Genomic DNA, 72089 nt, shown 5'->3' on the forward strand with positions numbered 1-72089 from the left:
AGAGTCTGAGAGGAGGTGGAGGGGCTGGCGGAGGAGGGGTGCAGAGCGCCGTGGTGCTCTGCTGCGGCCCAGTCAGCACTGCAGGACACCCGCACTCCCGCGATCCCGCCCAGCACCTGTGGCCTCGCTGTCCCGCTCCGCGGCCCGATGCCCCCCCCCCCCATGGCTTCTCCGGAGGACCCTCTGCAAGCAGGTAAAGTGACACCGCGCCGCGCCCTCACCTGGAGCAGAAAGCGCGGGCCACTAGCTCGCGGGGGTGTCGGGACCCAGCCTCCCACGACCCCCGGGGCAGCGGGACCACCCCAGACGACACGCCGCACCCGGGACCCCATGGGGTCGGGCCGGAGACAGAGCCTGGCGAGGTGCCCCCCCGCAGCGAGCGCAATAGCACCCATCGTTTGGCACCCCCACGCGCGGGTGCCGAGGACCCCCTTCCCTCATCCCGAGCCTTGGACCCGCCACTTTTGTTCTCAGACCTCCCTGGCAGCAAGGAGCGCAGGGAGGGTTTCTCGGTTTTTCCGCCCCGCCCTGGCTCTTCCTCTCTCCACATTCACATGCCTTCTGGCCTCCCTTTCCTCACCTCAGTGTCACTTTTATTAAATGGTTTTGTTCTGCATGTTGACCCGCAGAGCGGTTTCATGAATGAATATACAGGAAACTGAGTCGGAGCCCACCTGTGAGAGCCCACCTGTGGAGGCCTTTCATTAGAATGGTCTCTGGTTCTAGCCTCAGTTCAGAATACTGCGTGTACCTGAGGACCGAGTCCAGATGTTTCTTTCATCTCTGACTTGAATTTGAAATCCTAACGTCACTATGACCTGGGAAGCCGAGGTCCACAGCATCTTCATCTGAAATTCCACTAGAGCTCCCATTTACCTAGTGCCCAGCCTGAGTCTGTTTTCCACTACTGTCAGGGTTCTAGAAGTTCATGCACTGCCCACCACTGACAGTAGGGGCATCTCTCTGTCCAGATTTTCCCTTTATATAAGGAGGTCAGTTACTGGAAATTAGGGCCCACTCTAACGACCTCACTGTAATGTGATTGCATCTGTAAGGACTCTAGTTCCAAATAAGGTCACGTTCTGTGGTACCAGAGGTAAGGACAGTAGCAAGGTTTCTGGGGGAAATGCAGGTCAGCTCTTAACAGTCCACTCTCTGGCTCCCCAAATTTGTGTCCTTCCCGTGTGCAAAATACCTTCACCCAATGCCCTCCAAAGCACTAATCATCCCAGAATCAACTCAAAACCTGAAATCTCATCTGTCCGCCTCCACTGAAAGACCTTGATCTCACCCAGACCATGGGACCTGAGGACTGCATCCAGAAGCAGTCTCCTGGTAAAGCTTCCCATCAGGTCCTGACATCACCCTCATTCATCCCAGCAGCCAAGGGCCTACAGTTCCCAGAGACAGTTTCTCAGAGGAAGTTTGAAGACCACCTCAGAGGACGTTCTTTGGGAGTTGATGAAGAGGGAAGGGGGTCAAAGCCTCCTGCCATTCCCAGGGCACGCAGAACCCAGAGAGTGAGGCCTTGGGTGCTTGATAGTGACAGATTCAAGGCAATTTTTTGACTTTGGGACTTCAGAGCTAACTTAGTTTTCATTTGTGATTATTATTTTTCTGTGGGGGCCATAGCTTTTCTTTTGACCTATGGCTGTTTTCACTCCCGGTTCTGAAGAAGCCCCTAAATCCTAACCCTGTTGAGGACTCAGAAAGCTCTCAGAGCAGCAGTACTTGGGGACAGTGTGGACACATGGTTTGGTTTCTCCTCTGGCCTGATTCTGTGGCAGCCCTGCTCTGTCCTCCTCAGACTTCAGAGCAATAGCTGAATAAGTGGAGAAAGGACCAGGGGGTCAGGAAGGTGGCCACCGAAGAGTGACTTTTCTGGAGGGTGGCTGAGCTAGCGAGTGAGAGTGTTTGTCCACCTCTGCCTGCAGTCTGGATGGAGCTGAACAGGGGCCAGGGAAGGGGAGGAGGAGCAGAGAGTGGGGACAAAGGGACCAAAGAGGAGATTCAGACGAAGGGAAGTAATTGGCAGGAGAGAAGAAACTCTAGAAGACAGGCATGTAAGAAAGGAAAAGGGATGAAGTGGGCATCGGGAAAGGGCACCACCAGGGAAGGAGAGAGGGGAAGGGAAGAGGGAGGGAGGGAGGAAAGGGGAAAGTAAGAAGGGAAAAGTCAGCACACCAGGGCTCCCCCTGCATCTGAAGAAGAGGTGGCTGGTCCAGCTTGTCAAACAGGGTGCTCACTCTTTGGTCCCAGTTTCTGCTCCCAGTGCTACTGGGCTTTGCAAGGAAGGCAGGCTGTCCCCTGGGACCCACTGGAGCCCACTGGAGCCCACTGGAGCCCAGAGGAGGGTGGGAGAGGTATGATGCCACCTGGCACTGTCATGAGCTGCTCCCAGCTGCTAGCCTCACCACATGGTGCAAGAGGGACCCCAGAACAAAGGAAGGACACAGGCCTGCATGTCTGCCAGTGGCCCTGGGCTCTTAGCTCATCGAAGTGAACCACACCGCCTCCTCAACCCTGGCTTTCAAAGCCTGCTTCTTCGTTCCTGGCTTTCATGTCTGTACGAACATGAGCCAGATCTAACTCATCTCCGACAGACAATTCGGACTCACCCCGTGTCAGATTTTTATTAGTGGCTGTGATAGAGTAAGATAGCAATGCTCCAACAAACGGACTATTTCCTCCCACGTGACCTCAACAGTCTTATACATTTTCTTAGCGAAAAAATCTTGTCTCCTTCCATTAAGCTCATAACGTGGTCTAATAGTATACATGTGCCTTCGTTAGATGCGAAGCGATACAGAGGTCCTTTTTTTTTTTTTAATTTTACAAGGTAAAGTCAGTGAACACATCTAACTTGACGAATACGTCTCTAAAATGTCAATCCAGGCAAGGCTTTTTCTGCCTACAGTTTGGAGCCTACGTGGTGACATTTTTAAAACGCTTTCAGTCCCTCAGTGAGGCTCTTAGAAGCTAGCCAGGGCTTACTACGTGCCAGGCACTGTGTCAGGTGTTGGAGCTAAACGGACGGAGAGCTTGGAGGCAGGCTGGGGAGGGACATCCGTGACACAACGACAGCTAAAAACGGAGGCCAGTGCTAGAAAAGAGAGAGCAGGCTGCATGGAGAGTGTGTACCATGGGGTTTGTGAGCTCACGAATAAGTGGGAGTAACTGGAGTGGGGAGACGGGGGAGAGGAAGAGGGTCTTCCCATCAATGGGAATCACCTGTGCTTGGAGGCAGGCACCATGAGGGGTCTCCACAGGAAGAGGGAGGCAGCGTGGTTGAAGGGCAGAAAGACAGGGCAGAACAGGCATCAGTCAGTTGGAAGGGTAGGAAGGGATGGATGGGAGGATTATGGATGCCTTTGGAGGACTGAGAATTTGTTAGAAGATCAGTGCAGATTTCTATGGAGACAAAGGCCAAGAACTGATAGGTCTTTGAAAGGTCACTCTGGCTGCCTTTTGGCAAAGGGGTTGGTAAAAGGCACGTGCAGGTGTGAACACACCAGGTGGGAGGTGAGTGCAGGAAATCAGGTGAGGGAGCATGGGAACTTGGTCCGGGGGTATATAAGGGAAAATAGCCTTTAATGAGTTCCACAAATTGGCACCAGCTGTAGCTTCATTACAGCGCTGGAAGGGGTAGGTGGGTGTGTCCTGGAGGTTACAGAAATTACATGAGAAAGGGAAGTCTTTTTAGATCTTTTTTCCAACTAGAGGAACTCTCACCTTATTGATAGAATTCCAGAGTGGAAACGGATGGACATGAGGACATCTTTGAAATGTCTGAATATGTTCTTTGACATCTTTTAAAATGACGAGGAGACCTTGACCTTAGAAGGCCTCGGCCTTCTTTGTAGCCAAGAAGATTTCCCCTACAGATTTGGGTTCTCCCTTTTAAAGTCAAGAAGACAGTCCTTCCAAAGGACACCTCCTATCATTTTACCCTCTCATCATACCATATTTGCTGGGATCTCCAAGACCCTCTGTTCCAGGTTGTGAGGATCCACTTTGGCTGGGCTGGTCTTGCCAAGAACACCACCACAGGAAATCTAGAGCCTGTAGTGCTATTAATCACATCATCTAAGACTGTCTTTGCTGCCCTCATGGCCTCTTCCCACCATGACTCACTGAAGCTTTTTACACGTTGTATCCATTAAGCTATACTTCCCAAAGCTCAACTTCTCTAGTGCCATTAATTTTTAGGGGACCAGGCAAACCTTAAACTTGTCCCCCTTAATTGGATCCCTGTGCCCCCACAATCTCTTTGAATGACTTTCACCATGATCCTTGAATGAGCTCTGAGACCACTGCTGGTCCCTAACACTTCTTGGCACCTTGTCTGTTAGTTCTTGGAAGAGGAGGTGGCTATGGAGGTGAGTGGGGATGGGAGTGGGTGGATTTCTCCCTTCACTTCCTTTTTTGTTTTTTCAAATAATGGGTTTTGAGGGGGAGGGAAACGTTAATCAGACAAATTATTTTCCATCTCCCATTGATAAAATGTTTACCACTCCCCATTGGAAGAATTTAGATCTATCTTTAGAATCTCCAGGAAAATCTCCCAAACCCAGCCCACCACCATGTGGATTCAGCCATCTTCTGATTCACCTCCAGATTGTCTCCTCCTAACTGCTCAAGCCACAGGTTAAGGGTGAAATATTCAATGCCCAAGCAATTAATTGGGGAACACGTTTATCTAAGCAATTGCATGCAGCTCTGTATCTGCATACAGGGGGTCTCTCCCAAGACTTTCCAACCTCAGCAAAACAAGAAAAAGCCCCAGAGACCTGGGGGTATATATCATTCATTCATTCCTGTGTTCAACACTCATGGCGGATCCCCACCAATACAGTGGGAGAGCAAGGACGGGAGAAATCCTGGAAGCTGAAGTCTGAGGAGGATTTCAAATTCAAGTCAGAGAGGAAAGAAACATCTGGACTCGGTCCTCAGGTACACGCAGTATTCTGAACTGAGGCTAGAACCAGAGACCATTCTAATGAAAGGCCTCCACAGGTGGGCTCACACAGGTGGGCTCCGACTCAGTTTCCTATATATTCATTCATGAAATCGCTCTGCGGGTCAACACGCAGAACAAAACCATTTAATAAAAGTGACAATGAGGAGAGGAAAGGGACGCCAGAAGGCATGTGAATGTGGAGAGAGGAAGAGCCAGGGTGGAAAAACCGAGAATCCCTCCCTGCGCTCCTTGCTGCCAGGGAGGTCTGAGGGACTAGTTTCCACCTAGGATCCCAAGTCCAGAACTAAAGCGGTGGGGCCATGGCGGGAGACGAGGGAAGGGGGACCTTGGCACGCTCGCATGGGGGTGCCAAACAATGGGGGCTAGCGCGCCCACTGGCGGGGGGAACCTCGGGCGGCGCCATCCCTGGCCCGACCCCGTGCGGACCCCGGTGCGGCGTGGCATTGGGATGGTCCCGCTGCCCCGGGGGTCGCAGGAGGCTGGGTCCCCACACCCCAGCGATCGCGGGGCCAGCGCTTTCTGCTCCAGGTGAGGGCGCGGCGTGGTTTCAATTTACCTGTCCGCTGAGGATAGTCTGGAGAAGCCTTGGGGCTGGGAGGAGCAGTGCGGACTCCCGGGCTGGGCAGGAGCGGAGGAGCGCATGGGCGGCAAGTCCTGTGGGTCCTCCAGTCCGGACTGGGCCGCAGCACAGCACCGGGGCGCTGCACGCCCCTCCTCCGCCAGCCCCTCCACCTCCTCCCAGACTCTCCACCATGTCCTCTGCGAGCTCACTTCCCGCCTAGGCAATTAGCAAAGCCCCTTCTCCGGGCTGCCCCCGCCACCGCCCCCCTCCTTCCTGAGGCAGAGTCCGGGGCCTGGGCACGGGGTGAAGCCCCGGGGGCCTGCGATCGTGGCCAGCGCCGGCGCTCAGCGGCCTCCTAGCCTGGCTCCCCAAGCGGGTGTCCGGGTGCAGCCTGGCTGGAAAAACATCATCAGCCCTAAACCCGGCTGCACTCTCGGGTCACTTCGCTGGCTTCTGATTGCGCCAGAAGCCCGAAACCAACTTCCCCAGCACAGGCCTGGGCTGAGATGCCTGCTTCTATTTGAGCAGTCCCCTGGTCTCCAGGCAGGGTCTGCCTTTGCATGATGGCAGGCGCGAATAACTTCGAACTGGATGTTTGGGTTTTTTGTTTGTTTTTTGGTTATTGGTTATTACATGACCTCCATGGTAGGTGCTCCACAAAGGGAGTGAAAAGAGGACGCCTGATATGTACGCATATGGCCATTCTAGAAAAAGAGCTTGGGGTTCTCTCGGAAGTGCGGCATTGGTCCTTGCACTATGGTTTAATAGAAAAGGGATTATGCACCAACTTACTTAAATGAGCATAGTTTGAAATCGTTTACTGAGAATAAATATTTAAAACAGTAATATTTTAACTAAATCTATCATCAATCATAAATCTATTGCATGAAGGTTACAGGCAATTTAAATGCAATAGCACTCTCTTCAGGGTTTTAAATAATCCGTGTCTGTCTTGGCACATGAGAATGCAAAGATAGGAAATGGTTTGTAAAAGATCATATAATGGCTTTTACTATACGGTATCAGCAATTTATCCTAAAGGAGCGGCCTCCAGCTAAAAACTCAGCTTTGAAAAATGCAGAAAAGCAGCAAACATTTACGTACCCTCTTGGTGACCAGAGGCGTGCTTTGTCCCCCTCATCATCTCTTTCGTGGTTCTGAGGCCCATGGCGCTCAGTAGCTTAGTGTCTTATTCTCTGGAATAGGCCATTGAAGAAATACCAGGCCCAGAGAAGAAGGTCCTGCTGGGTGTCTGAAGAAAGTACAACCTTTTAGATGTAGATTCTGGGGAATTTGTTAGTGGTTTGGTCTGCTTCTGATAGGAAGGGAAATTTTTTTTTAAAGATTTTATTTATTTATTTGACAGACATAGATCACCAATAGGCAGAGAGCATGCAGAGAGAAATGGACGCAGGCTCCCCGCTGAGCAGAGAGCCAGACATTGGGCTCAATCCCAGGACCCTAGATTCATGACCTGAGCTGAATGCAGAGGCTTTAACTCACTGAGCCACTCGGGTGCCCCTGGAAGGGAAATTTTTTTAAGAGTATTTTCTCTTTGAATGTATTTTGAGGTTTGGTTGTGGTTCTTTCTGACTTCTCATGAAGATGGAATTACTTCTGAGGTTGGTTGTCAGGAACCGCATATCAAATCGACCTATCTTGTTAGCAATAAATAAATAAATAAATACATAAAAGCTCAAGTGCTGGTATAAAGCTATTATGCTTTTCAAAACCCCGAACTATAATTCATGTATCATGGTCATTCTTTATCAGATCAAACAGGAGAGAGGTAGCAGAAACGCACTTTCAGGTTAATTTTTTTTACAAGGAAAATGGACTTATGGACCTACTTTGTTATTCCCTTTCATTCAATTTCCCTGTACCTCCTTTTCTATGAATTGTAACAATAACCCATCATTATTTTTATTGTTGGCACGTGCTTTGTGAACCATAAAGTGTACGCTATAAATGGGAGTGCTTTTCTTTTTTGGCAGTTTACAAAATACTAATTTTTTTAATTTATTTTTTATTTATTTTCAGCATAACCGTATTCATTCTTTTTGCACCACACCCAGTGCTCCATGCAAGCAGTGCCCTCTATAATACCCACCACCTGGTACCCCAAACTCCCAACACTCCGCCCCTTCAAAACCCTCAGATTCTTTTTCAGAGTCCATAGTCTCACATGGTTCAGCTCCCCTTCCAATTTCTCCCACCTCCCTTCTCCTCTCTAACTCCCCATGTCCATGAAAAACTAATTTAAAAACATTCATCCACCAGAGTACCCAAAGGGCTCCCACATAAACTATCTGTCGTTACATTGTCATTCTGCTTTCACTTCTATTGCTGTCCAAACAATGTTTTAAAGCATTCTTTAAAATGGGCCTTTTTAACAAGATTTTTACAAAAGATTTTATTTATTCATTTGTCAGAGAGATAGCACAAGCAGAGGGAGAGGCAGGCAGAGTGGGAAGCAGGCTCCTGGTAAGCAAGAAGCCTGATGGGGGACTCGATCCCAGGATGCTGGGATTATGACCTGAGCTGGAGGTAGACAATTAACCAACTGAGCAATCCATGTGTCCCTGAAATAGGCATTTTTGACATTTCCTGGTAGCACCTACACACTCATGAATTTCAGATTCATGATATATGGGGCTAGTGGACTTGACAATCATGGAGTCAAGCATGCTGGATTTGACTCACGGGCCTGTAACTGTGAATTTGGGTGGCTTGCTAAACTTGCTACATAGAAACCCAAGCATGTAAGAATTTGCAGGATTGTGACAGTTCAGTGGTATAATGTATACATAAAAATACCTAAACCAGTGTCTCTCACAAAGTAGGTCCAAATAGACCAGCTCCCTTCCTGCCTTCATTCTGTCCTTGGAATTCCGTCCCTTGGGAGAAGTTCCTACTGCCTTTGTTACAAGAAATGAACGATATTTACTACACTGTTGGTGCATAGCATGGATCAATACATTGAGTGATATTATTAACATACTTCTTGAACTGTCCATTGCCCCCCAAGCACCAAATAAAATGTCATGCTCTGGGGAAACCAAAGTGAGAGGTCCCCAACTTTTAGGAGTGATGGACAGGAGAGAGATGCAAATACTGTGTCAGTGTAGAACCAGGGTAACTAATGTTTAAACCAGGAAGAGAATGTGTGTGGAAGAAAGGCACTGATGATGTTTAAAGCCATTTGGGTGCATGGTGACTACCCTCAGACTGAAAATTTGCCATGAAAGCTTCCAGGCAAATTTGAGATCTTTATTAGTGACAATATGGCTATAGCCTTAAGGGGAAGAAAAAAACCAAAACCCAAAAACCAAAACACACATACACACAAACTGTTGGTCTTGTGTCTTTTCACAAGTAATGACAGTTATCAGAAATTTTATCTTTAAATGGGGAAAACAGTAACTGAAAATGTATTTCATTTGATTCATCACAGAATATGGTGTTTTTGTTCATTTCACACCATTTTTGTTAAGTTTTATTTAAATTAATGCAATCTGAGATAAAATGTTAATATTCCTGAGGGTATGGACATTGTATACAAATGAACCCAGCTAAGTGGGCTCCTGGACAGGGTCTGATCTATTTATAAAAGTAGCTGGAGCTAAGTGGTTTGTTCCAGAAGAAGATAACGCCTTCCCTCCGTTGCATTTGCCTTCTACAGCCTAAGTGGGAGTTAATACGTTCACTTGTCTCCTTAAATTTTGTCCAGAGTGTGTTAAAGCAGTCATAGGGGACCTGGGTGGTTTTGCCATCTGCCTTCTCATAACAATGCCCCAGTTTTCTCCTGGAGAATTAACGTTCCCGCTTTCAGTCCATGCACTTAGGCAGCGGCAACTTCACACAGGCTCCTGACTCTAGCAGTGGCATGTCACCCACTAATGGCCTTTGAGAACATCACTGAGTGAGCCGCGAGTTTAGTAGAAACACGAGACCTTTGCTGGGTCGGTGAGGAGGTGGGTCTCTGAATAACTAGCCCGAGATCCACTTGTGTGTGGTGGAACAAACGAGCAGTGATGTGTTGGCCAGAGTGCCCATCCTAGAGAGCCCTGAATGCCAGACACAAGCATTTGAGACTATTTTTTCAGGCAACAGGAAGCTAGTTTTGAAAAGCAGCACATGAAAATGTGTGTTTTTGGAAGATTAGTCGGGCAGCTGTGTGTACGATAGGATGGAGGGAGGAGAGAATGCAATCCCAAGTGCATTTAATCTTTATGATGCAGTGTAATTTATTATGAAGTTGAATTTGCAGCCTTATCCAAACGTAAGGGAAACTCCTGTCCAAAACTGTAAATGTTTTTTGGTTGCCTTTTTTTTTAAAAGATTGTATTTATTTATATGACACAGAGAGAGATCACAAGCAGGCAGAGAGGCAGGCAGAAAGAGAGAGAGAGATGCAGGCTCCCGGCTGAGCCTAGAGAATGATGCAAGGCTCGATCCCAGGACCCTGAAATTATGACCTGAGCCAAAGGCAGAGGCTTAACCCACTGAGCCACCCCAGTGCCCCTCTTTGCCTTTTTAAGCATTCCTTGTCTCACATGAAGTGATTACAAATTTGCAGATGTGCATTAAAATGATGTATTCCAAAATGTTAACAGAGGAATTAAAAAACTTATTAAGTAAAATGTTATCATTTCTGTTGATTTGAAGCCTATCTGACAAGGGACATAGCATTCTGGTGCATATATGAAAACATGAATAATTATTTTTTAAAAAAAATCTTTAATTATTTATTTGACAGAGATCACAAGTAGGCAGAGACAGGCAGAAAGTGGGAGGGGGGAAAAAGGTTCCCCGCTGATCAGAGAACCTGATGTGGGGCTTGATCCCAGGACCCTGAGATCATGACCTTAGCTAAAGGCAGAGGCGTAACCCGCTGAGCCACACAGGTGCCCCTAAACATGAATAATTCTTTTTTTTTTAAGATTTTATTTATTCCTCTGACAGAGACAGATCAGAAGTAGGCAGAGAGGAAGGCAGAGAGAGGAGGAAGCAGGGTCCCTGCCAAGCAGAGAGCCAAATGCAGGACTCAATACCAGGACCCTGAGATCATGTCCTGAGCCAAAGGCAGAGGCTTAACCCGCTGAGCCACCCAGGTGCCCCTAAACATTAATAATTTTTAAAGGTTCCTCTACTCACTTATATAGAAGCCCTTTTCCAAACAGAAGATTAAATCTATCTTGGATACTCCTATCAGCTTATTCTCAATTATTTTCAATCCAGAAGCATGAACTAGAAAACCACAGTTTTTACACAGTGTTTGGTTTTCCACCAAGAGAATCCCATAATTTGTGGTGATTCAGTGTGGTGTGTTGCTAAAAGCATTTCCAATGCTGTGGATACAAGAGGGTAGTGCAGAGAGGTAAGGAAACAGGAGAAAAGGTATGGCTCTCTAATAAGCACTTTATTCTAGAATTTTCCTAGCCTTGGGAGCTCACCACTCACAAGTGTGTGCTGGTGCCTTGATCTCATGGGCCACAGTGCTCAGCATCTTCCAGCTGCTTTTTTAGTGAATACATATGTAACAATTGATTTCTTGCCCCGGACTTTGAGAGAAAAATCTGTTCAGAGGGATGGACACTCTGAACCAACACCAGAAAACACTCTCTGTAGTCTTCTTGTTAAATGAAAAAATATGGTTAAACCACTTTTGACAGTCTACTACATACAGCAAAATGTAAATCTTAATTGAAATATGTCCTCTCAGCTGTGCTTAAGCAACTGAGTCCTGAGCTTTTCAGGTTTTCAGTCTGAAAGAGTACACCTCTGGTGCTCTGAAAGGGAAGAGAAAGGACACACTGTTCTCCATATAAATTAAAGAAGAGAAATCTGTGCATTTAAGCGGGCCATATAAAATTTATCAAGCAATTACCTCCTAACTCCTTCCTATCCAAATTACCTGATATGCTCTCCCTACTCCTTTATTCCACGTTACTGCCTTTTCCAGGATTCTGTCTCACATCACAACATGTCTTCTGTTATTTCCTTCTTGCAAGCTAGTTTTGTGTTCTCCATCTAAAAAAATCAACAATCATTGTGTATTTCAATCCCCATTTTCCACAAATGCATTGATTCTTCTTATCTATTACTCTTTTCTCATACTCAGTGTCTTTGTCTTTATGGGGTTTGTACTTTGCTTTTCCCCATCCTTTACTGCCATTATATAAACAAATCTAAAAACTTCTTAGAGAAAGTTAAAAATTCCTGCATAGCCACACGTGAACACAAAGTCACTGATTTTTAGCAAACCTATAAGATAGTCAGACATTCATTCAATTACTTTTTTTTAAAGATTTTATTTATTTATTTGACAGAGAGAGTTGACAAGCAGTCAGAGAGGCAGGCAGAGAGAGAGGAGGAAGCAGGCTCCCTGCTGAGCAGAGAGCCCGATTTGGGGCTCTGTCCCAGGATCCTGGGATCATAACCTGAGCCAAAGACAGTGGCTTAACCCATTGAACCACCCAGGCATCGCTCCATTCAATTTCTTAACTGAGCATCAAATGCATCCTGAGTTCTAACCTAAACCTAAGTTCTACTTCTTACACGTTGTTATATGACCAAATTCTTTCAGTTCAGTATTTTGTAACATTTAAATATTAATCAATTGATTCTTTGTCTGTGTATTTCTATGAAAATAATTGGAATACTGTAGATTTATTGTTATATTTATAGATTTATAATCAAAGTTTCATCAGTTGAAGTTTTTGGAAATTTCAGATATAATGATTAACCTAAAATGATACTGCCTCAAATCCCTCTGATATCAAGGCCCAACACCTGATTATAGCCAAACCTGTGGTGGATAGTTCCATTGGAAATTGCAGTTACTTAACACTGATAGCATCTCATGTTCTCTCTCTCATTTTAGAATGTCTCCAACACAACCCAAAAGTGTAGGAGAGTTAATGTCCTCTGAGGACAGCTCTCAGTGAAGGGGAAATAAGAGCCATAGATAAAATTGTCAGTTTTCAGGTCTTCATGAGGACAACTTAAAGAAGTTTCTCAGGACCTTTCAGTAAAAGCAAGCCTTCATTTTCTATCCACAACAATTATATCAACAATGTACCTCTTTGACAAAGTTGCTTCTTCACTGTCTCACTTTCCCATTCTTTTCTACCTTGGATAATCTCCCAGATAAACTAACACTACTCAAATCCTTTGTCCTACTCTTTGCTCTCAGGATAAATGGAGCCAAAAGACTTAGATTAATATCAAGTTCTGAATGGGATCTTAGAGCTATTTCTGTCCAGATTTTCATAAACATAGGGACCTTTGAATTATCAAGCTATAAATAAGTTTTAAATGGAGGGGGCAAAAGCAAAAGTAGAAATTTTTATGTTTGATTTTTAATCATGATTAATTGACTTTAATGATTATTAAAAATACTAACATTATAAAAGTATGGATATTTGTAAAACAATGTCATAATGTAAGAAATAAGTTGCATAGTCCTTTGGAGAATATTAAACCAAGTGTTCAGGTGCCATCTAATTTCTTGTTTAATCCAGAACTTTGGTGTGCATTATCTTGAGGAATAGGATTCTGAAGTCCAGACAGACTAACAGAAAACTGATCCAAATGTGTGTGTTTATATTTCTGCTTTTGTTGTAAAAATCAAAGTGTGATTGCTGGCTTAAAATGGTAAAACTAATAGTGTTCATGGACTCTATTATAAATTTTCTAATTGTATGGGAAGAATCCAATAAACATAGAATTAATTGATTTGCAAATCCTCAAAGAGCTACAGGATCAGGTAGTGGTATGTTCTGATTCAACAGCATCAGAATGCAGCATTTTATATGTGTGGCTAATGGATATTTTCATGAATGTTTGCTAGCTAGTCAGCCAATACAGAGAAATATTAGGTAGGGAAATTACTCACAGTTGTGTTTAATAAAATGAGAGAAAATTATCAAATGACACTAATAATAATAATCCTATAGCAGGCTAAATAATTCAATGATAATTACAAGTATTAATCTAGCTTTCTTCCCTGATTCTGACTCTTCTCTCCTTTATCATAATGGGAGTAGCAGATTGTCTGCAATGAATTGTGAAAGCCCAGCAGTGACTTTGGCAGTGAAGGCCTCCCATCAATTTTGATAGGTTAAAATGATTCTGGTTGGTCTTGAGCAAATGTGTCAATTTTTTTTTTCTGTGTGTGTCATAAAAGAAAGAAGCAATAGTAAATTGTTGCTGTTATTCCATGGAGCCAATAAAATCATACTGCCAACAAGAGGCTGTTGACACTGTAAGTGTAGTTAACTGTCTTGAAATACTAGGACTGGAAATAAAATTCCAGTATTTCACTAACCTCTTTTTTTTTTTAAAGAAAAAACAAAACAAAACCAAACAACTATACTGCTTACATTTAGGGCCCTGCTGTTGTGTAACTATTTTTGAACATGTCTTCTGTTAGTGTATATATATATATATTTTTCTGTGCAATAAATTCATTTAGAGATAAATTTGGATTGCAAATTATTTTGGAGGAGGCAAGGTATTTGTGGCTAGTCTTACAAGTAAAAAGGACTAAAAGAAAGAAGAAAAACATTTTTTATTACAGCATATTTACATCTGTCCAAAGTACTTATTTACTATAATACTGACTAATGTATAATACTGTACGCAAAGAAAGAAGTTAAATGAGTTATTATTCAGTCGAAGTATAGCTGGCCATTTTAAAACTTACCACTGAATCTTTCTGGTATGAAATGTGATATCTGGCAATCTGGTCCAGTTCATTACATCAGGTCATTTGTATGTTCTTATTACTATTTTGATAGCATAGCACATTTTATAACCCAGACATTTTACAATGGAACTATGATGCATGTATTTTCAAAAGTATAGACATACATGAAGCTATGAGGTCAAAAAAGATGAATGTCCGTAGTACCATATAGACTCAACAAATAAAAGTGTCCAAGGCTCTGAGTGAGATTTATGAATATTGTGTAAGATTAGGCCAACATGTGGTTTTGATATAAATAATCTGTTCTTAAATTAGAATTACAGTCGTTGAGTACAGTGTTGAAAATGGCGGATAGATTTTAGCTATCTTTGCTCACTAGGGAAAATGGAAAAATGTTTAGATTGGTCAGATTTTCACTTAACTTCTGAAAAATCTTACGTTTGAGAGAACCCTTCTGAAATAAGAATCCTTAAAGACATAACCCCTTTGGCACAAGTTTTCAAGAAACTTGTTTGATGTTGTAGACAATTATATGGCACACGTACTGTTCTAGATGTTTCATGCCAATAATATGTAAGCCATACCAAGGCTACATATACATATATAGATGTTCCACAGCTTACAAGGGGGCTATGTACAGAGAAACACATAAAAAATTGAAAATGCATTTAATACCCCTAAACTTTCAAATATCATAGCTTACCTTAATCTTATTTAAACATACTCAGAACACTTACATTTGCCTGCATTTGGGCAAAATCATCTTAAGCAAAGCCTATTTTATAACAAAGTATCAAATATCACATGCAATTTATTAAATATTACACTAAAAAAAAGAAGAATGGTTATATATAGAGTGGTTGTAAGAATATCAGTTGTTCATCCCTGTAATCTTCTAGCTGACTGGGATCTGTGGCTCACTGCCCCTGCCCAGCATCACAAGATGGCACCATACCACAAGTCACTGGCCCTATTTATAAAGACCCAAATTCAAAATTCAAAGTACAGTTTCTACTGAATCACTTTCACTTTCACATCATTGCCAAATATATCATAAGTTGAATCATTGTAAATCAGGAGCCATCTGATATGAAAGTTAAATCACAGTCACCCATATACACACAAAAAAAAGCCTTCATGTAGGGCCATCTATGTATCTCTAAACAACATAGCATGACATATCAATGGCAAAAAATGGATGTGAAGGGGACAATTGCTTTGCGTCAGTACTCTGAGCAGTAACATACATGGCCTTACTCACCTAGCAGAACTCCAGAGCTAGGTGATGGCAAGGAATTTTGCAAATGTTTGCTGAACAGCTTAAGCACTATTATTTTTAACTTAGTGTGCATATCTGTTTTCTAAAGATATGTTAATTTATTTTATTGACTTATTACAAAACCAAATAATTTCCTCTTATTTAAGTGGCAGGTAAATAGAATTCTTTTTAATTTAAATCAAATGGCTTTTTAGGGAAAATATACTAAAAATTCTGAAACTTGTTTTGCTTATGAATCTTTTATTGGAATCCTTATCGAGTTGTATTTTTCAAGTTTTTCCTAAATAATCTTAAATGAATTGAAAATATTTTTTGGATTTTATTCAAGGCTGTTAACACACAATTTCACTTTGTTAAATATAGTGCTAAACATTCAACCAAAACGTTGTGTCTTTTTTTTTCACTACCACATCCTCCATCTACTGACTGGATTCTCTCCCCAACTAGCACATATATACCATTGTCTATCTTTAGGATAAGTAAGGGTCATCTTTTGTCTTTATTCTATTCGTCGTATGCTTCTGAACTGGTTCAATTTTAATACAGTCACACCATAAGCATCACGTATTTGATTCCCCTTTCAATAGTAAACAGTGCACAACCAGAGCATACCTTCAAAGCTATCAATAGTCTTACTCTGATATATTATTTTTGTATTTTTGTAAATTAAAATAATTAAAATATAGAACAAGAGTTTCAGGTGGTAGGTGTTGTAAGTTTTACCCAAACTGACTTTTGTCAAACTCGTTTTTGTCATCATATATGTCAAGTAGTTTTCTCAGGTTTATTTTTAGAATATCCTTGTATAATGAATATTTACACTGATATCTAGTATAAAAATCTTGCAATTCATTATAGAAACATTAAGATATTGAAAATCAATCTATTTCTTTAATTCATTAAAGACATTTTTGGCTTGTTTCCAGTACTTTCTTACTGGTTAAAAAATGAATTTGAAGTAGTCTGAATTTCATTATTATATGGCACTTTCCCTTTGATGAATACAAAGACGATATTCTATATTGGCTATCTGAGAAGAATTTATTTTTTTAATTTTATTTATTTGTGAGTGAGAGAGAGCACAAGCAGGGGGAGCAGCAGGGTGAGGGAGAAGCAAACTCCCGGCTAAGCAGGGAATCTGCTGCAGAACTGAGTCCCAGGACCCTAAGATCATGACCTGAGCTAAAGGCTCAGGCGTTTAACTGACTGAGCCACACACGTGTCCCAATCTGTGAAGAGTTCTGTATGTTATTCCTATTCATATGAAGTTTAAAGTCTAGGTGATTAACTTAATATTTTAGTGGCTATTACATAAATAGCACTATGTTCCAGGCAGAGAGTAAGAAAGAAATATTAAATCAACCATATTCTATGCATTCTAAATGAAAATAATTAATCAATCATAATAAATCCTTCTATTTATGGAATATCAACTTATAAGCTTTCCTCCATATGAACAATGCCAAATACCAGAATAAAGGGTCATCTAATACAAATAAAGGATAGAATTAAAGAATTCTGGTAAGCCATTTAATTTTCAAAAATGGTGCTATATTGTTGCTGAGTTGTGGTTTTCAGTTACATAATATCTGATAAGTGTAGAAGTAACATGAGTGTTATGTGAGATGAGAAATGGTTTATAATTAAGATATTTTTAAAAGTACAGATAAGTACAAATTTGTAAACATAGCATTATAGAGGAATAAAAATAAATGATAGTTACACACTCTAAAGTGAATAAATCTTGGAAAGTTAATAGAGAAGTAAAACAAGGACAGTGCGAAAGTATGGTACATTTTTATGAAGTTCAAACAAATTCTGTGAAACCGTAGATGGACTTAAAGATACTAGTATGTATCAAATATTGTAAAAATTAAGCAAGGAAATAGCAAACATAAAATAACCAAAGCATACAAACTTGGGTAGATACAATAGTTGTGATCATGTTCTACTTCATAAAGAGATGAGTTAATAGATAAATAGAAGTAACTAGACTTTTTAGAAGTTAATAAAACTTTGCCTGTTATTTCTTAGTAATATAAAATATATGGTTTTCTAACAAAAACGCTTATCTTATAAATATTTAAAAATAAATTTCAGGCTACTCATAAGGTTCTATTTTCTTTTCCACTGAAGGAAAAGCTGGTTGTTGTAGTTGTAGTTGTTTGTTTGTTTTAGTCTCCTCCTAGTTTTTATTATTATAATGTGGAATGAGGAATGTTAGATTGAAAAGTGAATTATTTTATGGACAAAAATCATTACTTGATTCACCTCCTGGTACAGCAGATGGAACTCCTGAAAATATGCCCTTTTGCCTTACAGAAGAGTAACAGTTAAGCTTACTTCTGAAACACGCTTGGTGGTGGCCCTAAATAGTGACATTATAGTAAACATTTTGAATATTTGCAATTAATTTTTATAGTCATTGGGCTCCAAAAGGCACTGCTGGTATCATAGCAGGTATTTCAAAAAAGCTAAAAGTTGCCTGAGTGTTTAAAAATATTAACAAGGCACAAAACAAGGCAGAAGTATTGTCCTCAGATATTATTTTTTTCCATATGCTCCTGATTCCAGACATGACAAGTTATTTTTTTAATTTTTTTAATAAGAGATTTTATTTATTTACTTGATAGAGATCACAAGTAGGCAGGGTCAGGCAGAGAGAGAGGAGGAAGCACGCTCCCTGCTGAGCTGAGAGCCCAATGTGGGACTCAATCCAAGGATCCTGGGATCATGACCTGAGCCCAAGGCAGAGGCTTTAAACCCACTGAGCCACCCAGGCGCCCCATGACAAGTTATTTTTTTTTAAAGATTTTATTTATTTATTTGACAGAGAGAGATTACAAGTAGGCAGAGAGGCAGGCAGAGATAGAGAGGAGGTAGCAGGCTCCCCGATGAGCAGAGAGCCCGATGTGGGGCTCCATCCCAGGACCCTGAGATCATGACCTGAGCTGAAGGCAGCGGCTTAACCCACTGAGCCACCCAGGTGCCCGACAAGTTATTTTTGATATATATATATACAATGTATTTTCCAGTTATAAGAAAAATGGTTCTGCTATTTTTAAGGTTTTTAAAAAATCACATAATTTTATTAAATTAAAATTTTATTTTTTAATGTTTTACTTTTCTTTTCATTTTTAAAAAGATTTTATTTATTTATTTGACAGACAGAGATCACAAGTAGGCAGAGAGGCAGGCAGAGAGAGAGAGAGAGAAGCAGGCTTCCTGCGGAGCAGAGAGCCTGATGAAGGGCTCGATCCCAGGACCCTGAGATCATGACCCGAGCCAAAGGCAGCAGCCCAAACCACTGAGCCACCCAGGCGCCCCAATGTTTTACTTTCAATATACTACTTAGAATATAAAACCTATTCCATTTTGTAAGAAGTTTACCATTTAAAAAATGGTAATTTTCTCATTGTGTCTTCCCCTCTCATTGCTTTATTTTGAATAAAAAATTCCACTATACACATAACGGATGCTTTCCTTTTGATGGTCCCTCTGTTGGTCATATTGTATATGAGCCATGACAATTAGTTTTACAAAATTTATTGATGTTTGTTGATATGTTTTATCATAACTAATTTTCACTCCCTTATCTAGATTCCCCAGCTTTCAGACAGGTGGACACTTCAATAAACCATACCCAAGGGATGTATCAAGTACTTCTTAGACATTCTCTCAGATCCTTGAGGTCTCATTTTGCCTAGGGATTTGCAATAGGTTCTGCCAGAGGATCATATGAAGTTTAAAGTCTTGATCTCCTTCTAAGCTCAAGAGATCACTGTTTTCCAAGTTTATCTATACAATTAATGCATTCCAGCAAGTTCTTTTTTTTTACTATTAACAAACTTATTTTAAAGTTTATATGGAGAGGCAAAGACTCACAATATTCAACATAGTGTTGAAAAAGAACAAAGACTGAGGACTGACGTCAAAGATTACCATAGCGATGGGGTGCCTGGGTGTCTCAGTGGGTTAAGCCTCTGCCTTCGGCTCAAGTCATGATTCCAGGGGCCTGGGATCGAGTCCCGCATCAGGCTCTCTGCTCAGCAGGGAGCCTGCTTCTCCTCATCTCTCTCTCTGTCTGTCTCTCTGCCTATTTGTGATCTCTCTCTCTCTGTCAAATAAATAAATAAAATCTTTTTAAAAAAGTTTACCATAACGATAATTGTAAGCAAGATATTGTCATACCAGAGAAAGACTAGATTAAAGGAACGGAATATATATTATCAATTATATTTTATATTTAATATAAAAGCAAAAGCAATAAAAGAGAGCAAAATACAATCTTTTAAACAAATGGTTCTGGAGTAATGGTGAAGCTAAATGTAAAAATATAAAATAAAAATAAAATAAAATAATAAAATAAAATAAATCCAGGCAGATATACACTCTTCACAAAAATTAACTCAGATTGGATTATAAACCTAAAGATGAAAAATGTAGAAGGTAATATAGAAGAAAATTTAAATGACCTTGCTTTTGGAAATAACTTTAGCTACAAAAGCACAAGCACTGAATTTAAAAATGGCTACTCTGTGAAACACAATGCCAAGAGAATGAAAAGGCAAAGCACAGACTATGAGAAAAAATTTGCAAAATATCTGGCAAAGGACTGTTAATCAAAAATACACAAAGACCCCTTAACTAAACAATGGGGGAAAAACCTGATTAAAAATGAACCAAAGACCTTAGCCAATACCTCACAAAAGAAAATAGTACAGTTGGCAAATAAGCATATAAAAAGATGCTTCACAACATATGTCATCAGGAAAATGCAAATTAAAACAAAAAAGAGACACCAGTACATACCCAGAATCCAGAACACTGACAACAGAACACGAAATGTTGGTGAGGATGTGGAGCAACAGGAATGTTCTTCCATGTCTATTGAGAATAAAAAATGGAAAACAACTTGGCAGTTTCTTACAAAACTAAACCTATTCTTGCCAGATGATTCAGCAGTAGCAGTTCTTGGTATTTATCCAAAGAAGATGAAATCTATACCCACAAAGATGTCTATAGTAGTTTTATTCATAACTGACAAACGCTTGGAAGCAACCAAGATATCCTTCCATAGGTGAAAGGTCAAATAAAGTGTAGTACATGCAAACAATGGAATATTATTTAATGCTAGAGAAATGAATTACCAAGCCATGAAAAGATATGGATATAAATATTTAATAAATATTTGATTTTAGGCTTCTACCAGTCTATCAATAGTATTAGTATATTTTAACAGTGAATGCTCAGCATTCACGAATTTACCTAATAAAATGTTTTGGGTTCAATATTTTAAATACTTCAACCTCTATGATTATATTACTAATCATTTTGAATTGGGGTAAATAAACCTTAATTTTTTGTAACTTGTTTCTTATTGCAAAAGAGCTCAATGAAATTTTAGAAAATAAAAATTTACAACAAAAAAGTTTAGTTTACTATTGCCAAATAATTTAAAACTTTACCTTATATTCAAATACATATATTTTTCTAAATTGATTTATATGCTACTAAAACCAAAAACTTTTAGTTATACTAGATTTCATATCATGCAATCAATGCCAGAAAGCCATCTGGCGATGACTTGTCTTAAATAGAGTTAAGATGGGGGGCGCCTGGGTTGCTCAGTGGGTTAAGCCGCTGCCTTCGGCTCAGGTCATGATCTCAGGGTCCTGGGATCGAGTCCCGCGTCGGGCTCTCTGCTCAGCGGGGAGCCTGCTTCCTCCTCTCTCTCTCTGCCTGCCTCTCTGCCTACTTGTGATCTCCCTCTGTCAAATAAATAAATAAAATCTTTAATAAAAAAAAAAATAGAGTTAAGATGGGTATTATTACAATGCAAGATGGAAACAAAGATAGTATAACAATTGAGTGTTACATAACTTTTCTGTTTTGATCAAGTTACTAATCTACAAAAGGCTTTTATCGGTGACAGACTTGGGAATTTAACAAAACTTTTAAACTAGCATGTGCGACTCATTCCTAGAAAACAACACAAACAATAACACTTTATTTAGATTAAATCATGACTATTTCTCCATTTGAATAAAGAAGATAGCAACCCCAATAAGTATATTGAAAATGAAAAGTTGAAATGCTATAATTCTCCTAAGGAATTAAATGATCCAGTCATGAATTACAAAAAAAGGATATAAATTACCAAAGTGTTTGTATAATTGTAATGTACAACTGCCCATTATTGTTCAATAGTGTAGGCTTGTACAAGAACTCTATAAAAGAACTCCACTTCTAAACTGTGGAAAATATGTTCCCTTTCCCCCTATATACAACTATTAAGCCATTCATTTAGCTTTTAAAATATCCACTTAATATAGGCTTTTTACTCATTTGCTTACATCTGAAGGATAGACTTCTAGAGTAAGAGGTAAAGCCCATAAAGGAGCCCAATAATAATAACAAAATACAGTTTAGTGATCCCTTACAATCTGCCAGCTACCTTTCTGAGAATACTTCAATTAATAAAACATATAAAATACCTGACCACAAAGAGCTTACATTCTTTTGAAATATAATAGTGAAATAAAACAATAATAGAGGGGCACCTCAGTGGCTCAGTCCATTGAGTGACTGCCTCTGGCTTGGGTCATGATCTCATGGTCCTGGGATGTAACTTCCCAGCAGGCTTTCTAGGCAGTGGGGTGTTTTCTTCTTCCTCTGTGCCCCCTCCCAATTCTCTCTCTCTCTGTCTCAAATAAGGAAATAAACCAGTAATAGAATAATGATTGATGGTTGATGGTGATAAGTGTTACAAAGAAATACAAGAAAGGTAAAAGCCATTGGAGAATGCTGGGAGGAAAGTTAATTTTATTTTGTGTTGGGTGGTTATATCTCATTTATGAGATGTTATTTGCACAAAGACCCAGGAAGTGAAGGAGGGTGTTATACAAATATTAAAGGAAAAGATTGCTCTAGGCAGAGCAAGTAAGTATATAGACTTTGTGTGAACAGCTGGTCTGTTACTTTTGAGGAAAAGCAAGGAGCCCAATGAGGAGTTCATAGTGGTGGAGAGAGGTAAGAATGTATTGATGCGTGACCGTCTAGTACATTGAAACGCCTTCAGTTTTTATTTAATATGAAAGGGGAAGATACCAAAAGACTTTCGACAGCAGAATAAAATCATCTGACTTGATTTTTAGGTTAAGTTGCTGTACCAAAATAAATTTGCAGGGAGAAAGGAGTACAGTATGTGTGGAAGTGGGGCTATCAATCACGTCAATAATTCAGGAACATATGATGGTGTTTTTAGCATGCTGGGTGGTAATAGAAGTGGTGAGGTATGGTTTTTATTTTGTATATATTTTGATGGTGAATATTCTGGTGAACAGGATGGAGTATGTGCAGGACAGACAATATCAACATTTATTTTACCTGCACAAACAGAAGGGTGGAGTATTCATTCCCTGATATGGAGAGAACTCTGAGTTCAAATGTTCTTTCTGATTAAATGGCATAGTGATGATGAGGATTTAGTCAGACAGTGAAAGAGAGCAGTAAGCATAGTGTTAAGCGCTAAGACATTATAATACATTTGAACATCAAAAAACGTTGTGTTGGATCATCTGTTTATGTGAGTAAATAAATAAATAAAGCTTCCTGGGGTTCTGATAGAGGTAAAGAAGACTACTATATGATCCAAAGGGGCACGTGCACCAAATGTTTATAGCAGCAATATCCACAATAGCCAAACTATGCAAAGAACATAGATGTCCATCAATAAATGAATGGTATATATATATGATGGGATACTATGCAGCCATCAAAAGAAATGAAATCTTGCCATTTGCAATGACATGGATGGAACTAGAGGGTATTATGCTTAGCAAAATAAGTCAACCAGAGAAAGCACTATCATATGATCTCCCTGATATGAGGAAATGGAGGTGCCATATGGGGGACAGGAAGAGAGTAAATGAAACAAGATGGGATCGGGAGGCAGACAAACCATAAGAGACTCTTAATCTCACAAAACAAACTGAGTTGCTAGGGGCGTGGGTAGGGTAGGGAGAGGGGGGTGGGGTTATGTCATTGGGGAGGGTATGTGCTGTGGTGAGTGCTGTGAAGTGTGTAAACCTGGCGATTCACAGACCTGTACCCCTGGGGCTAATAATACATTATATGTTAATTTAAAAAAAAAAGAAGAAGAAGAAGACTACTATAAATCAAATGCTATGGTTTTCAGCAAAGAGTGTGTAATCAGGCATATTTTATTAAAGTAACCAAGTAAAATGATGGTCGAAGATTGGAATAACAGAAAACATAAATATCAGAGATTTTAAAAAGAGATATGGGACAGTGTAGAGAATATAGTCAATGATATTATAATAGTGTTATATGGTGACAGATGGTGGTTATATTTGTAGTGATCATAGAATAATGTATGGAGATATTGAAAACCTGAAACCAATGTAACACTGAATATCAACTATACTCAAATAAAAGAATAGTAAAAATAAAACATTTTAATTAAAAAAGATAAAAAGAGGGACAAGAATTTGAAAATTGAATTTCAAAAAGAGTAAAGATGAGGCTAAGACATACTCTGAACCTTGAGGAAAACACCATTTTGAAAATTCTTCCCATTTTGAGAAAACTCAAATGAATCAATACCATAAAAGAATCCATTTTAACTGAGAGATGTAAAGAATGCTCAAGAAATAATTTTATGACAGGATAACTCTTCCCTATGAAACAGCATACAGAAACCAAGGGAAACACCTGGAAGCAAAATAAACTATACTGAAAATAAGAATTAGGAAAAAGATAAATGATGAAAGATAAGAAAATTAGACCTGTGACAGAGACCTAGTGGAGAGAACTTTTAGCTTGTGGTTTAATGTTTTTGAGGATAATCTAGAGTTCATAACTACCTTGAGGCAGGCTGGTTGTAGGCAGTTTAGGCAGACCCCTAAGACAGGCCTACTTTGGGCAGGTGGTGTTGGAGGAGGCCATTGGGATGGACAAAAACAAATCCAACCATTTGACTAAAGTGTCTGTGAAGATGTTGAAGTCAGATGCAACAGAGGAAGTCCTGTCAAACCTAATCTCAGAAATGGAGATGATGAAGATGATTGGACAGCACAAGGACACCATCAACCTGCTGGGTCCTGCACACAGGACGGTCCATTGTACACTCTCATGGAATATGCCTCCAAAGACAACATACAGGAGTACCTGCAGGCCCAGAGGCCTCCTGACCTGGAGTACTGTTACAATATCAACCACAATGCAGCAGAGCAACTCTTCTCCAAGGACCTGGTATCCTGTGCCTATCAGGTAGCCTGAGGCATGGAGTACCTTGCCTCCAAGAAGTGCATACACCAAGACCTGGCCACCAGGGAAGTGCTGGTGACAAAGGACAGCATGATGAAGATCTCAGACTTCAGCCTTGCCAGAGATATCACCACATCAGTTACTACAAAAAGACAACCAACAGTGGACTGCCTGTGAAGTGGATGGTCCCTAAGGCCATGTTTGACCAGATCTACATCCACCAGAGTGACTTCTGGTCTTTTGGGGTGATCCTGTGCAAAATCTTCACTCTGGAAGCCTCCCATATCCTGGAGTGCCAGTGGAGGTGGTTTTCAAGCTGCTGAAGGAGTCATTCGATGGATAAGCCAATAGGTGCACCAGGGACTTATACACAATAATGAGGGGTGGCTGGCATGTGGTTCCTTCAAGCTGCTGGTAGAAGACCTGGATCATACTGTGGTCTTGACCTCCAACCAGGAGTACCCGGACCTTTCTTTGGCCCTGAAGCAATACTGTCTATGCTTTCCCAACACCCAAAGCTCCACCTGCTCCTCAGAGAAGAATTCCACCTTCTCTCATGTGCCGTTGCTTAGGGAGGCCTATCTGCCCTGACACCCAGCCCAGCTTGCCAATAGTGGACTCAAATGACTAGTATCCCTATTACTCCTGTCCAGATTCCATCATAAGCTGTAACCCTTACCCCCCACCCTCCCTGCAAGACTCACTGCCTTCTCCTTTGTCCCTTTCATACCGGTAGGAGCCAGCTGCCTACCTGAGGCCTTCACCCCTTGAAGTTCACCTCTCTTCCCCTTCCTCTTCCTCCTCCTTACAACCTGCTCATGAAAGAAAGGCACTTGCTCGTGGCTACTTCCTTCCCTTCCATATGTTGGACCAAGACCCCTCCCTGGCATCTGGTACTGCCTGGACGTCGAGGGAGTGGGAGATGAGGCATGCCAGTGAAACCTGTCGGAGCTTTCCTGTTTTGGTTTTGTCTGCTTAGCATAACATGTAAGACTGAGTTCTGGTGGCAGGGACCTAATCCTTGGGGCTATCGCACTAGCGAGGGGAGGTCAACTGCTGTGGGCCTTGGCTAAGAGCAACCCCTGCTCCAGAGATATGGTGCGAAGGGCTTATTAATTTTGATACTAATTTGCTTTGCTGACCAAATACCTGGTATCCAAAGATGGGACGGCAAAGACTGGAAGCAGTGTTGTGACCATGGGGTCCAGCCCCAAACTATGAAGAAAACACAAAGTGTATAAATCTGAGTAAGTATATATTTACACACCTCTTTAAATAGGTTGTTATCAAAGATTTAATCAATGGGTAATATGCTCCTCGTGGCTGGGAAGCATCAGTTGCCATATATGAAAAACAAAGAAAAGAGGTGTCTGGGTGGCTTCCTCCATATGTGTCCCTTCTTTTCAGGTCATGATCCCAGGGTCCTGCTTATAGTTCCTCTTCCTGTCTCTCTGTCTGTCAAACAAATAAAATATTTTAAAAAAAGAAACAAACAAAATGTTTTTAAAAGGTCTTTTTTTTTTTTTTAATTTTCTAGGGGTGCCTCGATGACTCAGTTGTTTAAGCAGATGTTTGCCTTTGGCTGAGGTCATGATACCAGTGTACAAGGATCCAGCCCTACATGGGAATACTTGCACCCCCAAGGAGCTTGCTTCTTCCTCTCCCTCTGCACGTGATTTACCCCACTTGTGCGCTTCCTCTCTCTCTCTCTCTCTCGCTGTCAATAAACAAAATAAAATCTTTTACTAAATAAATAAATAAAGTTCTAAACCTACTTTCATTTTAGGTCCCTTAACAAAAATTTCACCTGATTCATTAAAAAAAAAAAAGAAAACATAATTTAGAAAGCTGCTTCCAGAGCTAAAAAGCTGTTTTTTTTTTCAGGATTAAATATAGAATTGCTTTATAAATTAAAAGAAAAACTATGATATATTAACACTAATCAAAGTATAACTTTGGTGGTTATATCAAGATAATGAAAAGTGATTTTAAAGAAAATTTCATTATCAGACATAAAGATCAAGTCAAAATTACAGAAGAGTAAAAGGATGAATTCCTCAGGGAGTATAATAATTATTGACTTTTAATACTTAATAACAGATTTGGGGATATATAGGGAAAAACTAAGAACAAAAATCATAACTTCTCCCTTAGAAGAGAAATGGAAAAAAAATTTCAACACCTTTATTTTAAGATTATATAGACAAATGGTCATCAAATTGGTAAGATATGTAAGACTTGAACAAAATTATCAACGAACTAGATATGCTTGATATTACAGAACACTCCCAACAACCGTAGACTACATATATCTTAAGCCATGATTTTCTTTGCAAAGGTCAACATTGATAATGTTCTAGTCATACCTCTGTGTACCGGGAAAGAATTAGCATATTTCTTGAAAGACACAGCTATCAAAGCTCCATTGAGAAACCGTAAAGATGGAGAAGGGATTTGCAAATTATATATCTGATAATGGACATCTACTCTGATTATTAAAAAATGAATAAAAATAAAAAACCTTACTAATAACCAAACAGAGTATCCAATTTTACATGTGAAGAAAATTATTGCAGAGACATGTCACCAAAAGGATATGGATGGCTTATAAGCACATGACAAATTTCTCAACATTTAGACATTAAAGAAATACAAATTAAAATCATAATGAGACATGCTTACATATCTATTAGAATGGCTAAAATTATAAAGGCTAATTGTACTTCGTCTGAGCTAGATTGGGAAGCAACAAAAAATCTAAACTGTTGTTGGCATATATTATGATACCACCACTTTGGAAAATAGTTTGGAAATTTTTTTAAATGCAAAATATGTTGCAGTTACACGAATAGCCATTTTACTTCTAGGCATTTAACCAAGAGAAACAAACCCTATGTTCGTACAAGGACTTGTATATGAATTTCATAGCAGCTTTATTTTTAAGAATTGAAAACAGTGGAAATGTTCATCAATGTCCATCAATAGAGCAAAGACAAATTATGATCTATTCATTAAAGAGATTACTATTCAACATCAAAATGAACTATTTACAACTGGAGATTCTCAAAGTAATGGTGCTGAGAAAAGAAAAGCCAGGCAATGAATAGTATATACTGTGTGATTCCATGACTATAAAAAAATCTAGAAAATACAAATTTATATATAGTCACAGTCATCAAATATATTGGTGTGATTTTAGTGCCTTCTTCTGTGCTCCCATAGCTTCCTACACTTGGATCTCTGAGCATTTGTTACACCATGTGAAAATATGAACTCTTTTTCTTTATTCTGTCTTACTAGAATAAGAATCCTTGAAATTTTATGGACATTTGAACTCTCAGTTATTAGCAGAAATTCTATCACACAGTAAGTTTCCAAATATAAAAGCCTGAGTTTTACAATGACTTCTAAGCTTTTACATGATCTAGCCACTCATTTAACCTCTGTGACCTCTTTCCCTGCTACTCTTCAGTCACTCACAGTGGCCTCCTTGCTATTCCTCAGATATGCCAGGCACGATCCAACCTTATGGCCTTCAAGATAGCCAATTCCTTTGTCTGGAGTGACCTTATTGCTGAAAGTTCTGGGCAAATTCATCACCTTTCCACGCCTTTGTTCAATTGTCAGCTTCATTGTAACTACCCTGATCTTCCTATTAAAATTCTTAACTCCCCATCCCCTGCCTAGCAACCTTGATTTTTCTCACCCTGATCTAATTTTTCTTTTTCCCCATTGTACTCATCATTTTTGAATGCACTATGCAATTTTTATTAAGGTTTATAGCTTTTAATTGTCTCACCCATTAAAATAAACGTTCTACAAAGCCAAGTATTTCATTTACCAGTGTAGTCTGAAGTAATAACTGCCATATAATAGGTTCAAAACACAATTGGTAAATTTCAGAAAAAATTAATGTTGAGAGTATACTGAATTTCATAAGTCATTTCAATATTTTTTTTTCCAAAAAATAAACTATGTAAAACATACCTTAAATTTACTTTCAAAATATTTTATAGCATATAAAGGACAAAATAAGACAAAAAAAAAAAAACAACATAAGACAAAAGCCTTAAAGAAACAATCATATAAATAACCATTTCAAACCTACTTAAAAATTGCATAATACCACACTCCTAGATCCTCTCTCAATGCTCTAAAATAACCCTTCCAAGGAATTACATTTTTAAAATAACAGATTTTTGGGCAAATAATTTAATAAAATAAAAGTTTCATTCATCTATGTAGATCATAATAAATGTTTTTAATAAGCATGAAATTATAACTCTGAAGTATGCTAAAATTAAACCACCTGCTAAGGGTGAGAGAACAAAAATAAACATCATTTATTCCTAGGTATCTTATGGTTTTGGATGCAATTGTAAATGGGATTGACTCCTTAATATCTCTTTCTTCTGTCTTGCTGTTGGTGTAGAGAAATGCAACTGATTTCTGTGCACATGGATGAAACTAGAGCGTATCATGCTTAGCGAAAAAAGTCAAGCAGAGAAAGACAACTATCATATGATCTCCCTGATATGAGGAAGTGGTGATACAACATGGAGGCTTAAGTGGGTAGAAGAAGAATAAATGAAACAAGATGGGATTGGGAGGGAGACAAACCATAAGTGACTCTTAATCTCACAAAACAAACTGAGGGTTGCCGGGGGGAGGGGGTTTGGGAGAAGGGGGTGGGATTATGGACATTGGGGAGGATATGTGATTTGGTGAGTGCTGTGAAGTGTGTAAACCTGGTGATTCACAGACCTGTACCCCTGGGGATAAAAATATATGTTTATAAAAAATAAAAAATTAAAAAAAATAAAATAAACATCATTTTTCCAAATAAGAGGAATTTATTACCTTTGAATCAAAGCATGTGGATTTGTTCAAACTGGCAATAAAAAAATATGGAAACACAAACAATAGAAAGTCATATTTTAGATTTCTAAAAGACTTCATAGTGAAGAGTATACATTTTTTAAATGCTACATAATGCTACATAATGACAAGATGACAGGTTGTGACAAATAGCATTTTAAAAGTTCTACTCATAATGGAACGGAAGGTGTCATTTCCCTATAATTTTATATATGTCATTAATTTACTATATCTGGATACAACACATTACCAAACAGATGTTCATCAAAGACTAAATCATTTTTAATGGAACATAATAATTTGAACCTACATTTATTAATCATTTTTTTCGATCTAACATTTATAGTGTCACTAAACATTTTATCAGTTGTCGACAAAATTCAAAAAAAATAGGATAAAAAGTCGTGTTTGGAAAAGTAGATTTTCTTTGAAATTTGCGTTTAAATGAAAATATTTGCTGATATTTTTAAAACTTTAAATGTAATTTTATATATATCTGACCTATCAGATGATATAAAATTTTTGGAGAAAGTATGACTTATTTTTTTGATCTTGGTTGAAGGTATTAATAAAGAGCAACTGTTTGTATTATTTGTATTGTGATATCTTAGTTAATAAACACGAATAACTGGTATAAAATATGTTTTTTTAAAAATTTTATTTATTTACTTGACAGAGATCACAGGAAGGCAGAGAGGCAGGCAGAGAGAGAGGAATGAAAGCAGGCTCCCTGCTGAGAAGAGAGCCCACTGTGGGACTCAATCCCAGGAACCTGGAATCATGACCTGAGCCGAAGGCAGAGATTTTAACCCATTGAGCCACCCAGGCGCCCTAAAATATGTTCTTTTTTTTATATAGAATTATAGTTCTTGCCAAAATATGGAACTAGCTGGAACTGAATGCCTCCTTCAAAGTCAGCTCTGGAGAAATTATGCAAGTGTAATAGGGAACTATTTTAGATATTAACCAAAAACAAAGAAATGATGATAAATTCCTTAAAAGACTCAAAGTTGCTCTTGACTGGTATGTTTCAAGCTCTATTCCTGGTTTGAGGACAGGTTTTAACAGGCCTGTCACTGTAGAAATCAGCTGGATGTTTAGAGGCGATCAGAACTGTAAAAAAACCTTGAAGGGGTAAAGACTTGAAAATTCTTTAGAGAGATTAGCTCCCTAAGGCATTATTCATCCACACATTTTCCTCCAAACAATTAAGACTGATGGATGAGGGGCACCTGAGGGGCTCTCTCATCACGTGGGTGGTGGCTTAAGCCTCTGCCTTCATCTCAAGTCATGGTCTCTGGGTCCTGGGATCCAGCCCCACATCGGGCTCTGCTCAAAAGGAAGCCTGCTTCCCTCCCTGCTTGCTTGCCTCTCTGCTTACTTGTGATCTCTCTCTCTCTCTCTCTCTGTGTCCAATAAATAAATAAAATCTTTTAAAAAAGGCTAAATTATGAAAACTGCTCCCTCCAAATGATGCTTCTTCATAAGGATTTAAGAATTTAAAATTGAAACTTGATCGTAGGATTTATCTTATAGAATAACATCAAGTGAAGGCAGTTATTATTAGTTCTGAAGTATTTGTGATTCTGAATTCTTGGCCTCATTAGTAAATTTATTTTTAATAAATTATTATTTAATATATAATAATATATATAATATACTATATGTAACATATATAATATATATAATAAATTCATTCATTTATTTATTATTTATTTATTATTTATTTATTTATTATCATTATGTATTTATTTATTAACTCAAACACAAGAAAATGAATGACCTGATTGAAAAATTGGAAAGGACTGGAACAGACACCTCACTGAAGAAGATATTGAGATGGCAATAATGATATGAAAAGATGCTGTGATGATCCACAGCATGTCTAATTAAGGAATTGTAAATTAAAAGAACAAAGAGGGGCGCCTGGATGGCTCAGTGGATTAAGCCGCTGCCTTTGGCTCAGGTCATGATCTCAGGGTCCTGGGATCGAGTTCCACGTTGGGCTCTCTGCTCAGCAGGAGCCTGCTTCCCTTTCTCTCTCTCTCTGACTTCCTCTCCATCTTCTTGTGATCTCTCTCTGTGAAATAAATAAATAAAATCTTTTTAAAAAATAAATAAATAAATAAATAAAACAATGATATATCACTACACATCTATTAGAATGGCTAAAATCCAAAATACTAACCACATAAAATGCTTTTGACGATGAGGAACAAGAGAAACTCTCATTCATTCTGGTGAGAACACCAAAATGGTGCTACCACCTTTGGAAGACAGTTGGGCAGTTTCTTACAAAACTAAACATATTCTTACCATATGATCCAGAAATCGTGCTCCTTGGTACTCACCCAAAAGAGCGAAAACTTTGTGTACACAGAATCCTGCATATAAACCTGTGTTTGTAACAGCTTTACCCATAAGTGCCAAGAGTTGGAAGTAACCAAGATGTCCTTCAGGAGGAGAATGGATAGATAAACTGTGGTCCATTGAAACAATGGGATATGATTCAGCGATAAAGAGAAATGGCTATCAAGCAATGAAAAGACATGGAGCAAACTTAAAATCCGTCATAATAAGTGAAAGAAGTCAATTTGAAAAAGCTTCATGTTGCAAGGTTCCAACTATATGACCTTCTAGAAAAGGCAGAACTATGCAAATGGTATAAAGGTCAGCGGTTTGTAGCAGTTAGGAGAGGAGCAGGATGAACAGGCAGAGCACAGAGGATTTGTAGGCCAGTGAAAATGTTCTGTATGACATGCATGATATTTTAGATATATATCGCTACACAGTTGTCAAAATGCATAAGATACTATACCAAGAGTGAACTCTATGAGAAAAGTTTTTTTTAAGATTTTATTTATTTATTTGACAGGCATCAAAGCAGGCAGAGAGGCAGGCGGGGAAAGCAGGGGTTGGGGGAAAGCAGGCTCCCTGCCAAGCAGAGAGTGTGGTCTGGGGCTCGATGCCAGGACCGCGAGATTAAGACCTGAGCCGAAGGCAGAAGCCTTAACCCACTGAGCCACCCTGGTGCCCCACCAAGAGTGAACTCTAATGTAAACTGTGGACTTTGGGGTGATAATGATGTGTCAGTGTAGGTCAGTGAGCGTGAAAAATTATCACTGTGGTACAGGATGTGGATAATGGGGAAGGCTGTGTGTATGTGGGGAAAGGGAATTTTACTTTGATCCCCAAAGTACTCTAAAAATGCAGTCTGTTAAAAAAAACTTTATAATGCAATATAATACAAAACAAAAATGCATATCAAGAGAGAAATAATGTTTAAAGGGAACGAAGAACTTCAGTAATGTGTACCTAGGGATTTTGATTGCACATTTGTAGGAAGTTCACATTGTCATTAGCAATTGTTTATCTGTGAAGTAGAAGTAACATAAAGAGTGATGAAAACTCAAAAATGCAACATTAAAAAAATGCCATCTATGGGCTTTTAAAAAATGGAACAAAATTTGCTTGGCTTTTTAAGCTTTGTGGGGAATGAAGGGACAGAATTTAAATTCAGCTTTATAAAAGATTGGATAATATGTTTCTACAAAGAAGGCTCCTCTGAGTAACATAGAAATGAACATGATAGCAGAAAGTGGAAAAAAGGTTACATCTCTTGTGAGCTCACGTTCTCTGAAACCCTATCACTTAGTGGAGACAGTAACTGTTCGATGAATAGCAAATGGTAGACTTTCAGATTCCCGGGATTTTCACTAAGAATCATGAATGGATTTTTTAAAAAATATGTAAAGAATGTCTACAGTGCAAGTACCTGCAAATAACTGACATTTTGGAGAGAATATTTTAATCAGCAGAGAAGATCAAAATGACAAAGTTCCAGGATCAGAGTAAACATATGGGATTAAAAAATGAAAAATTAAAAAAAAGATTTTTTTGAAAGGACTTTTTTTTTTTTTAAGGAATTTAAACAAAAGTTCTTTTTAAGAGACAGTTGGCTGTTTAAACCAAAAGTACAACTCACTGAGAGAATATACGCATTATTTATTGGGGTAGAAAGGACCTGGAATATAGAAAGACCCATTCTGCAGAGGAAAAAAGAGAATCACTAAAAGGCCTCATGCCTTGCACAGCCAGTGGCTAGAATCCCTGCCTCATGAGAACCTGTGCTAGCAGGCCGCTAGAACCATCTCAACTATGTTAGTCTATCTTGGAAGCCAACAAGTGTTTGCCCAGTTAAGAGCACGGTAACAATCAGTCACGTTATGTTATAATGATTGTTGATATCTTTAAGAGCCTTGTCAAGTTCCTTTTTGAGTAACCCTCACCCCACCCTTAGAGAAATTTATCTGTGGTTCACCTCTTTGAAATACCTCATTGTTGTTCCACATTTACCATAGCCAAAAAAACAAAAACAAAAACAAAAAAACATTTTATAAACAAAGTGTTCAGAAGGGGGCGCCACTGTAAACAATGAGAGTTTTCGCTGCTGGGACACCTTTGTTGCAGAAACAGCTGAAAGCAATCAGGTCAGACAGAGCCAAGGGCTGGAGCGATTTTTAAAATTACAAAAACCAAACCAAATCAAACCAAAACAAAAATCAAAACCAATCGCCACGATTTCAAGTTTGCTACTAAAGGTATGACATTCTCCTAAGACATGCGCATGACTTGATCAATATATTTACATATTTATATTTGAAGAAGAAGGAACTATTTGATGCAGCAAATCCACGTTGATTATAAATTACCAGATATGGGGCTCCTGGGTGGCTCAGTGCTTTAGGCCTCTGACTTCGGCTCAGGTCATGATTTCAGGGTCCTGGGATGGAGCGCCACATCGGGCTCTCTGCTCAGCGGGGAGCCTGCATCCCCCCCCCCTGTCTTTCTCTCTACCTCCTTGTGATCTGTCAAATGGGTAAATAAGATCTTTAAAAAAAGAATTACTAGGTGAGAAATACATCGAGGGTATGGGAAGGAAAATGATTTCACCTGATCAGACTAGGAAGTGGTTGAAGCCTGAATTAAAGTGCTATAAAAAGAGTAAAGACCTTGGAAATATATGGGGGAAAAATCCCTAGAAAAACAGTAATAATAACTGGCTGCTCTTTATTCATCCAGATCATGCGGTAGGCAAAGAAGAGCTGGTTTTAGCCAGAGGATGATCTCCGTTTGTCTTCATGATCTGGCATTTCCTGCAAGCCAGGCATGGGGCTCTGCACTAGAGCTGCAAATGCTGGGGGGCCCTCACTGTCCCTTTTCTCTTCTCAGAGGGACAACGGGCATGTCCATGGTGCAGTGAGACAGGCTTTACCACAGGGAGATAAAAGACTGCCAAAGGAGGTTGGAGCTGGGAAAAGCCACTTAGGAACAGATTTTCAGGGGAGGTGATAGACAAGGGCAAAGCAAAGAGTGAGGATGAGTGTGTCAAGTTTCAAAGTGCCAGGAGGCAGCACAGTGCATTCGGGAAACTACAGCAAGTTCATGACAACCAACAGCTGATCTCACAGCATCACCTGGGGATGGAGGCTGAGCCCCGGGGTTAACACTGGGGTTGAGATGGTTTGTATACTATGCCGAGGAGGTGAGGTACTACACTGTAGGGGCACAGGGAGCTACCGGAGGATATCAAATATCAGAATTGTAACCATAATGGTGTATTTAATTGCATCCTAGCTTTCATCAAGGGTAAGATGCACTATAGTTTATGTTTGACTAAGAAAGAGAAATGCTGTCAGTTAAACTAAGAAGAGTCCTCAAGTGAAAGGTGAGTGCCACCTTAAGAGATATTAAAATGGGGGGGAGGACAAATCTTAGATTAAGTAAATAGTGGAACTAGAATAATTAAGAAAGGTCAAACACTTGGATCAACTTAAAAAGTGATTATTGCTTTCCATGTGCCCCAAACTATATTTAGTCTTAGAACAAGAGACGTTCTCATCCTGATGCCCCGCAGCTGCTAGACCCAAGGTACAGAGGGCAGTAGCCAACGACCAGCAGGCCCCAAGTGCCATGTGCAGACTCTAAGAGCAACTGCCTTTGAGAGAGGAAATGGTTGAGAGTGGGCTTTCTGAGGTAGAGAATTACTAGCTGGGAAAGGAGGAAAATTAACACAGAATCGGAATTGATGCCCCTACATGACAGAGTTGGTGAAACTTCCCTTCTCAGAGAACTTGAGGCTCCTCAGAAATGTATTTTTCATTTTGGACGGAACATTCAGGATAAACATGATCTGTTCGAGTTCCTGGTTCTCTCATCAGGACTATTTCCTAGGCTTCAGTGGCACAAGAAAATGGTTTTGAAAGTCCAGGGTAAGTCCTGACAAAAGCAAAGCACGGTATCTATGAAAAACTAACCACTCAGAAGAAAACAACAGATAAAAGCCCAGGCCGACCTGACCCTGCAGGATAGGTAAGTTTGGTCCGGCAACAGGGGTAGAGGGGAAGTGCCCACTCCTGCTAGAAGAGCTAGAGAAGACCCCTTCCCGAGAGACCACCAGGAGAGGAGAGCAGTAGGTGCTGATGATGGAGAATATTTTAATCAGCAGAGAAGGTCAAAATGACAAAGTTCCAGGATCAGAGTAAACCTATGGGATTAAAAAATAAAAAATAAAAAATAAGATTTTTTTGAAAGGACTTTTTTTTTTTTAAGGAATTTAAACAAAAGTCCTTTTTAAGAGACAGTTGGCTGTTTAAACCAAAAGTACAACTCACTGAGAGAATCGCCGCATTATTTATTGGGGTAGAAAGGACCTGGAATGTAGAAAGACCCATTCTGCAGAGGAAAAAATAGAATCACTAACAGGCCTCATGCCTTGCACAGCCAATGGCTAGAATCCGTGCTTCATGAGACCATTTTAAAGCTGTACTCATAATGGAACGGAAGGTGTCATTTCTCTATAATTTTATATATGTCATTAATTTGTTGCAAAGCCTAGTAGCAGTGGGAGCAGAAACTGGGACCAAAGAGTGAGCACCCTGTTTGACAAGCTGGACCAGCCACCTCTTCTTCAGATGCAGGGGGAGCCCTGGCGTGCTGACTCCTCCCTTCTTCTTTTCCCCTTTCCTCCCTCCCTCCCTCTTCCTTCCCCTCTCTCCTTCCCTGGTGGTGCCCTCTCCCGATGCCCACTTCATCCCTTTTCCTTTCTTACATGCCTGTCTTCTAGAGTTTCTTCTCTCCTGCCAATTACTTCCCTTCATCTGAATCTCCTCTTTGGTCCCTTTGTCCCCGCTCTCTGCTCCTCCTCCCCTTCCCTGGCCCCTGTTCAGCTCCATCTAGACTGCAGGCAGAGCTGGACTAACACGCTCACTCGCTAGCTCAGCCACCCTCCAGAGAACTCACTCTTCGGTGGCCACCTACCTGACCCCGTGGTCCTTTCTCCACTTATTCAGCTATTGCTCTGAAGTCTGAGGAGGACAGAGCGGGGCTGCCGCAGAATCAGGCCAGAGGAGAAACCAAACCATGTGGCCACACTGTCCCCCAGTACTGCTGCTCTGAGAGCTTTTGGAGTCCTCAACAGGGTTAGGATTTAGGGGCTTCTTCAGAACCGGGAGTGAAAACAGCCATAGGTCAAAAGAAAAGCTATGGCCCCCACACAAAAATAATAATCACAAATGAAATCTAAGTTAACTCTGAAGTCCCAAAGTCAAAGAATTGCCTTGAATCTGTCACTAGAAAGCACCCAAGGCCTCACTCTCTGGGTTCTGGGTGCCCTGGGAATGGCTGGAGTCTCTGACCCCCTTCCCTCTTCATTCACTCCCAAAGAACGTCCTCTGAGGTGGTCTTCAAACTTCCTCTGAGAAACTGTCTCTGGGAACTATAGGCCCTCGGCTGCTGGGACGAATGAGGGTGATGTCAGGACCTGATGGGCAGCTTTACCAGGAGACTGTGGCTTCTGGATGCAGTCCTCAGGTCCCATGGTCTGGGTGAGATCTAGGTCTTTGAGTGGAGGCGGACAGATGAGATTTCAGATTTTGAGTTGATTCTGGGATGATTAGTTCTTTGGAGGGCATTGGGTGAAGGTATTTTGCACACGGGAAGGACACGAATTTGGGGAGCCAGTGAGTGGACTGTTAAGAGCTGACCTTGCATTACCCCCAGAAACCTTGCTGCTATCCTTATCTCTGGTACCACAGAACGTGACCTTATTTGGAACTAGAGTCCTTACACATGCAATCACATTACAGTGAGGTCGTTAGAGTGGGCCCTAATCTCCAGTAACTGACCTCCTTATGTAAAGGGAAAATCTGGACAGAGAGATTCCCCTACTGTCAGTGGTGGGCAGTGCATGAACTTCTAGAACCCTGACAGTAGTGGAAAACAGACTCAGGCTGGGCACTAGGTAAATGGGAGCTCTAGTGGAATTTCAGATGAAGATGCTGTGGACCTCGGCTTCCCAGGTCATAGTGACGTTAGGATTTCAAATTCAAGTCAGAGATGAAAGAAACATCTGGACTCGGTCCTCAGGTACACGCAGTATTCTGAACTGAGGCTAGAACCAGAGACCATTCTAATGAAAGGCCTCCACAGGTGGGCTCTCACAGGTGGGCTCCGACTCAGTTTCCTGTATATTCATTCATGAAATCGCTCTGCGGGTCAACACGCAGAACAAAACCATTTAATAAAAGTGACAATGAGGAGAGGAAAGGGACGCCAGAAGGCATGTGAATGTGGAGAGAGGAAGAGCCAGGGTGGAAAAACCGAGAATCCCTCCCTGTGCTCCTTGCTGCCAGGGAGGTCTGAGGGACTAGTTTCCACCTGGGATCCCAAGTCCAGAACAAAAGTGGCGGGGCCACGCCACGGAATGAGAGAAGGGGGTCCTCCGGCACCCGCGCGTGGTGGTGCCAAACGATGGGGGCTATTGCGCTCGCTGGCGGGGGTGCACCTAGCACGGCTCCGTCCACGGCCGGACCCCGTGGGGTCCCGGGTGCGGCGTGTCGGCCGGGGTGGTCCCGCTGCCCCGGGTGTCGCGGGAGACTGGGTCCCGACACCCCCGCGAGCTCGCGGCCCGCGCTTTCTGCTCCAGATGAGGGCGAGGCACGGTGTCACTTTACCTGCTCACAGAGGGTCGTCCGGAGAGGCCATGGGGCGGGGCGGGGCAGCGGGCCGCGGGAGCGGGAAAGCGCGGGCTCAGGGGCTGGGCTGGAGCGCGGGATTGCAGGGGCGGCGAGAAAGGGGGTCCTGAGTCCTTACTGGGCCACAGCACAGCACGGTGGCGCTGCGCGCCCCTCCTCTGCTAGCCCCTCCACCTCCTCTCAGACTCTCCCCTGGGACCTCGGGACCTCTGAGAGCTCACTTCCCGCTTCCGCAATTAGCAAAGCCCCTTCTCCCGGCCGCCCCCGCCCCCCTCCCCCTCCGCCCTGAGGCGCAGGCCCGGGGCACGGGCGCCGGCGAAGCCCCGGGGGACTGCTAGCGTGGCCAGCGCCAGCGCTGGGAAGCCTCCTAGCTGGGCCCCCCGAGCGGGTGTCCGAGTGCTGCCTGGCTGCGAAAAAGATCATCAGCCCTAAACCCGGCTGCACTCTCGGGTACCTTCGCTGGCTTCCTGATTGTGCCCAAAGCCGGGAACCAGCTTCCCCAGCACAGGCCTGGGCTGAGATGCCTGCCCGCGATCTGTTTGAGCAGTCTCCTAGTCTCCAGGGAGAGTCCGCCATTGCATGATGGCACGCGCAAATCACTTCGACCTGGATGTTTGGGTTTTTTGTTTGTTTTTTGGTTATTGGTTATTACATGACCTCCATGGTAGGTGCTCCACAAAGGGAGTGAAAAGAGGACGCCTGATACATACACATATGGCCATTCTAGAAAAAGAGCTTGGGGTTCTCGCGGAAGCGTGGCATTGGTCCTTGCACTATGTTTTAATAGAAATGGGATTATGCACCAACTTACTTAAATGAGCATAGTTTGAAATCGTTTACTAAGAATAAATATTTAAAACAGTTATATTTTAACGAAATCTATCATCAATCATAAATCTATTACACGAAGGTTACAGGCAATTTAAATGCAATAGCACTCTCTTCAGGGTTTTAAATAATCCGTGTCTGTCTTGGCACATGAGATTGCAAAGATAGGAAATGGTTTGTAAAAGATCATATAACAGCTTTTACTATACGGTATCAGCAATTTATCCTAAAGGAGCTGCCACCAGCTAAAAACTCAGCTTTGAAAAATGCAGAAAAGCAGGAAACGTTTACATCCCTCTTGGTGACCAGAGGCGTGCTTTGTGCCCCTCATCATGTCTTTCATGGTTCTGAGGCCCTTGGCGCTCAGTAGTTTAGTGTCTTATTCTCTGGAATAGGCCATTGAAGAAATACCAGGCCCAGAGAAGAAGGTCCTGCTGGGTGTCTGAAGAAAGTACAACCTTTTAGATGAAGCTTTCTGGGGAATTTGTTAGTGGTTTGGTCTGCTTCTGATAGGAAGGGAAATTTTAGTTTTAAAGATTTTATTTATTTATTTTATAGAGATCACAAGTAGGAAGAGAGGCAGGCAGAGAGAGAGGAAGAAACAGGCTCCCTGCTGAGGAGTGAGCCTGATGTGGGGCTCGATCCCAGGACCCTGGAATCATGACCTGAGCCAAAGGCAGAGGCTTTAACTCACTCTGCCACCCAGGTGCCCAAGGGAAATTTTTTAAAAGGTTTTATTTATTTATTTGACAGACAGAGATCACAAGTAGGCAGAGAGCAGGCAGAGAGAGAAGTGGAAGCAGGATCCCTGCTGAGCAGGGAGCCAGACATGGGGCTCAATCCCAGGACCCTAGGATCATGACCTGAGCCGAACGCAAAGGCCCAGTGAGCCAAACTCACTGAGCTACTCGGGTGCACCAGGAAGGGAAATTTTTTTAAGAGTATTTTCTCTTTGCATCTATTTAGAGGTTTGGTTTGTGGTTCTTTCTGACTTCTCATGAAGATGGAATTTCTTGTGAGGTTGGTTGTCAGGAACCGCATATCAAATCGAGCTATCTTGTTAGCAATAAATAAATAAATAAATAAATAAATAAATACTCAAGTGTTGGTATAAAGCTATTATGCTTTTCAAAATCCTGAACTATAATTCATATATCGTGGTCATTCTTTATCATATCAAACAGGAGAGAGGTGGCAGAAACTTACTTTCAGGTTAATTTTTTTACAAGGAAGATTGACTTATGAACCTACTTTGTTATTCCCTTTCATTCAATTTCCCTGTACCTTCTTTTCTATGAATTGTAATGGTAAACCATCATTATTTTTATTGTTGGCCCGTGAGAATTAGATATCAATGCCCAAGTGAAAGCAGAAGGCAGGTTTATTAAAGCAACAGCACACTATCTAAGGGAGAGCAGGTCGTATTCCATGAGGTGGAGCTGGCCCTTACTTTGTTTTGGGATTGGATATTTCTTGGTCTTTTTGAAGTGGGAGGACCTTCAACATGCAGTGGATTGATCTCTAATGGAGGCTGCTTCCAATCATTTGGAGGACTCCTACCACATGTTGGGAAAAGGAGTTGTTGTCATTTTTATTTTATTTTTTTCAGGGTTCCAAAATTCACTGTTTATGCACCACACCCAGTACTCCATGCAATATGTGCCCTCCATAACTCCCATTAACAGGCTTACCCAACCGTCTGCCCCTTCCCCTCAAAACTCTCAGTTTGTTTCTCAGAGTCTCTCATCGTTTGTCTCCCCCTCCAATTTCCCCCCACTCACTTCTCTTCTTGATCACCCAGTGTCTTCTGTGTTATTGTTTATGCTCCACAATTAGTGAAACCATATGAAAATTGACAATCTCTGCTTGAATTATTTCACTCAGGATTATCTCCTCCAGTCCCGTCCATGTTGATACAAAAGTTGGGTATCCTTCCTTTCAGAAGGAAGCATAATACTCCATTGTAAAAATGGATCATATCTTCTTTATCCGTTCATCCATTGAAGGTCATCTTGGTTCTTTCCAAAGTTTAATGACTGTGGCCATTGCTGCTATAAACATTAGGGTACAGATGTCCCTTCTTTTCACTGCATCTGTATCTTAGGGGTAAATACTCAGTAGTGCAATTGCAGGGTCATAGGGTAGCTCTAATTTTAATTTCTTAAGGAGTCTCCACACTGTATCCCAAAGTAGCTGCACCAACTGGCATTCTCACCAATAGTGTAAGAGGGTTCCCCATTCTCCACATCCTCTCCAACACTTGCTGTTTATTGCCTTCTTAATTTTGGCCCTTCTAACTGTGTAAGGTGGTATCCCAATGTGCTTTTGATTTGAATCTCCCTGATGGCTAATGATGATGAACATTTAGTCATGCATCTGTTTGCCATTTGTATGTCTTCTTTGGAGAAGTGTCTGTTCATGTCTTCTGCCCATTTTTTGACATGATTATCTATTTTGTGTGTGTTGAGTTTGAGGATTTCTTTATAGATCTTGGATATCAGCCCTTTATCTGTAATGTCCTTTGTGAAAATCTTCTCCCATTCAGTGGGTTGTCTCTTCATTTTGTTGACTGTTTCCTTTGCTGTGCAGAAACTTTTGATCTTGATGAAGTCCCAAAAGTTCATTTTTGCTTTTGTTTCCTTTGTCTTTGGGGACATGTCTTGAAAGAATTTGCTGTGGCCAGTGTCCAAGAGGTTACTGCCTATGTTCTCCTCTAGGATTTTGATAGATTCCTGCCTCACGTTGAGGTCTTTTGTCCATTTCGAATTTGTCTTTATGTATGGTATAAGAGAATGGTTGAGTGTCATTCTTCCATACATAGCTGTCCAATTTTTCCAACACCATTGATTGAAGAGGCTGTCTTTTTTCCACTGTGTAATTTTCTCTGCTTTGTCAAAGATTTTTTGACCATAGAGTTGATGGTCCATATCTGGGCACTCTACTCTAATCCACTGGTCTACATGTCTTTTTAAACCACTGAGCCACCCAGGTGCCCCTTTTAAGCTATTATTTAAAAGTAGAGTCATTCTTTTTTTTAAGATTTTATTCATTATATATTTGACACAGAGAGATCACAAGTGGACGGAGGACAGGCAGAGGTTTAGGGTTAGATAACGATGGCTCAGGGTTAGCGTAAGGCTTAGGGTAGGGGTCAGGGTTAGGGTTAGGTTCATGGTTAGGTTTAGGGTCAGGCTCACAGTAGGGTCAGGGTTAGCGTTACGCTCAGAGTCAGGGTCAGGGTCAGTGTTAGGGTGACGGTTAGGTTTAGGGTCAGGTTCAGGGTCATGGTCAGATTTAGGGTCAGGTTCAAGTTTTGGATTGGGGGCAAGTTTCATGTCAGGGTCAGGGTTAGGTTTGGGACAGGTTTAGTGTCAGGGTTAGGGTTAGGTTAGCTTTACGTTTAGGTTCTGTTTTATGAGTAGGTTCAGGATCAGGGTTAGCTTTAGGGTTACGATTCTGTTCAGAATCATGGATTGGGTCAGAGTTAGGTTTACAGACAGGGTTAGGGTCAGTGTTAAGGTCAAGGCCAGGGTCAGGTTTAAGGTTAAGGTCTGACATAGGCAAAGTTCAGAGTTAGGGTTATGATCAGGGTCAGGGAGAGGGTCAGGTTTATTGTTAAAGTGGGGTTAGGGTTAGGGTTTGAGGTAGGTTGAGGGTTAGGGTTAGACCGGGTTAGGATCAGTGTCAGGGATAATGTTAGGGGTTAGTTTTAGGGTTATGTTCAGCGTAAGGTTTCAGGTGAGGGCCCGTGTTAGTGTCAGGGTCAGGGTTACGGTTAAGGTTAGAGTTAGTGTCAGGCTCCCATTCAGTGTCAGGGTTAGTGTTAGGGTCAGGGTAAGGCTTATGGTCTTTGGCTGGGTCAGGGTCAGGGTGAAGACTAGGGCCAGTGACAGCTTTACGGTCAAGATCAGATATTGGTTTAAAGTCCACATTTGGATCAGGGACAGGGTTATGTAGTGGTAAGTGTTAGAATCATGTTTAGGTTTAGGGTCAGGGCCAGAGTCAGTTTTAGGGTCAGGGTCTGGTATAGGCAAAGTTCAGGGGTAGGGTTATGATCATAGTCAGGTAGGGGTCAGGGTTATTGTTAAAGTGTAAAGTTAGTGTTAGGGTTAGCGTTAGGTTGACTGTTAGGGTTAGAACTTGTTAGGGTCAGGGTCCGTGGTAGGATTAGGGGTTAGTGTTAGGGTTAGTTTCAGCGATAGGATTTGGTGTACGGCCCGTGTTAGTGTCAGGGTCTGGGTTACATTTAGGGTTAGAGTTAGGGTCAGGCTCACAGTCAGGGTCAGGTTTGTGTTCAGGTCAGGGTCGGGGTCACTGTTAGGGTCAGGGTTAGGTTGATGGACATGGTCTGGGTCAGGGTCAGGGTGAAGTTTCGCGCCAGTGTCTTTTAAGGGTCTGGTTCAGGTATTGGTTTAAAGTCCACATTCGGGTCAGGGACAGGGTTATGTAATGGTCAGTGTTAGTGTCATGCTTAGGATTAGGGTCAGGGTCAGGGTCAGGGTCACGTTAAGGTCAGGGCCAGGGTCAGGTTTAGGGTCAGGCTTTGGTGTAGGGGCAATGTTCGGTTCAGTGTCAAAGTTAGGTTTTGGCGGAAGGGTTTGGGATTGGAGTTAGGGTTAGAGTTAGAAGTAGGGTTATGGTTAGGGTTAGGGATAGCTTAAGGTCAGGGTTAGTGTTTGGTTTAGGGTAGGGATTAGTGTCAGGGTCAGGGTCAGCGTTGGGTTTAGGTTCAGGGTCCGTAGAGGGTCATGGTTAGAGTTACCTTTAGGTTTAGGATTAGCGTCAGGATCACAGTCACGGTCAGTACTAGGGTTGAGTCAGGGTTAGGTCAGCATCAGGGTTTGGATTAGGGTCAGGGTCATGGTCATGGTTAGGTATGAGTCATGGTTATGGTAATGTCAGACGTAGGTTTAGGTTCAGGGTCCACAAAAGGGTCAGTGTCAGGCTTAGGTTTAGGTTTAGGGTTCAGGTCAGGATCATAGTCAATTTCAGTGTCAGGGTCATGGTCAGGGCTTGGGTTAGGGTTTGGGCCAGGCTCACAGTCAGGGTCATTGTCAGGGTTAGTGGTTACTCTTGGTGTTAGCCCCGCTCCTGGGTCATGGACCCATCCCTTCAGGGTCTCACAATAAACCCTGGGCAGAAGGGTGTAGACCCTATACCGATCCCACTTAACCAGCCTTAAACTGGGGTGTGAACATGACTTGCCCACCAGACATCTAACCCCTCAAGACTGATCCTGCTTGGGGCATCTCCACCCATGATGGCATGGCCAGGTCCTCTTTACACACAGACACACAGACACCCAGAGGCACACACACGCACACACACACACACACTCACAGAGAGAGAGACGGGAAGGAGACCTAGGGCTACACTGGTTGATCAGAAGGTGTGGACTCTCAGACTCGGAGCCCCCTTGTGTCCCCTTTGAATTTATTAGCCAAAGGGCCTGAGGCGTTGGGGAAACCTGATATGACCTGCCAGGGATTGGACGTGTCTGGCGGGCGAGCTCTCTTCCCCCTGCATCCTCTTGGCTTCAGTAGAGCAGAAGAACATGTCGCTTCCTTTAGGATGTGCCTAGAAATGAGCTGGGAACAGCCATTTTCTCTGTTATGGGGTGCCTGGATACGTGGGTTCCAATTCCGTTGGTCTCTGTCATCAAGGAAGTGAGGTCACCACTGCCTGCGGGTTCCTTACCGAACTTCCTGCTTCAACAGAGCTCCCTGAGCCGCCGGTCCCCATGCTGCTCAAGGCTCACACTCCACTCAATGCAGTTCCCATCCAGTTACCCTCATACAGCCTCCCCACGCCCTGGGAGGGCAGGGTGCAGCTGTTGTCCCCTCTGGAGGGAACAGAGCAGGGTTTAGACCAGGTTAGTGTTAGGGATAGGGTTGAGAAAGATTTAGGGTCAGGGTTAGAGTTAGACATCTTTAGGGTTAGAACTTGTTAGGGTCAGGGTCCGTGGTAGGTCCCTGACCTTTACCTGACCCTGACTCTGAACCTAATCCTAACCTTGACACTAACTCTGACAACTAAATAATCCTGTCCCTGACCCAAATGTGGACTTTAAACCAATACCTGATCCTGACCGTAAACCTGACACTGGCCCTAGACATCACCCTGACCCAGACCCAGGCAAAGACCAGAAACCTAAGCCTGACCCTAACAGTGACACTGACTCTGAACCTAACACTAACCCTGACATGAATGTGAGCCCGACCCTATCTCTAACGCTAAACGTAACCCTGACCCTGACACTACACGGGCCCTGCCCCGAAACCTAACGCTGAACCTAACCCTAAAACTAACCCCTAACATTATCCCTGACACTGACCCAAACCAGGTCTAACCCTAACCCGCAAGCTACCTCTAACCCTACCCTAACCCCACTTTAACAATTATCCTGACCCTCTCCCTGACCCTGATCATAACCCTAACTCTGAACTTCGCCTATGTCAGAACTTAAACTGAAACCTGACCCTGGCCTTGACCTTAACTCTGACCCTAACCCTGACTGTAAACCTATCTCTGACCCAATCCGTGATCATGAACAGAATCTTAACCGTAAAGCTAACCCTGATCCTGAACCTACTCATGAAACAGAACCTAAACATAAAGCTGACCTTACCATAACCATGAACCTAACCCTGACCCTGACCCTAACCCTGACACTAAACCTGTCCCAAACCTAAACCTGACCCTGACATGAACCCTGCCCCCACACCAAAACTTGAACCTGACTCTAAATCTGACCATGACACTGGACCTGACCCTAAACCTAACCGTCATCCTAACACTGAACCTGTCCCTGACTGTGACCGTAACGCTAACCGTGACCCTACTGTGAGCCTGACCCTAAACCTAACCATGAACCTAACCCTAACCCTGACCCCTACCCTAAGCTTTACGCTAACCCTGACCTCAACGACATCTAACCCTAAACCTGAAACTACGTCTTTCTTAACCCTAACCCTAACACTAACCTAGTCTAAACCCAGCTCTGTTCCTTCCAGCGGGGACAACAGCTGCACCTAGGCCTCCCAGGAGCTGGGAGGAGGCTGTATGGGGGTCACTGGATGGGCTCTGCATTGAGTGGAGTGTGAGCCTTGAGCAGCGTGGGGACCGGCGGCTCAGGGAGCTCTGGTGCAGCAGGAAGTTCGGTAAGGAGCCCCCAGGCAGTGGTGCCCTCACTTCCCTGACGACAGAGCCCAAGGGAATTGGAACCCACGTATCCAGGCACCCCATTACAGAGAAACCCCCCATGCCCAGTCCATTTCTAGGTACTTCTTAAAGGAAGCGACATGTTCTTCTGCTTTACTGAAGCTGAGAGGATGCAGGGAGAAGAGAGCTCGCCCGCCAGACACGTCCCCTCCCTGGCAGGTCATATTGGGTTTCCCCAACGCCTCAGGCCCTTTGGCTAATAAAATCAAAAGGGGACACCAGGGGGCTCAGAGTCAGAGAGTCCCACACCTTCTGATCTATGGGTGTAGCCCTAGGTCTCCTCCCTGTCTCTGCTCTATGTGTGTGTGTGTTTTTGTGTGTGTGCCACTGGGTTTCTGTGTCTGTGTGTAAAGAGGACCTGGCTATGCCATCGTGGGTGGAGATGACCCAAGCAGGATCAGGCTGATGAGGGTTTAGATATCTGGTGGGCAAGTCCTGTTCACACCCCAGTTTAAGGTTGGTTAAGTTGGATCGGGTGTAGGGTATACACCCTTCTGCCCAGGGTTTATCTTGAGACCCTGAAGGGATGGGTCCATGCCTCAGAAGAGGGGCTAACCCTAACAGAAACCACTAACTCTGACCCTGACACTGACTGTGAGCCTGCACTAAAACATAACCCAAGCCCTGACCCTGACCTTGAACCTGACCCTGAATGTGATCCTGACCTGAACCCTAAACCTAAACCTAAACCTAAACCTGACACTGACCCTGATGTGGACCCTGAAACTAAACCTAACTCTGACATAACCGTAACCATGACTCAAACCTAACCAGGACCCGGACCCAAACCCTAGTCCTAACCATGACGCTGACCTAACCCGGACCCTAACCCTACGCCTGACCGTGACTGTGAGCCTGACGCTAAAGGTAACTCTAACCATGACCCTCTACGGACCCTGAATCTAAACCTAATGCTGACCCTGACCCTAACACTAACCCCTACCCTAAACCAAACCCTAACTCTGACCTTACGCTGTCTTACCCACCCTAACCATAACCCTACTTCTAAATCTAACCCCAACCCCATCCCAACCCCTACCGCCAAAACCTAAGTGTGACACTGAACCGAATATTGACCCTATACCAAGGCCTGACCCTCAACCTGACCGTGGCCCTGACGTTCATCTGACCGTGACCCTAATCCAAACCATGACACTAACACTGACCACTACATAAACCTGTCCCTGAACCGAATGTGGATTTTAAACCAAGCTGAACCTGACCCTCAACCTGAAACTGGTGCTAAATTTCACCCTGAGCCTGACCCAGACCATGACCATAAACCTAACCTTGACCCTAACAGTGAACCCAACCCTGACCTGAAAACTAAACCTGACCCTGACTGTGAGCCTGACCTTAACTCGAACCATAAATGTAACCCTGACCCTGACGCTGACACTGGACCTCCTCGAGTCCTATTGCTGATCCTAACACTAACACTAACCCCTAAACCTACCACGGACATTGACCCTAACAAGTTTTAACCCTAACAGTCAACCTAACGCTAACCCTAACACTAACCCAAACTTAAACAAATACCATGACCCTATACCTGATAATGATCATAACCCTAACCCTGAACTTTGCCTATACCAGACCCTGACCCTAAACCTGACCCTCGCCCTGACCCTAAACCTAACCATGACTCTTACAATGACCACAACATAACCCTGTCCCTGACCCGAATGTGGACTTTAAACCAATAATTGATTCTATCGTAAACCTGACACTGGCCCTAGACTTCACCCTGACCCCGACCCAGGCAAAGACCATAAACTTAACTCTGACCCAAACAAGGACCCTGACCCTGAACCTAACACTAACCCTGACACTGAATGTGAGCCTGACCCAAACTCTAACCCTAAACGTAACCCTGACCATGACACTAACATGGGCCCTGACCCGAAACCTAACGCTGAACCTAACCCTAAAAAAACCCCTAACATTATCCCTGACACTGACCCTAACCCAGTCTAACCCTAACCCTCAACCTACCTCTAAGCCTAACTCTAACCCCACTTTAACAATTATCCTGACCCTCTCCCTGAACCTGATCATAACCCTAACTCTGAACATTGCCTATGTCAGAACTTAACCTTAAAACTGACCCTGGCCCTGACCTTAACACTGACCCTAACCCTGACTGTAAACCTAACTCTGACCCAATCCGTGAGCCTGAACAGATTAGTAACCCTAAAGCTAACCCTGATCCTGAACTACTCATAAAACAGAAACTAAACATAAAGCTGACCTTACCATAACCATGAACCTAACCCTGACCCTGACCCTAACCCTGACACTAAACCTGTCCCAAACCTAACCCTGACCTGACATGACCTTGCCCCCAACCAAAACTTAAACCTGTCCCTAAAACTGACCATGACCCTGAACCTGACCCTAAAACTAACCGTGAGCCTAACACTGACCCTGACCCTGACTCTGACCTTAACGCTAACCCTGAACCTACTGTAAGCCAGACCCTAAACCTAACCATGGACCTAACCCTAACCCTGAACCCTACCCTAAGCCTTATGCTAACCCTGACCCCAAAGACGTCTAACCCTAACCCTGACCCTACGTCTTTCTTAACCCTAACCCTAACACTAACCTGTTCTAAAGCCAGCTCTGTTCCCTCCAGCGGGGAAAACAGCTGCACGCAGGCCTCCCAGGGGCTGGGGGGAGGCTGTATGGAGGTCACAGGATGGGCACTGCATTGAGTGCAGTGTGAGCCTTGAGCAGCATGGGGACCGGCGGCTCAGGGAGCTCTGGTGGAGCAGGAAGTTCGGTAAGGAGACCCCAGGCAGTGGTGACCTCACTTCCTTGACGAAGGGCCCAACGGAATTGGAATGCACGTATCCAGGCATCCCATGACAGAGAAACGCCCTCCCCAGCTCTATCTAGGCACATCCTAAAGGAAGCGACATGTTCTTCTGCTGTACTGAAGCCGAGAGGAAGCAGGGAGAAGAGAGCTCGCCCGCCAGACACGTCCCCACCCTGGCAGGTCATATCGGGTTTCCCCAACGCCTCAGGCCCTTTGGCTAATAAAATTAAAAGGTGACACCAGGGGGTTCATAGTCAGAAAGTCCCACACCTGTTATCCACTTGAGTAGCCCAAGGTCTCCTCCCTGTCTGTGTGTGTGTGTGTGTGTGTGTGCGTGTGCCTCTGGGTGTCTGTGTGTCTGTGTGTAAAGAGGACCTGGCCATGCCATCGAGGGTGGAGATGCCCCAAGCAGGATCAGGCTGACGAGGGGGTAGATGTCTGGTGGGCAAGTCATGTTCACACACCAGTTTAAGGCTGGTTAAGTGGGATCGGGTGTAGCGTCTACACCCTTCTGCCCAGGGTTTATCCTGAGACCCTGAAGCGATGGGTCCATGACCCAGGATCGGGGCTAACCCTAACAGTAACCACTAACCCTGACCCTGACCCTGACTGACTGTGAGCCTGCCCCAAACACTAACCCAAGCCCTGACCCTGACCCTGACCCTGACCCTGACTGTGATCCTGACCTGAAACCTAAACCTAAACCTAATCCTGACACTGACCCTGATGTGGACCCTGAACCTAAACCTAACTCTGACATTACCATAACCATGACTCAAACCTAACCAGGACCCTGACCCTGACCCTAATCCTAACCCTGACGCTGACCTAACCCGGACCCTAACCGTACCCCTGACCGTGACAGTGTGCTTGACCCTAACCCTAAACCTAATGGTAACTCTAACCATGACCCTAATAAGGACCATGAACCTACACCTCATGCTGACCCTGACCCTAACACTAACCACTACCCTAAACCAAACCCTAACTCTGACCTTATGCTGTCTAACCCTAACCCTAACCATAACCCTACATCTAACTCTAACCCAAACCCCAATCCCAAACCCTACCGCCAAAACCTAACTGTGACACTGAACCGAACATTGACCCTATACCAAAGCCTGACCCTCAACCGGACCCTGGCCCTGACCTTTACCTGACCCTGACTCTGAACCTAATCCTAACCTTGACACTAACTCTGACAACTAAATAATTCTGTCCCTGATCCGAATGTGGACTTTAAACCAATACCTGATCCTGACCGTAAACCTGACACTGGCCCTAGACATCACCCTGACCCAGACCCAGGCAAAGACCAGAAACCTAAGCCTGACCCTAACAGTGACCCTGACTCTGAACCTAACACTAACCCTGACATGAATGTGAGCCCGACCCTATCTCTAACCCTAAACGTAACCCTGACCCTGACACTACACGGGCCCTGCCCCGAAACCTAACGCTGAACCTAACCCTAAAACTAACCCCTAACATTATCCCTGACACTGACCCCACCCCGGTCTATCCCTAACCCGCAACCTACCTCTAACTCTAAACCTAACCCCACTTTAACAATAATCCTGACCCTCTCCCTGACCCTCAACATAACCCTAACTCTGAGCTTTGCCTATGTCAGAACTTAACCTTAAACCTGACCGTGGCCTTGACCTTAATACTGACCCTAACCCTGACTGTAAACCTATATCTGACCCAATCCGTGATCCTGAACAGAATCAAAACTGTAAAGCTAACCCTGATCCTGAACCTACTCATGAAACAGAACCTAAACATAAAGCTGACCTTACCCTAATCATGAACCTAACCCTAACCCTGACACTAAACCTGTCCCAAACCTAACCCCGACCCTGACATGAACCTTGCCCCAAACCAAAACTTGAACCTGACCCTAAAACTGACCATGACCCTGTCTGGACATAAACCTAACTGTCAGCCTAACACTGACCCTGACCCTGACTCTGACCGTAATGCTAACCCTGAACCTACTGTGATCCTGACCCTAAACCTAACCATGAACCTAACCCTAACTCTGACCCCTACCCTAAGCCTTATGCTAACCCTGACCCCAAAGATGTCTAACCCTAACCCTGACCCTACGTCTTTCTTAGCCCTAACCCTAACACTAAGCTGGTCTAAACCCAGCTCTGTTCCCTCCAGCGGGGACAACAGTGGCACCCAGGCCTCCCAGGGTCTGGGAGGAGGCTGTATGGGGGTCACTGCATGGGCACTGCATTGAGTGGAGTGTGAGCCTTGAGCAGCGTGGGGACCGGTGGCTAAGGGAGCTCTGGTGGAGCAGGAAGTTCGGTAAGGAGCCCCCAGGCAGTGGTGCCCTCACTGCCCTGATGACAGAGCCCAAAGGAATTGGAACGCACGTATCCAGGCATCCCATTACAGAGAAACGCCCTCCTCAGCTCTATCTAGGCACATCCTAAAGGAAGCACCACGTTCTTCTACTGTACTGAAGCCCAGAGGATGCTGGGAGAAGTGAGCTCACCCGCCAGACACGTCACTTCCCTGGCAGGTCATATCAGGTTTCCCCAACGCCTCAGGACCTTTGGCTAATAAAATTAAAAGGTGACACCAGGGGGTTCAGAGTCAGAGAGTCCCACACCTCTTATCCACTTGAGTATCCCTAGGTCTCCTCCCTGTGTGTGTGTGTGTGTGTGTGTGCGTGTGCCTCAGGGTGTCTGTGTGTCTGTGTGTAAAGAAGATCTGGCCATGCCGTCCTGGGTGGAGATGCGCCAAGCAGGATCAGGCTGATGAGGGGGTAGATGTCTGGTGGGCAAGTCATGTTCACACCCCAGTTTAAGGCTGGTTAAGAGGGATCGCGTGTAGGGTCTACACCCTTCTGCCCAGGGTTTATCCTGAGACCCTGAACGGATGGGTCCATGACCCAGGAGCGGGGCTAACCCTAACAGTAACCACTAACCCTGACCCTGACACTGATGTGAGCCTGCCCCAAACCCTAACCCAAGCCCTGACCCTGACTCTGACCCTGACTCTGACCTGAACCCTAAACCTAAACCTAAGACTGACACTGACCCTGATGTGGGCCCTGAACCTAAACCTAACTCTGACATTACTGTAACCATGATTCAAACCTTACAAGGACCGTGACCCTGACCCTAATCCTAACCCTGACGCTGACCTAACCCGGACCCTAATCCTACCCCTGACCGTGACAGTGTGCTTGACCATAACACTAAACCTAATGGTAACTCTAACCATGACCCTAATAAGGACCCTGAACCTACACCTAATGCTGACCCTGACCCTAACACTAACCCAAACCCTAAAGCAAACCCTAACCCTGACCTTACGCTGTCTATCTCTAACCCTAACCTAAACCTTCCTTCTAACTCTAACCCTAACCCCAATCCCAAACCCTACCGCCAAACCTAACTGTGACAGTGAACCAAACATTGACCCTATACCAAAGCCTGACCCTCAACCTGACCCTGGCCCTGACACTGACTGTGAGCCTGCGCCAAACCCTAACCCAAGCCTAACACTGACCCTGACCTTGACTTTGATCCTGACCTGAACCCTAAACCTAAACCTAAGCCTGACACTCACCCTGATGTGGGCCCTGAACTTAAACTTAAATCTGACATTACCGTAGCCATGACTCAAACCTAAACAGGACCCTAATCCTAACCCTGACACTGACCTAACCCTGACCCTAACCCTAACCTGACCGTGACTGGGATCCTGACCCTAACACTAAACCTAAAGTTAACTCTAACCATGACCCTAATACGGACCCTGAACCTAAACCTAACGCTGACCCTAACACTAACACTAACCCCTACCCTAAACCAAACACTAACCTTGACCTTAGGCTGTCTAACCCTAACCGTAACCCTACTCCTAACTCTAACCCAAACCCCAATCCCAAACCCTACAGCCAAAACCTAACTGTGACACTGAACCGAACATTGACCCTAAACCAAAGCCTGACCCTAAAGCTGACCCTGGCCCTGACCTTCACCTGACCGTGACCCTGACCCTAATCCTAACCATGACACAAACACTGACCACTACAAAATCCTGTCCCTGACCCGAATGTGGACTTTAAACCAATACCTGAACCTGACACTAAACCTGACACTGGAGCTAAACTTCACCCTGACCCTGACCCAGACCATGACAATAAACCTATCCCTGACCCTAAGAGTGACCCTGACCCTACCTGTACAACAAACCTGACCCTGACTGTGAGCCTGACCCTAACTCTAACCCTAAATGTAGACCTGACCCTGACACTAACACGGGCCCTCCCCCAAATCCTATCGCTGAACCTAACCCTAACACTAACCCCTAAACCTACCATGGACACTGATCTTATCAAATTCTAAGCCTAACCGTCAACCAAACACTAACCCTAACACAAACCCTAAACTTTAACAATAACCCTGACCCTATACCTGACTATGATCATAAGCCTAAACCTGAAATTTGCCTATACCAGACCCTGACCCTAAACCTGACCCTGGCCCTGAGCGTAAACCTAACCATGACCCTAACACTGACCACTACATAACCCTGTCGCTGACCCGAATGTGGACTTTAAACCAATATCTGCTCCTGACCGGAAACTGACACTGGCCCAAGACTTCACCCTGACCCTGATACTGGCAAAGACCATAAACTTAACCCTGACCCTAACAGTGACCCTGAACCTGACCCTAAGTCTAACCCTGATACTGAATGTGAGCCTGACCCTAACTCTAAACCTTAACGTAACCGTGACCCTGACACTAACACGGGCTCTGACCCGAAACCTAACGCTGAACCTAACCCTAAAACTAACAACCTAACATTGTCCTTGACACTGATCCTAACACGGTCTAACCCTAACCCTCAACTTACCTCTAACCCTAACCCTAACCAGACGTTAACAATAATCCTGACCCCCTCCCTGACCCTGATCATAACCCTACCTCTGACCCAATCCGTGATCCTGAACAGAATCGTAACCCTAAAACTAAGCCTGATCCAGAACCTACTCATAAAACAGAACCTAAACATAAAGCTGACCATGAACCTAACCCTGACCCTGACCCTAACCCTGACACTAAAACTGTCCGAAACCTATCCCTGACCCTGACATGAACCTAGCCCCCAAACCAAAACTTAAACCTGACCCTAAATCTGACCATGACCCTGCCTGACCCTAAACCTAACCGTTACCCTAACACTGACCCTGACCCTGACTCTGACTGTAATGCTAACCATGACCCTACTGTGAGCCTGACCCTAAACCTAACCAAGAACCTAACCCTAATCCTGACCCCTACCCTAAGCCTTATGTTAACCCTGACCCCAACGAAATCTAACCCTAACCCAGACCTTAAAGCTTTCTAAGCCTAATCCTAACACTAACCTGGTCTAAACCCAGCTCTGTTCCCTCCAGTGGGGACAACAGCTGCACCCAGGCCTCCCTGGGTTGGGGGGAGGCTATATGGGGGTCACTGTATTGGCACTGCATTGAGTGGAGTGTGAGCCTTGTGCAGCTCGGGGACCGGGGACTCAGGGAGCTTTGGTGTTGCAGGAAGTTCGATAAGGAGCGCCCTGGACGCGGTGACTTGGCTTCCCTGACGACAGAGCCCAACGGAATAGGAACCCACGTATCCAGGCACCCCATTACAGAGAAAATCCACCTGCCCAGCTCATTTCTAGGCACATCCTAAAGGAAGCGACATGTTCTTCTGCTGTACTGAAGCTGAGAGGATGCAGGGAGAAGAGAGCTCGCCCGCCAGACACGTCGCTCCCTTCAGGTCATATCAGTATTCCCCAATGCCTCAGACCCTTTGGCTAATAAAATCAAAAGGTGACACCAGGGGGTTCATAGTCAGATAGTCCCACACCTTCTGATCGACCAGTGTAGCCCTAGGTCTCTTCCCCGTTTCTGTGTGTGTCTGTGTGTCTGTGTGTCTGTGTGTAAAGAGGACCTCGCCATGCCATCGTGGGAGGAGATGCCCCAAGCAGGATCAGGCAGATGAGGGTTTAGATGTCTGGTGGGCAAGTTATGTTCACACCCCAGTTTAAGGCTGGTTAAGTGGGATCGGGTGGAGGGTCTACACCCTTCTGCACATGGTTTATCCTGAGACCCTGAACTGATGGGTCCATAACCCAGGAGCGGGGATAACCCTAACAGTATCAACTAACCCTGACAATGACACTGACTGTGAGCCTGCCCCAAACCCTAACCCAAACCCTGACAATGACCCTGACCCTGACCCCATTATGCCCCTTCAATGCTTAAGGACGTAGAGGGCACAAACACGCATTGTGACCCTCAGCGTGAGTCCTGTCCTCTAGTAAGTCCTCTCAGTGGCTGGACCATTAGACGTCATAATGGGCTTGCCATACCCCTAGGCCCCAAGTTTTAACCAGTTTCTGCTTGTCCAGTCGCCCCTCCCCAGGGCTCTGCTCTGGAAACTTTCTTTTGGTGGGACACCTGAGGTAAAAACAAAACAAAACGGACTCCTCCCATCTCAAAGAATAACCCCAAACTCTTGGCATCGGGCCAAATGCCCAGAGAGGAAGACTCGTCCATGGCCCATGAGGCCACCCGGACATTCCTCGGCCATCAGTGACACAATATCCAGAGACAAAATCTTGAGCAAGCGTCTCACACTCGCCCCCTTGTTCATATCCTGAAGAGTTGTCCTCACGGTCTGTAGATCAGTCCTGCAATACCTACGACCCGAAACCTAAGCCGAGTTTGTGTTTTCAGACAACTGTCCCCACAGCCCTGGCCCACAAAACCTACAGGCACAGGTTCTTGGAGCCAAACCTGAGGACTGTACCTGGGAATTCTGCCCATTCCATTGGCCACAAACCTAGAAATAGGATGATAAACCTCCAAAGTGCCCGGGGCCATCCCAATAGTGTTGACTGCCCAGGAAAAACAAGGGCGGTCTGACACCAGCTGAGCATCTACCTGCACTTAGACCCGTGGACAGATGTCCCCAGAGGACAATTGGAATGAGCAGGCCCCTAGATCCTAATCGGATCCATTGCTTTGTTGTCCAGGCATCTCTCCCCAGAGGCCTGGATTCCAATAGCAGCATATGGCTGTTTCTTGAGGCACCCATCAGAACAAATCTCGTCTCCACGTGGGAATCTTGCACGTTGGAGCTGTGTCAAAGCCTCTGGTTAGGAGAACCCTTCAGGGACCCTGTGCCACTGCCTCATTCCAAGTTCTCCATGGACACAAACCCACATTAGGACCCATCCACAAGAGAGTCCATTTCAACTCAACCCTCTCAGTTTCTCCCCCAGATCCAGCAGATCTAACCTGTCTTGTCACTAGGACACAAGAGGAATGAGAGTCGGGCTTCCCAGCCATCCATCCTTAGAACCCTACTCGGAATCGATTCGTATGGGTAGTCCTGGAGCCAAGCAACAGGTCTCAATCGCCCTGCAGAAGAATCTTCACGGTTTGGAGCATCTCACAACTCCCATCGTGGGAAAAATTCCATGGCCTCGTGATCCACCACCTCTTCATGAAGAGGGCCATAAGGGACAGAAACTCCAACCTGAGCGTTCGTCAGATCCTCACCTGATTTCAGATGCACGAGATCTCGTTTCAGCTCTGCAGAACGTACCTGCCATGCCCTCAACCAGAAACCTAAGGTTGCTTGTGTTCTCAGACTTCTGTCCTCAACTCCTGGCCCACAAGCCCTCCAGTTTGGCAATTCCAGAACTACAATGCAGCCCTCTGCCTGCCCTCCAGAAGAAAAAACATTGCCCTCTGGGGCTAACCAGAATCCCCTGAAATATATGGGGAAAAAATCCCTAGAAATACAGCAATAATCACTGGCTGCTCTTTATTGATCCAGATCCTGCGGTAGGCAAAGAAGAGCTGGTTTTAGCCAGTGGATGATCTCCGTTTGTCTTCATGATCTGGCATTTCCTGCAAGCCAGGCATGGGGCTCTGCACTAGAGCTGCAAATGCTGGGGGGCCCTCACTGTCCCTTTTCTCTTCTCAGGGGGACAACGGGCATGTCCATGGTGCAGTGTGACAGTCTTTACCACAGTTAGATAAAAGACTGCCAAGGGTAGGTTGGAGCTGGGAAAAGCCACTTAGGAACAGATTTTCAGGGGAGGTGATAGACAAGGGCAAAGCGAAGAATGAGGATGAGTGTGTCAAGTTTCAAAGTGCCAGAAGGGAGCACAGTGCATTCGGGAAACTACAGCAAGTTAATGACAACCGACAGCTGATCTCACAGCATCACCTGGGGATGGAGGCTGAGCCGCGGGGTTAACACTGGGGGTGAGATGGTTTGTATACTATGCCGAGGAGGTTTGGCTCTACACTGTGTTGGCACAGGGAGCTACCGGAGGATTTCAAATATCAGAATCATAACCATAATAGAGTATTTAATTGCATCCTAGCTTTCATCAAGGCTAAGATGCACTATAGTTTATGTTCGACTAAGAAAGGGAAATGCTGTCAGTTAAACTAGGATATGTCATCAAGTGCAAGGTGAGTGCCACCTTAAGAGATATTAAAATGGGGGGGGTGACAAATCTTAGAACAAGTAAATTGTGGTACTAGAATAATTAAGAAAGTTCGAACACTTGGATCAACTAAAAATGTGATTATTTCTTACCATGTGCCCCAAACTATATTATGTCTTAGAACAAGAGACGTTCTCATCTTGATGCCGCGCATCTCTTAGACCCAAAGTACAGCGCGCAGTAGCCAACGACCAGCAGGCCCCAAGTGCCATGTGCAGACTCTAAGAGCAACTGCCTTTGAGGGAGGAAATGGTTGAGAGTGGGCTTTCTGAGGTAGAGAATTACTAGCTGGGAAAGTAGGAGAATTGACACAGAATCGGAATTGATGCCCCTACATGACAGAGTTGGTGAAACTTCCCTTCTCAGAGATCTTGAGACTCCTAAGAAATGTATTTTTCATTTTGGACGGAACATTCAGGATAAATATGATCTGTTCGATTTCCTGGTTCTCTCATCAGGACTGTTTCTTAGGCTTCACTGGCACAAGAAAAGGGTTTTGATAGTCCAGGGTAAATCCTGACAAAAGGAAAACACAGTATCTATGAAAAACTAACCACTCAGAAGAGAACAACAGATAAAAGGCCAGGCCGACTGACCCTGCAGGATAGGTAAGGTTGGTCCGGCAACAGGGGTAGAGGGGAAGTGCCCATCTCCTGCTAGAAGAGCAAGAGAAGACCCCTTCCGGAGAGACCACAAGGAGAGGAGAGCAGTAGGTGCTGATGATGAAGAATATTTTAATCAGCAGAGAAGGTCAAAATGACAAAGTTCCAGGATCAGAGTAAACATATGGGATTAAAAAATAAAAAATAATAAAAAGATTTTTTTAAAAGGACTTTTTTTTTAAGGAATTTAAACAAAATTCCTTCTTAAGAGACAGTTGGCTGTTTAAACCAAAAGTACAACTCACTGAGAGAATCACCGCATTATTTATTGGGGTAGAAAGGACCTGGAATATAGAAAGACCCATTCTGCAGAGGAAAAAAGAGAATCACTAACAGGCCTCATGCCTTGCACAGCCAGTGGCTAGAATCCCTGCCTCATGAGACCCTGTGCTAGCAGGCCTCTAGAACCATCTCAACTATGTTAGTCTATCTTGGAAGCCAACAAGTGTTTGCCCAGTTAAGAGCACGGTAACAATCAGTCACGTTATGTTATAATGATTGTCGATATCTTTAAAAGCCTTGTCAAGTTCCTTTTTGAGTAACCCTCACCCCACCCTTAGAGAAATTTATCTGTGGTTCACCTCTTTGAAATACCTCATTGTTGTTCCACATTTACCATAGCCAAAAAAAAAAAAAAAAAAAAAAAAATCTTTTTATTAACAAAGTGTTCAGAAGGGGGCGCCACTGTAAACAATGAGAGTTTTCCCTGCGGGGACAATTTTGTTGCAGAAACAGCTGAAAGCAATCAGGTCAGACAGTTCCAAGGGGTGGAGGGATTTTTAAAATTACAAAAACCGAACCAAATCAAACCAAAACAAAAATCAAAAATCAAAACCAATGGCCAAGATTTCAAGTTTGCTACTAAAGGCATGACATTCTCCTAAGACATGCGAGTGACTTGATCAATATATTTATATATTTATATTTGAAGAAGGAACTATTTGATGCAGCAAATCCACGTTGATTAAAAATTACCAGATATGGGGTCTCCTGCGTGGCCCAGTGCTTTAGGCCTCTGCCTTCGGCTCAGGTCATGATTTCAGGGTCCTGGGATGGAGTCCCACATCAGGCTCTCTGTTCAGCGGGTAGCCTGCTTCCCCCCTCTCTCTCTGCCTGCCTCTCTACCTACTTGTGATGTGTCTGTCAAATGGGTAAATAAGATCTTTAAAAAAAGAATTACTACGTGTGAAATACATCGAGGGTATGGGAAGGAAAATGATTTCACCTGATCTGACTAGGAAGTGGTTGAAGCCTGAATTAAAGTGCTATAAAAAGAGTAAAGACCTGGGAAATATATGGGGAAAAAATCCCTAGAAAAACAGCAATAATAACTGGCTGCCCTTTATTGATCCAGACCCTGCGGTAGGCAAAGAAGAGCTGGTTTTAGCCAGTGGATGATCTCCGTTTGTCTTCATGATCTGGCATTTCCTGCAAGCCAGGCATGGGGCTCTGCACTAGAGCTGCAAATGCTGGGGGGCCCTCACTGTCCCTTTTCTCTTCTCAGGGGGACAATGGGCATGTCCATGGTGCAGTGTGACAGGCTTTACCACAGGGAGATAAAAGACTACCAAGGGTAGGTTGGAGCTGGGAAAAGCCACTTAGGAACAGATTTTCAGGGGTGGTGATAGACAAGGGCAAAGCGAAGAATGAGGATGAGTGTGTCAAGTTTCAAAGTGCCAGGAGGCAGCGCAGTGCATTCGGGAAACTACAGCAAGTTCATGACAACCGACAGCTGATCTGGCAGCATCACTTGGGGATGGAGGCTGAGCCGCGGGGTTAACACTGGGGGTGAGATGGTTTGTTTACTATGCCGAGGAGGTGAGGTACTACACTATGGGGGCACAGGGAGCTACCAGAGGATTTCAAATATCAGAATCATAACCATAATAGAGTATTTAATTGCATCCTAGCTTTCATCAAGGGTAAGATGCACTATAGTTTACGTTTGACTAAGAAAGAGAAATGCTGACAGGTAAACTAGGATATGTCATCAAGTGCAAGGTGAGTGCCACCTTAAGAGATATTAAAATGGGGGGTGGAAAAATCTTAGAACTATAAATTTTGGTACTAGAATAATTAAGAAAAACAATACAAGAACACTTGGATCAACAAAAAAATTGATTATTGCTTACCATGTGCCCCAAACTATATTAAGTCTCCAAAAATTTTATATCATTTGATACGTCAGATATGTATAAAATTACATTTATAGTTTTAAAAATATCAGCAATTATTTTCATTTAAATGCAAATTTCAAAGAAAATCTACTTTTCCAAACATGACATTTTATCCTACTGTTTTTTAATTTTGTCGAAAACTGATATAATATTTAGCGAGACTATAAATGTTTGATCGAAAAAAATGATTAATAGATGTAGGTTCAAATTATTATGTTCCATTAAAAATGATTTAGTCTTTGATGAACATCTGTTTGGTAATATGTTGTGTCCAGATATAGTAAAATAATGACATATATAAAATTACAGAGAAATGACACCTTCCGTTCCATTATGAGTAGAGCTTTTAAAATGCTATTTGTCACAACCTGTCATCTTGTCATTATGTAGCATTATGTAACATTTAAAAAATGTATACTCTTCACTTTGAAGTTTTAGAAATCTGAAATATGACTTTCTATGGTTTGTTTTTCCATATTCCTTTAATGTCAGTTTGAACAAATCCACATTCTTTGATTCGAAGGTAATAAATTCCTCTTACTTGGAAAAATGATGTTTATTTTTGTTCTCTCACCCTTAGCTGGTGGTTTCATTTTAGCACACTTCAGAGTTATAATTTCATGCTTATTAAAACCATTTATTATGATCTACATAGATGAATGAAACTTTTATTTTATTAAATTATTTGCCAAAAAATCTGTTATTTTTAAAAATGTATTTCCTTTAAGGGTTATTTTAGACCATTCAGAGAGGATCTAGGAGTGTGGTATTATGCAATTTTTAAGTAGGTATTAAATGGTTCTTTATATGATTGTTTCTTTAAGGCTTATGTATATTGTCCATTATATGCTATAAAATATTTAGAAAGTAAATTTAAGGTATGTTTTACATAGTTTATTTTTTGGAAAAAATTATTGAAATGACTTATGAAATTCAGTATACTCTCAACATTAATTATTTCTGAAATTTACAAATTGTCTACTGAACCTATTATATGGCAGATATTTTCCAAAGTGGTGGTATCATGATATATGCCAACAACAGTTTAGATTTTTTGTTGCTTCTCAATCTAGCTCCGACGAAGTACAATTAGCCTTTATAATTTTAGCCATTCTAATAGATATGTAAGCATCTCTCATTTTGATATTAATTTGTATTTCTTTAATGTCTAAATGTTGAGAAATTTGTCATGTGCTTATAAGCCATCCATATCCTTTTGGTGACATGTCTCTGCAATAATTTTCTTCACATGTAAAATTGGATACTCTGTTTGGTTATTAGTAAGGTTTTTTATTTTTATTCATTTTTTAATAATCAGAGTAGATGTCCATTATCAGATATATAATTTGCAAATCCCTTCTCCATCTTTACGGTTTCTCAATGGAGCTTTGATAGCTGTGTCTTTCAAGAAATGTGCTACTTCTTTCGTGGTACACGGAGGTATGACTAGAACATTATCAATGTTGACCTTTGCAAAGAAAATCATGGCTTAAGATATATGTAGTCTGCGGTTGTTGGGAGTGTTGTGTAATATCAAGCATATCTAGTTAGTTGATAATTTTGTGCAAGTCTTACATATCTTACCAATTTGATGACCATTTGTCTATATAATCTTAAAATAAAGGTGTTGAAATTTTTTTCCATTTCTCTTCTAAGGTAGAAGTTATGATTTTTGCTCTTAGTTTTTCCCTATATATCCCCAAATCTGTTATTAAGTATTAAAAGTCAATAATTATTATACTCCCTGAGGAATTCATCCTTTTACTCTTCTGTAATTTTGACTTGATCTTTATGTCTGATAATGAAATTTCCTTTAAAATCACTTTTCATTATCTTGATATAACCACCAAAGTTAAGGTGATTAGTGTTAATATAGCATATTTTTTCTTTTACTTTTTAAAGCACTTCTATATAATCCTGACAAAAAAAAACAAAACAGCTTTTTGGCTCTGGAAGCATCTTTCTAAATTATCTTTTTTTTTTTTTAATGAAGCAGTAGCAATTTTTGTTAAGGGACCTAAACTGAAAGTAGGTTTAGAAATTTATTTATTTATTTATTTATTTAGGAAAAGATTTTATTTTGTTTATTGACAGCGAGAGAGAGAAAGAGAAAGAGACAGAGAGGAAGCGCACAAGCAGGGGGAATCACGTGCAAAGGGAGAGGAAGAAGCAAGCTCCTTGGGGTGCAAGTAGTCCCATACAGGGCTGGATCCCTGTACACTGGAATCATGACCTCAGCCAAAGGCAAACATCTGCTTAAACAACTGAGTCATCCAGGCACCCCTAGAAAATTAAAAAAAAAAAAAAGACCTTTCAAAAACATTTTGTTTCTTTCTTTCTTTTTTAATATTTTATTTATTTTACAGACAGAGAGATAGGAAGAGGAACTATAAGCAGGGCAGAGGGAAAAGGAGAAGCAGGTTTGCCACTGAGCAGAGAGCCTGATGTGGGGCTCCATATCAGAACCCTGGGATCATGACCTGAAAAGAAGGGACACTTATGGAGGAAGCCACCCAGACACCTATTTTCTTTGTTTTTAATATATGGCAACTGATGCTTCCCAGCCATGAGGAGCATATTACCCATTGATTAAATCTTTGATAACAACCTATTTAAAAAGGTGTGTAAATATATACTTACTCAGATTTATACACTTTGTGTTTTCTTCATATTTTGGGGCTGGACCTCATGGTCACAACAGTGCTTTCAGCCTTTGCCTTCCCATCTTTGATACCAGGTATTTCGTTAGCAAAGCAAATTAGTATCAAAATTAATAAGCCCTTGGCACCATATCTCTGGAGCAGGGGTTGCTCTTAGCCAAGGCCCAGAGCAGTTGACCTCCCCTCGCTAGTGCTATAGCCCCAAGGACTAGGTCCCTGCCACCAGAACTCAGTCTTATTTGTTATGCTAAGCAGACAAAACCCAAACAGGAAAGCTCCCACACCTTTCACTGGCAGGCCTCATCTCCCACTCACTCGACGTCCAGGCAGTATCAGATGCCAGGGAGGGGTCTTGGTCCAACATATGGGAGGGAAGGAAGTAGCCACGAGCAAGTACCTGCCTCTCTGTGCCTTTCTTTCATGAGCATGTTGTGAGGAGGAGGAAGAGGAAGGGGAAGAGAGGTGAACTTCAAGGGGTGAAGGCCTCAGGTAGGCAGCTGGCACCTGCCAGTAGGAAAGGCACAAAGGAGAAGGCAGTGAGTCTTGCAGGGAGGGTGGGGGGTAAGGGTTACAGCTTATGACAGAATCTGGACAGGAGTAATAGGGATACTAGTCATTTGAGTCCACCATTGGCAAGTTGGGCTGGGTGTCAGGGCAGATAGGCCTCCCTGGGCAACGGCACATGAGAAAAGGTGGAATTCTTCTCTGAGGAGCAGGTGGAGCTTTGGGTGTTGGGAAAGCATAGACAGTATTGTTCCAGGGCCAAGGACAGGTCCGGGTGCTCCTGGTTGGAGGTCAAGGCCACAGTATGATCCAGTTCTTCTACCAACAGCTTGAAGGAACCACATGCCAGCCACCCCTCATTATTGTGTATAACTCCCTGGTGCACCTATTGGCTTATCCATCAAATGACTCCTTCAGCAGCTTGAAAACCACCTCCACAGGCACTCCAGGATATGGGAGGCTTCCAGAGTGAAGATTTTGCACAGGATCACCCCAAAGGACCAGAAGTCACTCTGGTGGATGTAGATCTGGTCAAACATGGCCTTAGGGACCATCCACTTCACAGGCAGTCCACTGTTGGTTGTCTTTTTGTAGTAACTGATGTGGTGATATCTCTGGCAAGGCTGAAGTCTGAGATCTTCATCATGCTGTCCTTTGTCACCAGCACTTCCCTGGTGGCCAGGTCTTGGTGTATGCACTTCTTGGAGGCAAGGTACTCCATGCCTCAGGCTACCTGATAGGCACAGGATACCAGGTCCTTGGAGGAGAGTTGCTCTGCTGCATTGTGGCTGATATTGTAACAGTACTCCAGGTCAGGAGGCCTCTGGGCCTGCAGGTACTCCTGTATGTTGTCTTTGGAGGCATATTCCATGAGAGTGTACAAAGGACCGTCCTGTGTGCAGGACCCAGCAGGTTGATGGTGTCCTTGTGCTGTCCAATCATCTTCATCATCTCCATTTCTGAGATTAGGTTTGACACATCTTTCTCTGTTGCATCTGACTTCAACATCTTCACAGACACTTTAGTCAAATGGTTGGATTTGTCTTTGTCCAGCCCAATGGCCTCCTCCAACACCACCTGCCCAAAGTAGGCCTGTCTTAGGGGTCTGCCTAAACTGCCTACAACCAGCCTGTCTCAAGGCAGTTATGAACTCTAGATTATCCTCAAATACATTAAACCACAAGCTAAAAATTCTCTTCACTAGGTCTCTGTCACAGGTCTAATTTTCTTATCTTTCATCATTTATCTTTTTCCTAATTCTTATTTTCAGTATAGTTTATTTTGCTTCCAGGTGGTTCCCCTGGTTTCTGTATGCTGTTTCATAGGGAAGAATTATCCTGTCATAAAATTATTTCTTGAGCATTCATTACATCTCTCAGTTAAAATGGGTTCTTTTATGGTATTGATTCATTTGAGTTTTCTCAAAATGGGAAGAATTTTCAAAATGGTGTTTTCCTCAAGGTTCAGAGTATGTCTTAGCCTCATCTTTAAGCTTTTAGAAATTCACTTTACAAATTCTTGTCCCTCTTTTTATCTTTTTAAAATAAAATGTTTTATTTTTACTATTTTTTTATTTGAGTATAGTTGATATTCAGTGTTACATTTGTTTCAGGTTTTCAATATCTCCATACATTATTTTATGATCACTACAAATATAGCCACCATCTGTCACCATATAACACTATTATAATATCATTGATTATATTCTCTACACTGTCCCAGATCTCTTTTTAAAATCTCTAATTTTTATGTTTTCTGTTATTACAATTTTCAACCATCATTTTACATGGTTACTTTAATAAAATATGCCTGATTACACACTCTTTGCTGAAAACCATAGCATTTGATTTATAGTAGTCTTCTTCTTTTTTTAATTAACATATAATGTATTATTAGCCCCAGGGGTACAGGTCTGTGAATCGCCAGGTTTACACACTTCACAGCACTCACCACAGCACATACCCTCCCCAATGTTCATAACCCCACCACCTTCTCCCTACCCTCCCCACGCCCCGGCATCTCTCAGTTTGTTTTGTAAGATTAAGAGTCTCTTATGGTTTGTCTCACTCCTGATCCCATCTTGTTTCATTTACTCTTTTCCTGTCCCCCAAACCCCCACATTGCACCTCCATTTCCTCATATCAGGGAGATCATATGATAGTGTCTTTCTCTGGTTGACTTATTTTGCTAAGCATAATACCCTCTAGTTCCATCCATGTCATCGCAAATGGCAAGATTTCATTTCTTTTGATGGCTGCATAGTATTCCATCGTATACATATATATACCATTCATTTGTTGATGGACATCTAGGTTCTTTCCATTGTTTGGCTATTGTGGATATTGCTGCTATAAACATTTGGTGCACGTGCCCCTTTGGATCATATACTAGTCTTCTTTACCTCTATCAGAACCCCAGGAAGCTTTATTTATTTATTTACTCACATAAACTCATGATCCAACACAACGTTATTTGTTGTTCAAATGTATTATAATGTCTTACCGCTTAACGCTATGCTTACTGTTCTCTTTCACTATCTGACTAAATCCTCATCATCACTATGCCATTTAATCAGAAAGAACATTTGAACTCAGCGTTCTCTCCATATCAGGGAAAGAATACTCCACCCTTCTGTTTGTGCAGGTAAAATAAATGTTGATATTGTCTGTCCTGCACATACTCCATCCTGTTCACCAGAATATTCACCATCAAAATATATATAAAATAAAAACCATACCTCACCACTTCTATTACTACCCAGCATTCTAAAAACACCATCATATGTTCCTGGATTATTGACTTGATTGATAGCCCCACTTCCACACATACTGCACTCCTTTCTCCTTGCAAATTTATTTTGGTACAGCAACTTAACCTAAAAATCAAGTCAGATGATTTTATTCTGCTGTTGAAAGTCTTTTGGTATCTTCCCCTTTCATATTAAATAAAAACTGAATGCGTTTCAATGTACTAGAATGTCATGCATCAATATGTTCTTCCTCTCTCCACCACTATGAACTCCTCATTGGCCTCCTTGCTTTTCCTCAAAAGTAACAGACCAGCTGTTCACACAAAGTCTATATACTTACTTGCTCTGCCTAGAGCAATCTTTTCCTTTAATATTTGTATAACACCCTCCTTTACTTCCTGGGTCTTTGTGCAAATAACATCTCATAAATGAGATATAACCACGCAACACAAAATAAAATTAACTTTCATCCCAGCATTCTCCAATGGCTTTTACCTTTCTTGTATTCCTTTGTAACACTTATCACCATCAACCATCAATCATTTTTCTATTACTGGTTTATTTCCTTATTTGAGACACAGAGAGAGAGAATTGGGAGGGGTGCAGAGGAAGAAGAAAACACCCCACTGCCTAGAAAGCCTGCTGGGGAGTTACATCCCAGGACCCTGAGATCATGACCCAAGCCAGAGGTAGTCACTCAATGGACTGAGCCACCCAGGTGCCCCTCTATTTTTGCTTTATTTCACTATTATATTTCAAAATAATGTAAGCTCTTTTTGGTCAGCTATTTTATATGTTTTATTAATTGAAGTATTCTCAGAAAGGTAGCTGGCAGATTGTAAGGGATCACTAAACTGTATTTTGTTGTTATTATTGGGCTCCTTTATGGGCTTTACTTTTTACGCTAGAAATCTATCCTTCAGATGTAAGCAATAAGAATAGAGCCCTGCTGCCAGGTTCAAATGAGTTAAAAGCCTGTATTAAGTGGATATTTTAAAAGCTAAATGAATGGCTTAATAGTTGTATATAGGGGGAAAGGGAACATATTTTCCACAGTTTAGAAGTGGAGTTCTTTTATAGAGTTCTTGTACAAGCCTACACTATAGAACGATAATGGGCAGTTGTACAATTATACAAACACTTTGGTAATTTATATCCTTTTTTTGTAATTCATGACTGGATCATTTGATTCCTTAGGAGCATTACAGCATTTCAACTTTTCATGTTCAATAAATTTATTGGGGTTGCTACCTTTTTTATTCAAATGGAGAAATAGTCATTATTTAATCTAAATAAAGTGTTATTGATTGTGTTGTTTTCTAGGAATGAGTCGCACATGCTAGTTTAAAAGTTTTGTTAAATTCCTAAGTCTGTCACCGATAAAGGCTTTTGTAGATTAGTAACTTGATCAAAACAGAAAAGTTATGTAACACTCAATTGTTATACTATCTTTGTTTCCATCTTGCATTGTAATAACGCCCATCTTAACTCTATTTAAGAAAAGTCATCGCCAGATGGCTTTCTGGCATTGATTGCATGATATGAAATCTAGTATAACTAAAAGTTTTTGGTGGGAGTAGCATATAAATCAATTTAGAAAAATATATGTATTTGAATATAAGATAAAGTTTTAAATTATTTGGCAATAGTAAACTAAATTTTTTTTGTAAATTTTTATTTTCTAAAATTTCGTTGAGCTCTTTTGCAATAAGAAACAAGTTACAAAAAGTTAAGGTTTATTTACCCCAATTCAAAATTATTAGGAATATAATCATAGAGGTTGAAGTATTTAAAATATTGAACCCAAAATATTTTATTAGGTAAATTCATGAATGCTGAGCATTCACTGTTAAAATATACTAATACTATTGATAGACTGGTAGAAGCCTAAAATCAAATATTTATTAAATATTTATATCCATATCTTTTCATGGCTTGGTAATTCATTTCTCTAGCATTAAATAATATTCCATTGTTTGCATGTACTACACTTTATTTGACCTTTCACCTATGGAAGGATATCTTGGTTGCCTCCAAGCTTTTGTCAGTTATGAATAAAACTACTATAGACATCTTTGTGGGTATAGATTTCATCTTCTTTGGATAGATACCAAGAACTGCTACTGCTGAATCATTTGGCAAGAATATGTTTAGTTTTGTAAGAAACTGCCAAGTTGTTTTCCATTCTTTATTCTCAATAGACATGGAAGAACATTCCTGTTGCTCCACATCCTCACCAACATTTCGTGTTCTGTTGTCTGTGTTCTGGATTCTGGGTATGCACTGGTGTCTCTTTTTTGTTTTAATTTGCATTTTCCTGATGACATATGATTTGAAGCATCTTTTTATATGCTTAATTGCCATCGGTAATATTCTCTTTTGTGAGGTATCTTCTAAGGTCTTTGGTCTTTGTGAGGTATCTGCTAAGGTCATTTTTAATCAGGTTTTTTCCCCATTGTTGAGATTTAAGGGGTCTTTGTGTATTTTTGATTAACAGTCCTTTGCCAGATGTGTATTTTGCAAATTTTTTCTTAGTCTGTGCTTTGCCTTTTCATTCTCTTGGCATTATGTTTCACAGAGTAGACATTTTTAAATTCAGTGCTTGTGCTTTTGTAGCTAAAATTATTTCCAAAACCAAGGTCATTTAAATTTTCTTCTATATTACCTTCTACATGTTTCATGTTTAGGTTTATAATCCAATCTGAGTTAATTTTTGTGAAGAGTGTATGATATCTGCCTGGATTTATTTTATTTTATTATTTTATTTTATTTTATTTTATTTTATATTTTTACATTTAGCTTCACCATTACTCCAGAACCTTTTGTTTAAAAGATTGTATTTTGCTCTCTTGTATTGCTTTTGTTTTTATATTAAATATAAAATATAATTGATAATATATATTCCGTTCCTTTAATCTAGTCTTTCTGTGATATTACAATATCTTGCTTACAATTATCATTATGGTATACTTTTTAAAAAAGATTTCATTTATTTATTTGACAGAGAGAGAGATCACAAATAGGCAGAGAGACAGACTGAGAGAGAGATGAGGAGAAGCAGGCTCCCTGCTCCCTGCTGAGCAGAGAGCCCTATGTGGGACTCAATCCCAGGCCCCTGGGATCATGACCTGAGCCGAAGGTAGAGGCTTAAGCCACTGAGCCACCCAGGCACCCCATCATTATGGTAAACTTTGAAGTCAGTCCTCAGTCTTTGTTCTCCTTCAACGCTATGTTGACTATTGTGAGTCTTTCCCTCTCCATATAAACTTTAAAATAAGTTTGTTAATATTAAGCAAAATGAGACCTCAAGGATCTGAGCGATGTCTAAGAAGTACTTGATACATCCCTTGGGTATGGTTTATTGAAGTGTCCACCTGTTTGAAAGCTGGGGAATCTAGATAATGGAGGAAAAATTAGTTATGATAAAACATATCAACAAACATGAATAAATTTTGTAAAACTTATTGTCATGGCTCATATACAATATGACCAACAGAGGGACTATCAAAAGGAAAGCATCAGTTATGTTTATTGTGAAATTTTTTATTCAAAATAAAGCAATGAGAGGGGAAGACACAATGAGAGGGGAAGACACAATGAGAAAATTACCATTTTTTAAACGGTAAACATCTTACCAACTGGAAAAGGTTTTATATTCTAAGTAGTATATTGAAAAGTAAAACATTGGGGTGCCTGGGTGGCTCAGTGGTTTGGGCTGCTGCCTTTGGCTCGGGTCATGATCTCAGGTTCCTGGAATGGAGCCCCACTTCGGGCTCCCTGTTCCACAGGAATCCTGCTTCCCTCTCTCTCTCTCTCTGCCTGCCTATCTGCGTACTTGTGATCTCTCTCTTTCAAGTATATAAATAAAATCTTTTTAAAAAAAGAAAAGAAAATTAAAACATTAAAAAATAAAATTTTAATTTAAAAAAATTATGTAATTTTTAAAAAAGGTTAAAAATAGCAGAACCATTTTTCTTATAACTGGAAAATACATTGTATATATATCTATCAAAAATAACTTGTCATGGGGGTGACTGGGTGGCTCAGTGGTTTAAAGCCTCTGCCTTCGGCTCAGGTCATGATCCCAGGATCCTTGGATCAAGTCCCACATTAGGCTCTCAGCTCATCAGGGAGCCTACTTCCTCCTCTCTCTCTGTCTGACCCTGCCTACTTGTGATCTCTGTTAAATAAATAAATAAAATCTTTTATAAAAAAAATTAAAAAAAATAACTTGTCATGTCTGGAATCAGGAGCATATGGAAAAAAATAATATCTGAGGACAATACTTCTGCCATGATTTGTGCCTTGTTAATATTTTTAAACAGTCAGGCAACTTTTAGCTTTATTGAAATACCTGCTAAGATACCAGCAGTGCCTATGACTATAAAAATTAATTGCAAATATTCAAAATGTTTACTATGGTGTCACTATTTAGGGCCACCACCAAGTATGTTTCAGAAGTAAGCATAACTGTTACTCTTCCTTTGGCAAAAGGGCATATTTTCAGGAGTTCCATCTGCTGTACCAGGAGGTGAATCAAGTAATGATTTTTGTCTATAAAATAATTCACTTTTCAATCTAACATTCCTCATTCCACATTATAATAATAAAAACTAGGAGACTAAAACAAACAACTACAACTACAACAACCAGCTTTTCCTTCAGTGGAAAAGTAAATATAACCTTATGAGTAGCCTGAAATTTATTTTTAAATATTTTTAAGATAAGCGATTTTGTTAGAAAACCATATATTTTTATATTACTAAGAAATAACAGGCAAAGTTTTATTAACTTCTAAAAAGTCTAGTTACTTTTATTTATCTATTAACTCATCTCTTTATGAAGTAGAACATGATCACACCTATTGTATCTACCCAAGTTTGTATGCTTTGGTTATTTTATGTTTGCTATTTCCTTGCTTAATTTTTACAATATTTGATACATAATAGTATCTTTAAGTCCTTCTATGGTTTCACAGAATTTGTTTGAACTTCATAAAAATATACCATACTTTTTGCACTGTCCTTGTTTTAATTCTCTATTAACTTTCCAAGATTTATTCACTTTAGAGTGTGTAGCTATCATTTATTTTTATTCCTCCATAATGCTATGTTTACAAATTTGTATTTAAATGTACTTTTAAAAATATCTTAATTATATACCATTTCTCATCTCATGTAA

The sequence above is a fragment of the Mustela lutreola genome, chromosome 15, assembly GCF_030435805.1.
Source record: "Mustela lutreola isolate mMusLut2 chromosome 15, mMusLut2.pri, whole genome shotgun sequence".
NCBI classification, from domain to species: Eukaryota; Metazoa; Chordata; class Mammalia; order Carnivora; family Mustelidae; genus Mustela; species Mustela lutreola.